Raw genomic sequence first — 72,089 nt, forward strand, 5'->3', positions numbered from 1 at the left:
GGGTAAATAAAGAGTGAAGGGAGAGGTAAATTTAACCAGTTGTGGACATTCCAAGTGGACAGGACAAAGAAGCTGAGAGCAGATTATGGAAACCAGATACACTTATTTCGTGAGAAAACAGGATAAGGAAGAGAGGGAGTGAAGATTTATTAAAACCCTAATAAACATTGCGGTTGGTAGGTGAGGATAAGGTCAACCGTGCCAGGCACTAGAATCACAGTAATAAACACAATGAGTTCATCACCAATATGAAGTAACGCGAGAACTGTCTTTAGAAATGGGAGGGGAAACCAGGCCGTGACGAGGTATAGGAACCAAATGATATGATATTGGTGGTTACAGCTAGGAAGTGTAAATGATTTGCATATGAGGGAGGTAACCTATATTTGAAAGTATAAAATGGCGGATTGTAATGATGACGAAAACTCCTTTGCAAACTGGTTTCGGCTTTTATTACTTGTGAATAAAAGTCTCTGGATAAACCATCAGCTCTGGTTATTGGCATTTTTTATTTCAAAGTATTTTAACTTGGAATTCCACCACAGTCTTAACCAGTATCCCTCGTTCCTCCAGGTCATCAACAATCTGCTGCAACTGCTTCTTTGTTGATGGGGTACTGTTTGGTGCTTGGGGGTGGTCGTCCAGTGAATGTCACCGGTTCCATGTCGAGACTTCCACAGTAATTTTTGTCATCTGACCATATTTTGTGTCTTACGAGGTCTGTTGTCTGGCAACTCGTCTAATTACCCATGAGACCTTGTCAAGTCCTAGGATTGGTTGGATGGGTTGTTTCACATGCTTCCCAATCCACAATTTTGCCGTGAGGGTTGTGGGTCCAATTCCTATCTCCACTGGCTTGGTTTTGTGAAGCTCCAGTTTCCCCCCCTCCTACTCCCTGCGCACTCTGTGTTTTTCTGGTGTAGGAGATGTCGATTCCTTTAAGGCTACTGCTCGAGATAATTGTTATTTCAACTCCAGTGTCTACCAGGAAGTAAATTGTTCTACCCCAGACATCCAGTGAAGCATACACTCACGAAACCCTTTATTAGGAACACCTGTACACCTTCTCATGGTGAAGGTGGTGTAATGGTGTGGGGAATGTTTTCTTGGCACACTTTGGGCCCGTTACCAATTGCAATACCAATCAATCATCGCTTGAATGTCACAGCCTATTTGAGCATTGTTGCTGACCATGTGCATCCCTTCATGGCCACAATTTACCCATCTTCTAATGGCTACATCCAGCATGATAATGCACCATGTCACAAAGCAAAAGTCGTCTCAAACTGGTTTGATGAACATGACAATGAGTTCAGTGTTCTTCAGTGGCCTTCCCAGTCACCGGATCTGAATCCAATAGAACACCTTTGGGATGTGGTAGAACGGGAGATTCACAGCTTGAAAGTGCACCTGAAAAATCTGCAGGAATTGTGTGATGCAATCATGTCATCATGGACCAGAATCTCAAAGGAATGTTTCCAACATCTTGTGGAATCAATGCCACAAATAATTGAGGCTATTTTGAGAGGGAGGCCCTACTCAGTATTAGTATAGTGTTCCAAATAAAGTGCTCAGTGAGTGTATATCCCATCAGTTCTCATGTGAACGGCAGCCTGAAGAGGGTGCAGGAGGGGGGCATCTAGTCAACGAGGACATCAGAGACCTCTGGTGCTCCGGGGACAGCTGGGCAAATTGTTGAACAATTGGGTGAAGCATTGGGTTTGAGTTTGTTGATTGGTTTGAGAGTAGTTTGGATTGTTAGGAATCTTGTCTTCTCCCTCTGGGATTCCTGCCATTTTCTTTTCCTGCAGTCCTCCTTCCAGTGTCCAGGTCTATTGCAGTAGTGACACTGTCCTTCCCGTCTAGGTGCTCGATTTCGGTTCTTTGAGACCACTCTGACCGTTGTCCTGTTCCCATGTCACGATCCAGTTGTGAAAATCTATTCACGAGGTCACCATAACCTGCATCTCTCCAGCCTGCATTTATTGTGACCATACTCCTTTGGAGTCCCTCTCTCACTGCTTGCATCAGTTGGTGGTTTAGGGTTCCATTGGCTTTCTTGTCAATGTTGTCTGAAGTTATGGAAGGCAAGCCACTGTGTTTGAGCCACGTCTGACGGAAGCGTTCCTCAAAGTCTGCAAAGTGCTCACCAGGCTTAAGGAAGCACTTGGCTATCTCAGTCCAGTCAGTGGTGTAATGGGAGGTTTTCCTCACCCATGCATGCATACTCTCCCAGGCTCCAGGCAGGTTCTGCCCATCTTCACCCAGAGTGACGACCACTTTTTGTCTCAAGGCTTCACTCTCTCGAGGGTTGAGCCCATAGGAGTAAACCTGGAGTGCGTCGTTGGGATGCCATCTGTAGATGTTCTTCAGACGTTGCACTTGCTCCCAGGATTTGAGACCTACTGTGCGTGGGTGTGATACCTCTTTTGATCACTTGTCGACATCCTTGGGGTCAGGGACCTGGTGTGTGAAGAAGAGTTTTTCATCCTCTGTGTCTTTACCGGCTTTTTTTTCTTGGTTTCATAACTTTAACTGGTCGTACATTTATCTCTTTAGTTTTGGTCTTTGTTGCAACAACATCATCAGAGGAAGAGAATTAATCTGAGCTGTAAACTCCTGGCACTGAAGTTGCCATTTGCTGGCTCCTCCTACGTTCGTCTCTCCTCCTCCCTTCGTCTCTCTTTAGTTCTCACTCCACTTCTGGATTTGAGCGCATCCTGTCTCGATCTTCACCTTTAGCACTTCAGTCCTGTGCTCTGCTTCAAGCCTGGCTCGTTCGTGTTCCATTGTGGATTAAGCCAACGCCCTGGCCTTCTGTTCTGCTTCAAGCCTGACTCGCTTGTGTTCCACTGTGGATTCAGCCAACACCCTGGCTCTCTGGTCTGCTTCAAGCCTGGCTCGGTCAGACTCCACTTTGGATTGCGCCCACGCCCTGGCTGTCTGGTCTGCATCGAGCTTGGCTCGTTCATGCTCCACTATGGATTCAGGCAGCGCCCTAGCCCTTTGTTCTGCTTCCACTTTGGATTCGACCAGTGCCCTGGTTTTAGTTTTTTCAGGCTGAAGTACTCGCTCGTGTTCCGTTGTCATGTAAAATTATTTTCTTGCACAAATTACTCCTACCACTATCAATGACCATTGGTGTTTTTCCTCTCCAGCTTTCATAAGCTGAATTTTACCCTTTTTGAATAGCGTCTACTGGCCATAAGCCTTTATCATAAATGTTTACGTCGTATTTGCTAATTATCTTGCTTCAAATCGTATCTAATTTTAGGTGTTTTCCGACATCTAGAACCAATTCATCAAGTATTTTTGAATCGTGGGCTTATCGATGCTATTTTCTTTAGGTGGCATTTTTAGTTTTAGTTTTAACCCTAGTAGTGATCAATTACCAGAACAAAACGATAGTTAACGGACTGACAGGATAACAAGACAACTAAATAACGGACTGACATATTAATTAAGATTAACAGGACGTTTTGTTGTTAACCAACAACAGATACAATTCAGAATATACAGAATTCGGACAGTAGTCTTCTTACTATTACTGGTTTCAGATTTAGGATAGATTCAAGAGATATATTGTTAGATTGTTGTGTAATTTCTTCTGCAGCAACACAATAGTTTTCAGGTTTGCAATGAGATCAAGAGATCTGAAGGTCAATGTCTTTTGGAGAGGGTACTTTATTTGATGTTACAAATAAATTATGTTTCAGGCTAGCAGGTTCTCTCTCTCTCCCAGAGAAACTATATAGACTTGCAATGGAATTTAACCTTGGAGGCCACAGGTCCTAGTCCCCCCTACTCCCTTTCCCTAGCATTTGGTGTTACTTAGTCTCTGCGTTGTGTTTTGAATTGATAAGTTGCTACTAGGTGAAAGGTGAGGGGCACATAGAATATTTGGACAATTCCAACAATATGTAAGCAGAGCCACACAAAGGTAGTGGAACAAAGCAACTCAGGAAATTACCAAATCAATTGCTTCGGGTGTTGTGGAGTTGTGGAGGTTAACCCATTACTTTGCTGAACTACTCGCAGTACTGCACATGTTACAAAAGTGTACTTTCACTTGCATTTCTGTGACCACTCACTGCCATATGAAACAATGTTCATTGTCAACGCTACATTTTGGATCCTCTGGATAGCACTATACCTATTACTTCAAATGGTAAGTGTTTAAGATTGTTTAAGCTTATAAGTAAATCATTTTGTTAGAAGTAATTTAGGAGCAAAGATATTTAGAATAGAGGAACAGAAATAAAAGATGAGATCTCAGGTCATGTGTGCATTGTTGTGCAATAGAAAACATTGATGTAAAAAAGACTATCCCCACAGTAATTAAGCAAATTATTATTTTTGTCTTCGTTTTCTTATTTAATTTTTGACTGGATGTATAGAGCATGTGATTTAAGTTGCTCTAGACTACTGTATTGGAATATCAACAATTGATACAGCTGACATTTAGAATATGTAGCAGTGTTCTGGATCAAAATGGTTATATATAGCGATATATAAGAGATATTGACTGTCAACTGTATTGATGTATGCTTGTATGCTTTCAACTTTTGTTCATGTTCTCCAAAATAGTTTTGTTGATCACACTTTACAATAAGTTGTCACAATGGTTTCCATTTTACTTAATCAAACACAAACCAAAGAAACAAACACAGGAAGCAATGCAACCCAGGTTTCGTTTTACTTACAAACGTTCTTCGCCCAAGCACATGGTACTAGCAACAGGGGCACCATGGCCCTTTCTAAGTTTTGAATAACTCGAATCCTCAACATCCTCTCCTCTCTACTCGCTTCCTACACAAAAGGCATTGGAGGAGAAGCCTTCCCTGATATTCTCCTCCAACGCTTTTTTAAAGAGGGAAGAGAGAAAGGGCCCATACCTCCAGACTGCGTCACTTTCCGTGGGTGGCCGCCTACAAGGAAACATGGGTTTTATGGGAATAAGGACAATTCAAGTAAAGGACTGTTCATCTCCACTTACAATAAGTATAATAATACAAAAAACATTCCACTCCATGAAATTACCAAATTAGCTTCTTTCTACTTTATAACATGTGAATGTTGTTACTGGCATACTACACAGGTATAAGGGCAATTTAAAGTAAAATGTTACTGCTGTGATTCCTGACCAGAATAACCCGATATCATTAACTATTACCACTCCTTGAACTTTTCCAAACCCTACTCGAGGTGAGATACACTGCCATGATTCCTGTAATACATGCACTGCAAGGGCTCCAATTGGTTCTGCAGTGCTTCTCTCATGCAGCTTTGAGAACACCTCTGTAGGCTCAGGCTCGGGCCCCGGGATTAATATCACATCCTTGGGGCAGGTCAAACTTCTGGACCCCAGGCAGGGCAGGGTGAAGGCCTTCCCCAACCAGTGTAACCTGGGTAACTTCTCCATCCGCATCAATACCAGTACGTAAATGTTTGCTGTTTGGTCTCTGACTCTTATTACTTATTACATTGTGGGCAGTGACTAGCAGGTAGGTAGCTTGGAGGTTAGAGAGGCCGGCCAGCAATTGGAAGGTTGCTGGTTCGATCCCCACTCCAGAAGGGAGCCGGATGTGATCTGGAGGGTTACTGGCATCATATCCAGGTGCCTACCAGTTGAGCAAGGCACTTAACCCCTAACTGCTCCAGGGGTGCTGGAATATGGCTGACCCTGTGCCCAGAGCTCTGTTCTCCCTTGGGGGTGTGCACGTGTGTCCTCTTGGAGGGGGGGTGTGCAGTGTGTGTATGTTGTCTTGGGGGGGCTACCCAGGCTATCAGCCTCATTAACAATTTACAGTACTGGAAATACAAGTAGAAATACATATTTGATCAATTGTTCAAGGACTGATTGTTGTTGTTGTTTTGGTGGTCTATTCAAATATCAATACTCACATCATGTGTTGCATTTCCTACTTTAGGAACCGTCAATGAGCAACCCATTTATGGTGCGTTCATGGTTGTGGTTACCTTTTTCATTCAAGGTGTAGAGCATTTATATTAACATCAGCTTCCACACGAAGGTTTGGCAAGGGACAAACAAATCCCGGAGGTCCCACTGTAGCTCCATGACAGACAGACAGACAGACAGACAGATTTCTACCTCCACCAGCCTTCACTGGCTACTTCTCTGTATGAAATACTTGAATTCACAATAACTGCAGCTTGTCAATTTACTTTCCCCAGATCTCCTCAGCAGATTACGGCAATCAAGTCTAGGACGACATTACTATGGCAACATGAAAACTTGGCTTGAGAATAAAACAAATTCATCTTAAATGATTATTGCAGATGTTATTGTACTGTACAGTGAATACACATTTCAGTATGCATCCCATGTCATCCTTGCTGAACCACCAAACTATAATTTAGTACACACAACTCGAAAATGTGCTCTACTGTACATACAAGGCTTCTCACATTTGGCCCTAGCATCAAAATGGGTAGGTAGGATTAGGTTTAAGGCCTGTGTAATTTCATTCTCACAAATGAGTACAAAGCAGCGGAGATTGCACTTCAGTGCCACTATATCATACAAGGAACAGAGTTTCCTTTCCTTAGACGTAATAGGGAACAGTTCTCTCATTAAAAGACAAGTAGGCTGAGAATACATTTCTCCCCAACATTTAACTTATTTTTTGTTTTGTTTAACATATTGTTTAGTTTGTATGCAAACCTCTCATAATTTGCAAGGGGGATACTGCAAGTTTGAAAGTGGTCATCAAGTTTACGATAGATGAGGGCAGCGATTGAGATTACCAAGAGAGTGCCTTTCATCTGCAAAATTACAACTGTTTCCACTACAGATACAGTTACATTTCCATAATGTTCAATTAGCACAAAATAAAAAAAAATGTAAGCTCTATTAAAAAATCTCAGTTATCAACAATCTATGGGAAATCAACCAAGTTGATCAACCACCAGCGTTATCCTCAGTACTATCTTCCAGAATATCACTGCTCCTCCTCTGAACCTGAACTAAGTCCGGATCACCTCGAGCCAAAGCCAGAACTGCAAGCCCAAAACCACAACTGCTAACTCTGTTACTTTCCGTTTTACATTCACTTCCTGTGGCACCCAATCACAGGTACAGGGGTGCAAACTGGTGACGGCCCAAAAAGGAGACAGCATATTTGAAAACGAAGAAAATGATCAATGTGCGGCGCCCAGGCCCCTTCCCATGATGCATGCTAAATTTTTCTATACAAGCTCTGTTAAAGTGACACATAAAGGCCTGTCAGTGATATTCAGACTGTAACAATGTCCGTTGTACACAGAGGCAGACGCAGTATTTTAGAGAGGGATTTCGTCCCGTTTATTAAACACATTCGTTCTTGGCTTTTCAGCCTGTCTCGTACTCCTCGCGACTTTCCAGTCGTCTCTCGGCAATAACTCCTCTCGCTCCTAGCCCACCTACTGAAATGACAAAGGCACACACGTTAAAAGCACTAGCCAACGAGACTTCATTTGCAACAGGTGTGCAACGAAGCCTCGCCGACACAACCCTGGCCACGGTCCTGTAGCTCCCTCTACAGGCCGAACGCTGCATGTCCCCCCACACAGACCTACTATATGAAGCAGTGCTAACAATAATAAAAACTCAGTCACATCTATTAGAATTTTAAATTGTGAAATGACAAATAAATTACATAAAGTGACATACCTACCAGTGTCAATCACATTCGCCCAATTCACCATGTTGTCACCATCAATGTACAGGGGAAGGGTGGAATCCACATTGAACTTTACCACTCCCAGTGGCACGTCACACTGGGGTGGCACCAAGTGGCCCATCATCCCTGCCAGCCGCTTCAGGAGTATGCCAGTCTCTGAGTGGCCTCTCACCAATGGGTCCAGAGCAGACAGTGATTGTAGGGTCCTGCTGTTCAGTGGCAGCTTTTTCTGCATGTAGGCTGCTGTGGACATGTACACAGTCTTCACTGTGTCGAGAAACTGCAGCACACTCTGGAAAACATTATCAAAATAAAACGATTGTAATTAAATCATTTTACCTACAGAAATGGATTAATGTTTAATTTGCAATTTTCAATACATTTACTAACCGGATGATGTGGATTTTCTTAGCCACCGGTCCGACATACAGCTCCTAGAGAGGCAGAATTTTGTCCCTGAAATTCATCTCCATGAGCTTCTTTGGTGTAGTGTGAAGATGCTCAGCCTTGACAGGTTCTGGCAGTACTTTGCTCTTATTCTGGTCTCCAGCCCGGACTTGCTCCCTCGCATTACGTTACAGGAGTCCATCATCATACTGACCATGTTGGCAAATGGGATTTTATGGTCATTGAAAAAGGTCACTAGGGCCCTTTCCAAATGATCAGCAGTTCCCTTTAGGACTTGGACAATGGAGCCAAGGTGTTCAACTACTACATGCTTCAGCTCCTGATTGAAGAAGCTTACTAGAATTGACAGCACCTTCTTATTGGAGCTTGATGTGCTCTCATCCAAGTTGATTGAGAATGGGCTTGACCTGATGCTCTCAAACATCCTCTCTGAGAAGGTGTGCCCCAGGCCCTGGACCATCTTGTACGAGGCAGCAGCCCAGGATAGCTTCATGCCCCCCCAAAGCTGGTTTATCCAGAGCCAGTGTCTGGACAAGCTCAACAATGACAGGAGCTACAGATAGGGGGAGGGAATGTTCTGCAATGGTTCCAAGAACCATTGCCTGGAAAAAACTGTATTTGATATCTTTCCACTTGCAAGGCACATAGCTTGTGATAAGTAAACTTGACATCATTACAAAAATAATTCAATACTGAGATTGAATGTACTATGGGGGATCTATGGGGGATTTCCTATTCTGCTTATCAAAGTCTAGGCTTGAGACTTTATATACAGTCATGAGAAAAAATTAGGACACCCTATGAAAACCTTTGTCTTCTTCAACATATTCAAACATATGGACATTTGATATTCATTTGAACAATATTGAAAAATTGAGGTAATATAACTAAACAAATACAACTGAAACAAATTATTTAAAAAATGATTGGTAAAATGTAATTAATAGAAATGCAATCTTCTTGTGAGGAAAACGTTAGGACACCCCCACATTTAGTTCCACTTAAAATGCCTACAATTATAATAAAGAGCACCACATCAGGTGCAAATGATTAGAACAGCGTTACAGAGGATTTTGGAGGAGCCTGTCCTATTTAAACCTCAGATATTTAGTTTGGTTTGCTCTTGATTGTTGAAGTGAGTTGCATCACCATGGCGAGATCAAAAGAGCTCTCTGAGGCCTTCAGAAGAAAAATTGTAGATGCATACGAGTCTGGGAAGGGATATAAAAAGATCTCCAAACTATTCGAAATTGGCCATTCCACTGTCCGGAAAATAATTTACAAGTGGAGAACATTTAAAACCACCACCAACATGGCCAGGTCAGGCCGCCCAAGCAAGTTCAGCCTAAGAGCTGACCGAAAGATGCTTAAAGAAGTCTCCAACAATCCCAGAATGTCATCACGAGACCTACAGGTATCTCTTGCCACAATTGATGTCAAAGTACATGCATCCACCATAAGAAAGAGACTGAACAAGTTTGCATTACATGGGAGGTGTGCAAGGAGGAAACCCCTGCTGTCAAAAAAAAACATCAGGGCAAGACTAAAGTTTGCCAGAGAACACCGAGAGAAAGACCAGAACTTCTGGAACAATGTGCTTTGGACAGATGAATCCAAAGTTGAACTATTTGGGCACAGTAAGAGTAGACATGTTTGGCGCAAAACCAAGACAGCATTTGAGAACAAGAACCTCATACCAACTGTGAAGCATGGGGGTGGAAATGTCATGGTTTGGGGCTGCTTTTCTGCAGCAGGGCCTGGTCAGCTCACCATCATAGAATCCACTATGAATTTTGTATTGTATCAGAGGGTGCTTGAGGAAAATGTGAGACCATCTGTTCGAAAGTTGAAGCTGAAGCAGATGTGGACCATGCAACATGACAATGACCCAAAACATTCCAGTAAATCTACCAAGGAATGGCTCAAGAAAAATAAATTGAGAGTTCTGGAATGGTCAAGTCAAAGCCCGGATCTTAATCTTATTGAGATGCTGTGGATTGATTTGAAACTGGCTGTGCATGCAAGACACCCCTCGAACATCACACAGCTGAAAGAATTCTGCAAGGAGGAGTGGGAAAAACTTTCTCCCAATTGATGTCAGAGACCTGTAGACAGTTATAAGAAACGTCTAATTGAGGTTATTTCAGCCAAGGGGGGCAATACTAGCTATTAGGGCATAGGGTGTCCTAACTTTTTCCTCAGTAGGAATTGGCATTATTGTTAATTTTTCGTTAAATAAATGATTACAAAGTTACATTTTCATAGTTTTTTGTTCAATTACATCCCCTTTATCTATAGACATTGTTAGAAAGAAGATAACATATTGATATGTCCATATTTTTAAGAGAATAACTTAATATTTTGGGGGGTGTCCTAACTTTTTCTCATGACTGTAGATAACAACTAGCACATACTGGCTAACCAACACTCACCTCTGCATTTGCTACCCTTTCAAACAGGGGTACCGGCATCTTCACTCTTTCCCTCATCTGCTCAGGGCCCTACATTGATGGCCCCTGCTGTGATGGGCCCTGAGTTGCTATGTTTTTCGGTTTTACAGTGTGCCAAAGGGGCATGGGAGCCCTTGGTAGAATAATTGATCTCTTTGCAGCAGAGGCTGCATCGGGCATGGCCTGGTTTCTCTATTTTCTTAAAAAACTGTGACATAGGGAACACATATTCTTTTCTCCTTACATCACTCTGAGTCTAGCATCAATGGTTCTTGGAACCAGCTCTATTTACACCTGACTCTAGTTGAGCCACAGTAAGGGCATCCTCCTGTTCAAATTCTCTCATTCTGAAAACAAATTGAAGCGTGGTAGTTAGGCTTCCTGGACTGGTGATGCTAACGTAAATACATGCTTGCCGTCCTGTACCATACGTGCTGGTCAATGGAGAAGCGCCATAGCTAACTTAGAAGAAACCTAATTTGACAAGCCAAGCTAACCTTACCAGCCGCATAATTACTTCGAAAACAGGTTGCTTACCGTGAGTGTGTTCTCCACGCTGCCTGGAAGTGTAGCTAAAAGTTATTTCAACTTTGCGGCACGACACGGTCTATCCAGCAGCAGGGGAGTTTAGCCGACAGAGCAGACAGGAAGATGTTAGCTCGCGCATCATGTGATGAAAGTAGATTCACGACACGACAGAAAATGTGTTACGCTTACTCGCAAATGACTTGGATGAGACGTAGACTCTCCCCCCCCTGCAGGTAGGCTATCAGTCAGGTCAATGTCGAGAAATAGATTATTTCCCGACAGGTTTCTGACTCATTAATGTTATTTATTATCATCATACACAATAATTGCACTTTTAATTGCACTTTATGTGCAGAATCTGCAGATTATGATTCTCTCTTTCAGATTTCCAATGGACAAATCACATTGGGTAAATGTTGAAGCAGAACGACAATTACATTATAAACAAGGATCCATACACTTATCGGCCACTTTATTAGGTACACCTTGCTAGTACCGGGTTGGACCCCCTTTTGCCTTCAGAACTGCCTTAATTCTTTGTGGCATGAATTCAACAAGGTGCTGGAAACATTCCTCAGAGATTTTGGTCCATATTGACATGATAACATCACGCAGTTGCTGCAGATTTATCGGCTGCACATCCATGATGCGAATCTCCCCTTCCACCACATCCCAAAGGTGCTCTATTGGATTGAGATCTGGTGACTGTGGAGGCCATTGGAGTACAGTGAACTCATTGTCATGTTCAAGAAACCAGTTTGAGATGATGTGAGCTTTGTGACACGGCGCGTTATCCTGCTGGAAGTAGCCATCAGAAGATGGGTACACTGTGGTCATAAAGGGATGGACATGGTCAGCAACAATACTCAGGTAGGCTGTGGTGTTTAAACGACGCTCAATTGGTACTAAGGGGCCCAAAGTGTGGCAAGAAAATATCCCCCACACCATTACACCACCACCAACCTTTGCGTTACTGTTGCCTTTCTATCATCTCGAACCAGTCTGGCCATTCTCCTCTGACCTCTGGCATCAACAAGCCATTTTCGTCCAGAGAACTGCCGCTCACTGGATATTTTCACTTTTTTGGACCATTCTCTGTAAACCCTAGAGATGGTTGTGCGTGAAAATCCCAGTAGATCAGAAGTTTCTGAAATACTCAGACCAGCCCGTCTGGCACCAACAACCATGCCACGTTCAAAGTCACTTAAATCACCTTTCTTCCCCATTCTGATGCTCGGTTTGAACTTCAGCAGGTCGTCTTGACCATGTCTACATGCCTAAATGCATTGAGTTGCTGCCATGTGATTGGCTGATTAGATATTTGCGTTAACAAGCAGTTGAACAGGTGTACCTAATAAAGTGGCCGGTGAGTGTATTTTGAGATTCCCCCCTCAGGTACAGCATGACTTCCGTAGTACATGTTGTTACTTACAGTATGTAAGTAGTAAGCAGTGGAGGTAGAAATCAGAGGTCCCACTGTCGCTCCATTACATCTTACGACCAGTGGAGGCTGGAGGAGGTAGAAATCGGAGGACGGGCTCATTGTAATGCATGGAATGGAATGAGGAATGGTATCAAACACGTGCTGAATGTTAGCTTGTTATTTCCCTTATGAGGCTGACAGTCCGCTGTAGACATGCATTGGCCAGAGTGTCACAAGTCATGCAGGTCCAAACTGAGAGAGTAGAGCACCCACCAGCACTGAAGAGTGAGGGAATTCTGTGGACTGAGCTGAGGTTTGCCAAAGGTGCAGTTATTTTTTATTTTTTTATAAGGGTGCTGAATTCCATAGCTGTCCAGTGCTGAACATAATATCACATTTTGTGTTTGCTTGAGACAATATCACAATAAGTCCTAAAATCGTTTTTTTTAAACTAAAATATTGTTTAAAAAACAAACACAGTTAATTTCATTATATTTACTGAAGATCAGCTTGATTCAAGATAAGGTTGCCTTCAATACATACTGCAGCTTATATTGTCACTGACATAAATTTTACAGAAACCTCGTGATTTTTCCAGATGCCACGTCCAGGTCCTTCTACTCGCCCCGGAGCCCCCCAGTGATGCGTGAACTGGGCCAGCCTGTGTATGTGGAGGTGTTTGCCCTCAAACGAGAGGACAGGCAGCTCATGCTTCTATTGGATGACTGTTGGGCCATGCCCAGTAAAGACCCACAAGATCAGCGCAAATGGAACGTGCTGGTTAAAGGGTAAACTCACTAAAATTGGTTTGATGTTTGCCATAGATGATTCATTCTTTACGTGTTGTTGAAATGTCTGTTTTCACCATCAGGTGTCCCTTTAGCGGTAATCACCAAAGGACTGTGTTCCTGACTGTTGTCCCTGGGGAGGGAGTCAAGTATCCCTCACATCAAAAGTGGTTCACGGTCAGACTATTCTCCTTTGTGAAACTCGATGGGTTTCAAAACCTGGTAGGTGACTTTTACTACCAATCTACTCAACAACACTTCTAGTATACAGTTTCAACCATGAGGGGTGTCACACACAACATCTTTTCCAAGGCTAAACATGATTTTTACTACCACTGTTTGCAATCAAGACGAGGCACTTTGGAGTTCCTGTACTGCCCTCCACAACACTGGCTCAACAACCTACAGGTGACGACATGTAGTCTCGGATCCCAGAAACTTATCTCTCTCGATTGAGATTCTGGGGGCGCAGGCAGTAAAAAGTGCTTTCGGAAGTTGTAAGCAAGTCCTCCACACCCCATGAAACATTTTGCTGTATGCTCCACCTGAATTGCATGCTCCTCATCCGCCCATTCTATTGTTTAACAAACTGATGAAATGAAAACATAGGAGTTAGCTGAAGAAGTTTGCAGTAAAACAAGCTTATATTTTGGGTTCTGATGGGGATCTAAACTCATGAGGCATTTATAAGTTATATTCTTCAAGAATCAACAACGATATATCATTCATTTAAACGTCAAACAATGTGTGTACCAATCCCAAAATTCCTCTTGAATTGATACTGCTTGGAAATAGAGACTTTCATGGACAAAATTGTACAAAACTTAAAACATGTATTCTATCACCTTGCAGTTTAGAAGGGCTATTTATTTCCGTATTTAACAGGTTTCAAACAATCCAAAGTACAAAATCTGAGTGGATTCAAGATTCTCAAAAGGGGTGGTATTTATTCTTTCCTTCCCAGTTCTGATTGGGCCAATAAAGTCTAGAACCATGGTCTCAGCCAATCACTATGGATCAATAGCAGCCTAATGTCACTACCCCACAACACCATTTTACTCTACATTTATTTCAACATCGTTCTTATATATTGGATATTTTGATATGCTGAATATTTTTCTACAATATGCAATATTAACAACACAACCCATTTGTCCCCAATGACACACATTTGCTTGAATGTAAATATAAAAAATATATTTCATACGATCTTACGATCGCATTCAACTTGCTCTGTCGCAACACACTCTATTCTCTTGTCCGTTGCATCTCCGTTTTTGTCTGGCAGTCGCCCCGCTCGTTTTGCTATGACGTCATATTCCAGAGTCTACCTTTAATGCAAGAAAACATATTAAAAAAAACAACCAAAACCTGAATTGACAAATTCACAGAAAAACAATGGCCAATTTTTTTCAATCCCTGAATCTTAAATCTTGAATCTCAACTCACGTCTTGTACATGCATGAATGAAGCCTGACCCAGGTGTCCACCTAGGGGAACCACACAGTACTTACAGCATTCCACGGTAAACCAGTCTTGCAGGAGATGTACTTTGTAATCACAATTGCCTGCACATTTGACAATCTTTTTGGATATAATTTCTACAGGGAACAAAGAGATTCTCCTTCCCGTGCAGGTACATACAGTGCCTTCGGAAAGTATTCAGACCCCTTCACTTTCTCCACACTTTGTTGTGTTATAGACTCAATTTAAAATTGATTAAATTAAAATAATTTGCCATCAATCCACACACAATACCCCAGAATGACAAAGCAAAAACACATTTTTGGAAATTTGAGTACATTTATTAAAATTGAAATACTGAAATACTTTATGTACATAAGTATTCAGACCCTTTGCTATGACACTCTTAAAATGAGCTAAAATGCAAAAATGTCATCAACAAATCACTCAATAAGTTGAATTGAGTCCATCTTAATGCAAGGATAATAGTTCATGTAATTTTGGAATTAATATTTGTTTTTATAAGGTCTCTGATTTGCATAGGAATCAATTACACACTGTGTAGATTAGGATGTTACTACCAACTCAGCAAATTTAATAATTTTCTCTTGATCCTGACAAACTCCCCAGTCCCTGCCAGTGACAAACATACCCATAACTTGATGCAGCTACCACTATTCTTCACACGAGAGATGGTGCGGAAACTGCATTGCATGTGCTGGATTTGCACTAAACTTAATGCTTTGTAGTAAAACCAAATAAACACATTTCCAGCCACTTTCTTTGCTGTATCACTTGAATTCATTGTTGCACACACAATTATGGATGTGAGACAGATTATTTTCCATTAAGGGATTCTTTTTGGCCACTTGGTTATAGACCAATTTTGTAGAGTGACCGAGATGATGATGTCCCATCGACTGTGCTTTTTCCTCTCCTCCATTACAAATACATTTTTGTAAGTCTCCCCAGGCCTCAGGGTCGCATTTCTGAGCAATGTTGTTCCTCTCAGACACACACAGTGTGTAATTGATTCCTATGCAAATCAGAGACCCTATAAAAACACAGATATTAATTCCAAAATTACATGGACTCAATTCAACTTGAGTGATTTGTTGATGACGTTTGCATTTGAGCTAATTTTAAGAGTGTTATAGCAAAGGGTCTGAATACTTATGTACGAGGTATTTAAATTTTAATAAATTCACTGACATTTAAAAAAAACCTGTTTTCGCTTTGTCATTCTGGGGTATTGTGTGTGGATTGATGGCAAATGATTAATTTTTTTAATTGAGTCTATAACACATCAACGTGGAAAAAGTGAAGGGGTCTGAATACTTTCCGAAGGCACTGTACATGTCAAAAACAAAGAGCACAGACTGAGACAGAGAAACCATCTGGTTCTTGGCTAGTGAACAACACACTAACAGTCGAGCTGAAATGGAAGCACTTCAGGTGTTTAGAGCAGTGGAGGCAGAAAATCGGAGGACGGGCTCAATGGAATGGAATAAGTGTTTGATACCATTCCTCATTCTGTTCCATGCAGTACAATGAGCCCGTCCTCTGATTTATACCTCTACTGGTTCAGAGTAACAAGAAACTAGTGAGGGGTTTGAATCTAAGAAGATGACTGTGCTGTACGCTGGGTGGAGCCTACACTACTACTACTAAGGATGCTGGACAGAAAACTGAAACAGAGGATAACTAACTAACTACAGTCCATGAAGCAGAGAAACCAACTGAACATGAGGGCTATCGGTCCGCAATCTCTTTGCTAGAGTATCCATTGATTCAGCACAGTCCTACGATAGCGAAGAGCAGTTTGTTGTCTCTCACAAATTTGTTCCTGAAGTTCGTGCCTAAAATTGTCAGATTTTAGAGCAAGCTGTGTGGATTCACCTGTAGTCTGAATGAGATGAGTTTGATTGACCAACTGAAGCAGCCAATCGACCGGCTAGATGAAACTGAAGCAGCTAACCGACCAGCTAGATCATCTTCCTCCACTAGCCAACCAAGCCTGTAGCATAGTAAAAATGACCACTAACCATGGCCCAGCTTCCCTAAAGCTTTGTCGCTAACGTGGTACTTAATTTCTCTTTACAACCCGGCCACGAGAGATTGTCAAGTATGATGTTTGTCATAACACGTTTGGCTGACATGGTATCATACCCCTCTTCTCCTTTGGCAGCTGTTTCACACCTTGGCTACTGACATACTGTAGTAAAACATGACAGGTAGAAAAATCAATGGCAAAAGTGAAATGTCACCCCTGACAATAATAGGAGGGCTCCAGGAGTAATGAGGACCATTTTGTGTGCGTGTGTGTAACCAGTCAGACAGAAGGGAGAGAGCCTTCTCATTTCTCACAGCTCTCCCCATTCCACTGAAGGAGAGCTGTACATGAGACGACGTCAAAATAAAAACATACACAATAATAACAGCAATTCTTCATGACAGTAAACATAATAATACAAAAAAACAACAATAATCATCACAATAATTCCAGTGTAAGTGTTTTTTTTTCACAAGTCAGAGGTACAACGGATTGGCACACAATTAAAAAAATAAAATAAAATAATAATAATTATATATATATATATACAGTAATGTTTTTAAGCAGTGTGTATATATGTATATATATATATATATATATATAAAAAAAATGGGAAAACGTGGAAAAACAAACACACACCCAGACCATAGATGACACCAAGTTCTACTGTTTGGGGCCCCATAGGGTGTTGAGGGACCAGGGCCCTCTCCCTAGTCCAGCCCAGGGTCTGAGAGAGGGGTAGAAGCAAGAGCAAGGCAGATGTCCCTGCCACCTTGCCTCCAGCCAGCCAGTCTATATGGGTGGGTGGGTGGGTGGGCTACAGAGGGAGAGAGTTGTGGAGATTCCCCTCCATCTTCAGGAGGGGCAAGAGATGGCGTGAACGTGAGGTCGACCATGGTCCCATTCACAAACCCTTTTCCCAGATGTGTTCACTCCCCATCGCATGGCTTTAGGGAGAGATCGAGGGATCAGAGATGAGAGGGCGGAGAGATGGACCAGACCCCAGACTCCCTGGTCACCAGTAGAACCCTCCTGTCTGTAGTTACAGTAAGACATCAAACCTCTACTGGTTCTCAGAAAAGTCAGGGAGCTGCAATGTTTCTCAGATTACCCCTTCCCTCTCTCCTGTATTCTCTTTATCCAATCTCTCTTCCTCTACCCCTCCCTGTCTGTCATCCATCTCCCTCAGTCCTCCTGCAGCTCCCTCAGTCCCCTGGTCGGTCTCTCGGTCTCTCTCGCTCCTCCCCCCCGCTCGGTCACTGCTTCTTCTCGCGGGTGGTGATGGTGACCAGTTGCTTGGCGGCCTTGGCGATGTCGTAGGCGCACTGGATGACCTGCTGGGTGAGCAGCTGGTAGTCAACGACGGGTCCCGAGGGGTCCAAGGGCACCGCCTTACGACACTCCACCTGCAGGCGCGAGGCGCTGGAGGCCAGGAGACGCAGGGAGCAGTGGACCGTGTCCAACGCCGGCCGCTAGGAGGAAGGAGGGAAGAGGAGGAGGAGGTCAGTCATACACTGATTAGGGATGGGTCCGACTCCATTATTTATTTATTTTTACAAATGATTAGTCGATGGTTGTTAAAAGCGCTTTATCATCAATTAATCTAAAATGTCTCCGGCAAAAATAAAGAGGCATGCGTGTATGCTATGCTATACGTATGCCGACTTATATATACTGTGTATTTAAAAAATGTCACATCTTGAATACAATTAGAATCTTGTTTATTCAAACATGTCTGCCATGAAAAATAAATAACCATTTAACGGGTCTATGTTTGAACTGTAAAGTTCGTCATATCAGTTTGGCTGTCGCTCTCAGCATCACTGGAGATAGCTGGACGTTTTGTTTCCTTTGGGTTACAGTTGTCCAATAGTGGTACATGAACTTACTATTACCAAGTTTACATTGAACGACTATCTCTTTTTGCCCATGCAAACTCTTTCCACGGTGGTCACACTCAATGATAGCCCACGGCACCAAACAAGAGTGGATGAATCAACTCGAGCGAGGTTGTTGAATGAATGACAAAACACACCCACATGTACAGTGGGGGAAATAATTATTTGATCCCCTGCTGATTTTGTTAGTTTGCCCGATTACAAAGAAATGAGCAGTCTATAATTTTTATGGTACTTTTATTTTAACAAATAGAGACAGAATATCAACAAAGTAGTCCAGAAAATACACCTGTCACTTTAAGAAAGTACTCCTAATCTCTGCTTGTTATGGGTATAAAAGACACCTGTCAATAGAATCAATCTCTTCCATTCCAACCTCTCCACCACCATGGGCAAGATCAAAGAACATTCAAAGGACATCAGGGTAAGAGTTGTAGACCTGCACAAGGCTGGAATGGGCTACAAGACCATCAGCAAGAAGCTTGGTGAGAAGGAGACAACTGTTGGTGCAATTATTAGAAAATGGAAGAAATACAAAATAACCATCAATCGCCCTCGGCCTGGAGCTCCATGCAAGATCTTGCCTCGTGGGGTAAGGATGATCATGAGAAGGGTGAGGGATCAGCCCAGAACTACACGGGAGGAGCTTGGTAATGATCTCAAGGCAGCTGGGACCACAGTCACCAAGAAAACCATTGGTAACACACTACACCGTAACAGATTGAAATCCTGCAGTGCCCGCAAGGTCCCCCTGCTCAAGAAGGCACATGTACAGGCCCATCTGAAGTTTGCCAATGAACACCTAAATGATTCAGAGAAGGCTTGGGAGAAGGTGATGTGGTCAGATGAGACCAAAATTGAACTCTTATAAATATAAATTCGACTCTTCGTGTTTGGAGGGAGAGAAATGCTGAATGCTACAATCCCAAGAACACCATCCCCACCGTCAAACACGGAGGTGGAAACATTATGCTTTGGGGTTGTTTCTCTGCTAAGGGTACAGGACGACTTCACTGCATTGAGGGGCCAATGGACGGGGCCATGTACCGTAAGATCTTGGATGAGAACCTCCTTCTCTCAGCCAGAGCACTGAGGATGGGTCGTGGATGGGTCTTCCAGCATGACAATGACCCAAAACATACGGCCAAGGCAACAAAGGAGTGGCTCAAGAAGAAGCACACTAAGGTCATGGAGTGGCCTAGCTAGTCTCCAGACCTTAATCCTATAGAAAATTTGTGGAGGGAGCTGAAGCTTCGAGTTGCCAAGCAAAAGCCTTGAAACCTTCAGGATTTGGAGAGGATCTGTAAAGAGGAGTGGACCAAAATCCCTCCTGAGATGTGTGCAAACCTGGTGACCAACTACAAGAAACGTCTGACTTCTGTGCTTGCCAACAAGGGTTTCTCCACCAAGTACTAAGTCATGTTTTGCTTGGGGATCAAATACTTATTTCCTTCGATCAAATGCAAATTAATTTATAACTTTATATAATATGTTTTTCTGGACTTTTTTTGTTGATATTCTGTGTCTATTTGTTAAAATAAAAGTACCATAAAAATTATAGACCGCTCATTTCTTTGTAATCGGGCAAACTAACAAAATCAGCAGGGGATCAAATAATTATTTCCCCCACTGTATATTTGAATCTCGCATATACTGGAGAATATTGTCTACTTGTAATGATCTTTCTTGTGTTTTTTTGGACTCATCGATGAACTATTTTTGTATTGATGCCGAGGTCCACGATTGTCTAATCTCAAAATCGATCTAGGGGGTACGCGAAATAAATCTGTGATTTACCTTCCCAAACAGTCCTGTTGAATAGCCGACTGCAGTCTCACTGCAGTACCAAAAATAAATGCATGCACCCTACCCAACAGAATAATATTATGACAATGTCTAATATGTAAGAGATAATGTTAATAGAATATCAATTAGGCTACAAAATAACCGACAGGGGGTACATGACTGTTAAAAGTTTGTGAACCACTGATCTAACCCATGCCTAACACTGATACTGGCTAGCTGGAGAGCATCATGACCTAGCATAACAGCTTCATCCATGTGCCATTCAAAGATGAAAGAGATCCTTTTATCATCCAACTTGTCCAATGTTTCTTGACTTTTTAATTTCTTAGTGTATGTACAGAATTAAGAGTGATAGTACAGAAAAGACAAAGCAACCAGAAACTTACTTTGGGAAAGAGAGAGGCCATTTCAGTGACAGCCGTACGGATCTTATCGGAGCACGGAACAAAGCTGAAGAAGAGAGGAGAGTAACACCTTGTTCACCACCACCACCACAAGATAATCGGATAAGTAGAGTGGCCTCGTAAAGTATTCAGACCCCTTCACTTTTTCCACATTTTGTTGTGTTATAGACTCAATTTAAAATGGATTTAATATTTTTTGCCATCAATGTCAGAAGTATTCACACAATACCCCATAATGACAAAGCGAAAACACGTTTTTAGAAATGTATTAAAATTGTACGTCATGTCATGTACATAAGTATTCAGACCCTTTTCTATGACACTCTTAAATTGTGCTCAAATGCAAAAATGTCAGCAACAAGTCAGTAAGTTGAATTGAGTCCATCTTAATGCAAGGATAAAACACTGCTCAAAAAAATTAAGGGAACACTTAATCGTCACAGTGTAACACCAAGTCAGTTAAACTTCAGGGATATCAATCTGCCCATTTAGGAAGCACAAGTGATTGTGAATCAATTTCACCTGCTTTGGTGCAAATGAAAGTGACAACAGGTGCTGGAGAAGCAAAAGCAAGACAACCCCCAAAAAGGTAATGGTTTTGCATGTGGTGGCCACAGACAATTGCTCTCTCCTTATCCTTCCTGACTGATTCTTCTCTAGTTTTGTGTTCTGCTAGTGTCCTTGTCACTACTGGTAGCATGAGGCGGTACCTGCAGCCCACTCAGGTTGCACAGGAGGAGCACTGCCAGAGCCCTACAAAATGACCTCCAGCAAGCTACTGGTGTGCATGTGTCTGACCAAACTGTCAGAAACAGACTCCATGAGGGTGGCATGAGGGCCCGACGTCCTCTAGTGGGACCTGTGCTCACTGCCCAGCACCGTGCAGCAGTGGCATTCGTGGGAGAACACCAGAATTGGCAGGTCCGCCATTGGCGTCCTGTTCTCTTCACAGATGAGAGCAGGTTCACACTGAGCACATGTGACAGGTGTGAAAGAGTCTGGAGATGCTGTGGTGAACGTAATGCTGCCTGTAACATCATCCAGCATGACCGGTTTGGCGGTGGGTCAGTGATGGTCTGGGGAGGCATATCCTTGGAGGGTCGCACAGACCTCCATGTCATAGCCAACGGTACCCTGACTGCTGTTAGGTACCGGGATGAGATCCTCAGACCCATTGTCAGACCTTACGCTGGTGCAGTGGGCCCTGGGTTCCTCCTAGTGCAGGACAATGCCCGGCCTCATGTGGCCAGAGTGTGTAGGCAGTTCCTGGATGAAGAAGGCATTGATACCATTGAATGGCCCTCTCGTTCCCCTGACCTAAATCCAATTGAGCACCTATGGGACGTTATGTATCGGTGCATCCGACGCCACCAAGTACCGCCACAGACTGTCCAGGAGCTCACTGATGCCCTGATCCAGGTCTGGGAGGAGATCCCCCAGGACACCATCCGCCGACTCATCAGGAGCATGCCCAGACGTTGTCGGGAGTGCGTTCAGGCACGCAGGGGCCATACACACTACTGAATCACATCATGAGTTGCCGTGATAAAATTCACACAAGTTGCATCAGCCTGTGATTTGAATTTTTTTACTTGGATTTTCGGTGTGATTTTGAATCCAGCCCTCAATGGGTTGATGATTTTGGTTTCCATTGACTGTTACGTCATTTTGTTCTCAACAAATTATACAATGTACATCAGTAAAGATTTTCAACTTGAAAAATTCGTTCATCAAGATCTGATGTGTCCCTTAAGTGTTCCCTTAATTTTTTTGAGCAGTGTAGTTCATGTGATTTTGGAATTGATATAGGGTATTGTGTGGATTGATGGCAACATTTTTCAATTTAATACATTTTAAATTGAGTGTATAACAACAAAATGTGGAAAAAGTGAAGGGGTCGGAATACTTTACGAAGCCACTGTACAAACTAAAAGAACTGAATTCTGTCTGTCATCTGTGTTTCATATTGTACCTGTCATGTTTGAACTCCTGCGCAGCCCTCAGAAGCTCCTGGATGTTTTTGGTCACCTGCTCCGTCTTCATAATGACATCCTCTGTGCAAGGCAGGGTGGGGTCCGGTTCTGCCCCCCCTCCCCCATCCTCCGACTCCCCCCGGCCCTCCTCCTCACTGCTGCGCCCCATACTGTGTCACACACACACAAACACAGTTAATGAAAATGAATCTCATTTACACCTTGACTCATAAGAGGAAGTGAGCGCCTCTTCAGTAATTAACACTAACACACAGTCTGACAATATGGCTCTCCACTGCTACCTCGCCCCCCCCCCACCCCATGTGATATAAGCCTGAGAAGAGGAGACCCTAATCTGCTTCAAATACTTGAAAAACACATCCTTCCTTCCTTCCTTCCTTGAGTGAATCATGCATCTTAATATGATTGGATTGGTCAAAGCAAAGCTTTCCAGTGGATTGAATTCACCAACTGGATTTTCACCAATCCAAGTTGTGTCAGATACATGATCACTTCAAAGACGGAAGGAAGGAAGGTGAGAGGCTCCCTGTACACCTCTCTCCGGGGAGGCCGGTGGAGGTAGAAATCGGAGGACGGGCTCATTGTAATGCATGGAATGGAATGTTTGATACCATTCCTTATTCCGTTTCATGCATTACGATGAGCCCGTCCTCCAATGTCTGCCTCCGCTGCTACTTCTCCACCTGCTCTCGAAGTCTTACCTCAGCGATAGCTCGTATGTCTGAGTGTTGTCGTAATCACTGTCCGTGCCACTGCCGTGCTTCTCCCCTCTTGGGACCTGGAGGACACACAACATGCTGTCACAGCATCAACTGAACCAATACTGTTATTGGCTGTTATTTTTTTATTTTATGTATTTATTTGTTTGTTTGTTTATTTGTCAGGGATGCCTGTGCAACATGTCATTGCACCAAATTTAGCTGGATAGCTAATTTTCTGTAGGCAGGAAACAATCAATCAAACAATCAACATGACACAGATATTCACCAAAAAAACAAGTTACTGTGCAGGGCATGGAATGACCTGCAGGATACACTGAGACTTGCTACCAAAGTTTCACTGGGCCATTTAGAAAACTTGATTGCTGTGAGGCCTTGTCACAAATTATACTTGTGTTAATGGGTCGTTCAAGACAAGTGGAAAAAATCTATTTGAACGGCCCTCCCAGTTGGAAAGTTTCCGACCTCAAATCACTTGAATGCTCCGAAATTCGGAGGTCCCAGATCACAAGTGGGAATTCCAAGTTGGTCATGAATGCACCATAATGAGTAATAATAATACAGTAGGGAGTCCACTGTAAATAACTAGTGTAAAGGAGTGTCAGCCCGATGTCCTTACCATGTACCTCCCCACCTCCATGGACCCAGAGAGGTGCTTCCCACCCCTCCTCATCTGATGGATGGAGAGAAGGAGAGAGGATTTTAGGAGGAGGACAGAGAGGAACAACCATAGGAATACTTCTGACAGACAGGTTCAGAAATGTTAAGGTGAAGACGTTACAGTTCAGACAGGTTACCAATGGGCTTCACTGGCTTCTCTTTCACCGTCATCTTTTTTGTGTGCAAATAAAACAAGTCTACGTCTACAGTAAACATGTTGTCCCCCATGAATGATGTAGCGCCCCTCCTTGTGTGAATTAGTGACAATTATTAAAATGTATTTTATGTGGATGAATAAGAGAGAGAATTCAAAGTTTGGAGGGAGACAAAAAGTCTAATTAGCAGAAAATCTAATGGGCGAAGCTTATAGGTCCTAATAAGAAACTTGTTGCTCATGAGGGGTTGCAAATATGTACCAAATTTCCTGACTCTAGCTCGAACGGGAAAGGACATATGCTTGTTCAAAGTTTGGAATTTCTGTTGCTACTGTATAGGTAAACATGCCGGATCTCTATGGCAAGATGGCATCATTCACCCAAGTTTAGTCAAAATTGTCCCAGTGGTGTCTGGGACTTTGTATTGTGATACTGTGCATAGCGCAATCGTTTATTATTTGTTATGGTTACCGAAAATTGGGCCAAGTTTAGTTTTGTTGTACTGATTTTGCACCACACGTAGTGGATTCTTTTGTTTAGACGCTCCAGGAGTAGAGGTGGCTGTTCTTGACTGTATTTAAGTTTTGTCCACTGCTTTAGGCCAGTGTGGTTTTGTTTTCGCTTTGGTTTTGATTAGATAATGAAAGTTTAGGTTTTGCTCGCCATTTATGAGCTCTCTTTTGGTTATATTTGTTTATTTGAGTTGAACAGCCCCTGCCGGTCCTTTTTTCTATTGTAGTAGCCACTGATTCTGTATGACCCTTGTTACCTTTTGTGGGGGGACATGCAGCGTTCGGCCTGTAGAGGGAGCTACAGGACCGTGGCCAGCGTTACGTCAGCGAGGCTCCGTTGCACACCTGTTGCAAATGAAGCCTCGTTGACTAGATGGTTTAAGATGTGTGCCTCTGCGTTCGAGAGGGAGGACGGCGACTGAAAAGTTGCCGAGTTTGTGGAGGGCTGAAAAGCCAAAGTATAACGGACTTTATGAATAAACGGGACCTGTCCCTCACTACACCACTGCGTCTGCCTCTGTGTACAATGGACATCGTTACAGTGGCGCCCAACGAGGGACACAGAGGAATGGAGGCGTTAAGCGCGGCCATCGGAGGGATGGCCCTCATACTGGAGCGGCAGGCTCAATTCCAGCACGAGCAGCAATCCGCAATGGGAGAGATGGCGACGGCGAGGGCTGAGGACCGTGCCCTCCTCTGGGAGCTCGTCGGGGCCATCAAAGCGGGACCGGCGCCCGGGTCGCCACAAGGTCCCCCCAAGGTACACCTCCAGAAGATGGGGGACCTGGACGACCCGGAGGCGTTCCTGGCGGTGTTCGAGGGGACGGCGAGGATCTCGGGGTGGCCGGACGGCGAGTGGGCGTACCATCTGCTGCCCCTCCTGTCGGGCGAGGCGCAGCTCACTGCCCACAGCCTGCCAACGGCCGCCCAGCGGGACTATCCCTCCCTCGCCCGGGCGATTCGGGACCGCCTGGGCCTCACCCTGGAGGAACACCGTCGCCGGTTCCGGGCCCTGACGATGGAGGAGGGGAGCCTACCCTTTGCCTACGCCCAGCGGCTGTGGGACAGCGCGCGGCGGTGGCTGGACCCAGGGAACAGCTCGGCGGAGGAGGTCGGGGACCGGGTGGTGTTGGAGCACTTCCTCACGGGGCTCCCGCCTGGGTCCAGTACCACCAGCCCCAGGATCTCGCGGCCGCCGTTACCTTGGCGGAGGACCATCTCTCCCTCCCGCCGCAGGAGCCCCGGCGACTAACCCCGGAAGGAGCCGTGCTGCCGGAGAAGGAGAGGCCGGCGCCCGCCCCGAGGACGAGATGGCAGGGGCAGGCATGTCGAGAACCAACCCTGGCCCCACAGGAAGCACCCCGAGCAACAGGGGGGGTGTGTGGGCGATGCGGACGGCCGGGCCATGTACGGGCTGAGTGCCCAGTGAGGGAGGTGGGGCAGGTCGTCCGCATCGGCGACATACCGGGCCCTCCCCCCGGACCAGGAGCGGCGTATCGTGTTCCGGTAAGGATACAACATGATACGCACCAGGCGTTCTTGGATTCGGGCTGCATGCAGTCCATGATCCAGGAGCGCCTGGTTCGACCGGGGGCATTGTTAAAGACATCGAGGGTGTTGGTCAAGTGTGTGCATGGGGACATTCACGAATATCCTGTGGTCGCGATCGAAATTCATTTTGAAGGGAAAAGCATAGTGTACAGGCGGCGGTTAGCCCGTGCCTCACGCATCCTGTTATTCTGGGTGTAGATTGGGAGGGGTTTCCTCAAGCAGTAAAGCAGGCTACCGGGGTGCATGCACGACAGAGAGGGAGGTGTGAGGCGTGTAATGTGCTCTGTGCTGAGGCGGCGCCTCGCTTCACTGCCGAGGAGCCAGAGCCGGCGGGGGGGTCTCAACCCGAGATTTCCCCGCCAAACTATCCGCTGCTAGGTGACTTCCCCCTCGAGCAGTCTCGTGACGAGACCCTACGATCGGCCTATGACCAAGTGATAGCGATTGATGGTACTTTGGTACGGCCAGACGCAGTACGCGCCCACCCCTATTTCGCGATTATCAGTGACAGGTTGTACCGAGTAAGTCGTGACTCACATAGCCAGGAGGAAGTAACCCAGTTGTTGGTTCCCCGTAGCCGACGGGAAATGGTCTTCCAGGCGGCTCATTTCAACCCCATGGCGGGCCATTTAGGGTATGATAAGACACTAAACCGTATAATGGCTCGATTTTATTGGCCGGGGATTCGGGCAGAGGTGCGTAGGTGGTGCGCTTCTTGTCGTGAATGTCAGTTGGTAAATCCCCCAGCCATTCCACGGGCCCCCTTGCGGCCCTTACCATTGGTCGAGAACCCATTCGACCGCATAGCCATGGATATTATCGGGCCATTTGATCGGTGTACACAGGGATATCGATTTGTGTTGGTCTTGATAGATTACGCAACCCGATACCCCGAGGCAATACCGCTGCGCAATATCTCTGCCAGGAGTGTAGCGCAGGCATTGTTTCAAGTAATCTCCCGCGTGGGAATCCCGAAAGAGATTCTCACCGATCAGGGCACTAATTTTATGTCACGCACCCTCAAAGAACTGTATGGCTTGTTGAACATCAAGGCGGTTCGAACCAGTGTCTACCACCCGGCCACTGATGGCCTTTGTGAGTGGTTCAATCGGACCTTGAAGTCAATGATCCGAAAGTTTGTACACGAGGATAGTCGGAATTGGCATAAATGGCTAGATCCCCTGCTGTTTGCGGTACGGCAAGTCCCCCAAGCTTCCACCGGGTTTTCCCCGTTTTAATTACTCTACGGGCGTAAGCCCCGGGGTGTCCTAGACCTTCTTAAAGAAAATTGGGAGGAAGGGTAAAAGTGAGATTCAAAACGTCCTGGACTTGCGCACAAAGCTCCACGCCCGAGGGGTTCTCACGCGAGCATTTGCTGCAAGCCCAGGAGCGTCAAAAGCGGCTATACGACAGGGGAACTAACCTGCGAGAAATTACACCGGGAGACAAGGTGCTCGTACTGTTACCCACCTCCAGCATGAAATTACTCGCAAAGTGGCAAGGGCCGTTTGTGGTCACACGTCGCATGGGGGACGTGGGTTATGAGGTAGTACGCTCGGACCGGGGGGATAGCTTGCAGGTGTATCACGTAAATCTCCTAAAAAAATGGAACGACGTGGTCACTGTTGCTCTGGCTACAATAATTCCAGAGAGAGATGAGTTCGGTCCGGAAGTCCCAAAATCAAAAGTTAGCACTCCGGTCGGTATTGATAACTCTGCCAGCCAGGCCACGGACGTTGCAGATTTGCAAGCCAAGTTCGCCGACGTGTTCTCTCCCCTGCCCAGTCAGACTACGCTTATCGACCACCATATAGAAACGTAGCCGGGTTTAACGGTGCGCACGCGTCCCTATAGGTTGCCGGTACACAAACGAGACATTGTGTGCAGGGAATTGGAAGCCATGCTGGAGCTGGGTGTGGTCGAGGAGTCCCGCAGTGACTGGTGTAGCCCCATCGTGCTTGTGAACAAGCCGGATGGGGCTATACGGTTCTGTGTGGATTATAGACGGGTTAATGCGGTCTCCAAGTTCGATGCCTACCCGATGCCCCGGGTTGACGAGCTCTTGGACCGGCTTGGCACGGCCAAGTATTTCACGACCTTGGATTGCACGAAGGGATACTGGCAGATTCCACTCTCCCCGGTATCCCGAGAGAAAACTACATTTTCCACTCCGCTCGGGCTATTCCAGTTCACGGTGCTCCCTTTCGGGTTGTTCGGAGCCCCAGCCACTTTTCAGCGCCTCATGGACCGCATTCTGCGGCCGCACTCTGCCTATGCTGCGGCCTACCTGGATGACATTGTCATTCACAGTGACACCTGGGCGCAGCATGTGCAGAGTGTGGCTGCTGTTCTGCGGTCCCTGAGGCAGGCGGGGCTGACGGCCAACCCGAAAAAGTGCGTGATCGGGCAGAGGGAGATCCGGTATCTGGGGTACCACTTGGGTCGGGGGGAGGTGCGGCCGCAGATTGAAAAGACTGCGGACATCGCCGCCTCTCCGCGGCCGAAGACGAAGAAGGAGGTGAGGGCCTTCCTGGGGCTGGCTGGCTATTACCGGCAGTTCGTGCCGGGATTTTCAGAGCTGGCCAGTCCCTTGACGGACCTCACCCGGAAGGGTGCCCCGGATCCAGTCCAATGGTCGGGCCAGTGCCAGGGGTCGTTCGAGGCCCTTAAGGGAGCTCTTTGTGGAGAAACGGTCCTGTATGCGCCTGATTTTAACCTCCCTTTCTCCCTACAGACGGATGCGTCGGATAGAGGCCTGGGAGCAGTGCTGACCCAGCGGGTGGAGGGGGCTGACCGGCCAGTGCTGTACCTGAGCCGCAAACTATCGGAGAGGGAGGGCCGGTACAGCACGGTGGAGAAAGAGTGCCTGGCCATCAAGTGGGCGGTCGGCGCCCTCCGCTACTACCTGCTGGGTCGCGCTTTCACCCTCTACTCCGACCATGCTCCCCTCCAGTGGCTCCACTGCATGAAGGATGTGAACGCGAGGATCACCCGGTGGTATCTCGCGTTGCAGCCCTTCAACTTTTCGGTCGTGCACAGACCGGGGGCGCAGATGGTCGTGGCAGCTCCAACAGGAGATGCAAGACAAGACAAGTGCACTTGAGGAGATGAAGGAAGAGGTGAGGAAGTTGAGACAGTGAGCAACCAATGAGAGAGGTGGCCGGAACAGCCAGAACAGCCCACCCCAGATGCTACGCAAATCAGAGACCCTATAAAAACAAAGATAATAATTCTGAAATTACATGAACTATTATCCTTGCATTAAGATGGACTCAGTTCAACTTACATGATTTGTTGATGACATTTTTGCTAATTTTAAGAGTGTCATAGCAAAGGGTCTGAATACTTATGTACATGAGGTATTTGTGTGTGTGGATTGATGGCAAATTATTTTAATTTAATCCATTTTAAATTGAGTCTATAACACAACAAAATGTGGAAAAAGTGAAGGGGTCTGAATACTTTCCGAAGACACTGTATATCCCCCCTATAGAATCACCATACTTTGATGAAGATAGCATCTCCATCCTAGAGGGGGAGATCAACCTTTTCCAGGCTCAGGGACATGTAATAGTCTGTGGCGACCTAAACGCCAGAACTGGACAAGAACCTGACACTCTCAGCACACAGGGGGACAAACACCGATCTGTAGGTGACAACATTCCCTCCCCCATATACCCCCGTAGACACAACTATGACACAACCAACAAAAACGGGTCACAACTCCTGCAGCTCTGTCGCACGCTGTGTCTGTACATAGTGAATGGTAGGCTAAGAGAGGACACCTACAACTCATCCCTTGGTAGCAGTACTGTAGACTACTGTATTACCGATCTCAACCCAGAGTCTCTCAGAATGTTCATAGTCAGTCCACTGACACCCCTATCAGATCACAGCAAAATCACAGTCTACATGAACAGAATAATCAATCATGGGGCATTAATACCCAACAAACTGCATACTATTAAAAAATGCTATAGATGGAAGGAAAGTAGTATAGAAACCTACCAAAAAAACAATTAGCCAACAACAAATACAATCGCTCTTAGACAACCTGGACAAAAGGTTCCACTGCAATAATGAAGGTGCAAAAGCTGCACATTTCAGCTTCTCTAACAAATCTTCAAATCTCAAGCAGACAACCTCAGAAAACTAACCACAATGACAATGGTTTGATCAAGAACGCAAAAAAGCCTAAGAAAGAATTTTAGAAACCTATCCAACCAAAAACACAGGGACCCAGAAAACCTAAACCTACTACTCCTATTTCACAATGGTGAAATGCTAAAATATTACAGAAACACACTAAGAAAAAAGAAGGAGCAGCACACCAGAAATCAGCTCAATGTAATTGAAGAATATATAGAATCTAACCACTTCTGGGAAAATTGGAAGACACTAAATAAACAACATGAGGAGCAATCTATCCAAAATGGAGATGTATGGATAAACCACTTCTCCAATCTGTTGGGTCCTATAACAAAGCACAAACAACAAACACAAAATCAATTGCAAACTTTAGAATCAGTTATTAAAGACCACCAGAACCCACTGGATTCTCCAATTACATCGAACAAACTACAGTGCCTACAGAAAGTCATCATACCCCTTTGAAATAATTACTATATTTGTCGTACAGCCTGAAATCAAAACCCATTAAAAAAAAAAAAAAAAAAAAAACTTTTTCCAGCTTTATGTACAAATTTAGCCATACAACATCAAACTAATGAAAAAAAGGCGACAGTTCAGAAAATTTATAAAAAATGAAAAACAAGAACAACAGGGTTGGAAAAGTCATCAGTCCCCTGATTTAATACTTTGTAGAGCCACCTTTTGCTGCAATTACAGCCATCAATCTGTTTGGATATGTCTCTACTAGGTTTGCACACCTAGATTGGAGAATATTTGCCCATTCTTCCTTGCAGAATTGTTCGAGTTCAGGCAAATTCCGTGGTGAGCGGCGATGGACTGCTCTCTTCAAATCCATCCACAGGTTTTCTATCGGATTTAAGTCAGGGCTCTGACTTGGCCACTCAAGGACATTCACCTTTCTATCCTTTTGCGTTGTTCTTTTTGCGGTACGTTTAGGATCGTTGTCGTGTTGGAAGGTGAATGACCTGCCCATTTTCAGCTGTCTAGCAGAGGGACACAGGTTGTCCTCAAGAATTTGGGTGTACTTGGCAGCATCCATTTTCCCTTCAATCCTGACCCATTGCCCAGTCCCCGCTGAAGAGAAACATCCCCACAACATAATCTTGCCACCATCATGCTTGGGTAGGTATGCTGTGTTTGGTTTTCGCCAAACATAGCGTTTGGAGTTCAGTCCAAAAAGTTAAATCTTAGTTTCGTCTGACCATAAAACCTTTTTCCACATGGCAACAGAATCTTCCAGGTGTGTTTTTGCATAGCACAAACGAGACTGAGTGTGGCACTTTTTCAGAAAAGGCTTCTTTCTTGCTACCCTGCCATACAGGCCAGCTTTGTGTAAAGCTTGTGAGATTGTTGTCACATGCACAGACAGACCATTCCCAGCCATAAAGACTTGTAAGTCCTTCAAAGTTGCCTTTGGCCTCTTGGTAGCTTCTCTGATCAATGTCCTCCTGGCTCGGTCATCCAGTTTGGACGGACGGCCTGATCTAGGCAAGGTGTTGGTGGTGCCATACGCCTTCCACTTCTTAATGATGCTCTGAACGGTACTCAGAGGGATAGCTAAAGCCTTCGAAATCTTTTTGTAGCCTTCACCTAACTTGTGCCTTCCTACAACTTTATCCCGGAGGCCTTTTGAAAGTACTTTTCCAACCATGGTGAATTCTTTGCAGAACCATGCACTTCTAGTAGTGGAATCCTCAAGAAACAGCTGGTTTTATTCTGAAGTAATCAAAACCACTACAATTGATGTCAGGTGGGGGGCAATTAGCCTGGTGTTTGATCTGGAAGTTGATTGGTTGCACCTGAGCAAGTTTATAATGGTATACTCTAAGGGGCTGATCACTTAACCAAACCAGGTATTTCACGAATTAATTTTTAATAATTGTCCAGAATTTAAAAAAATATATATTTTCACTTTGATGATGAGGGTTATAATGTGTACATACAGCTCAAAAAAGTTAGATTTGATTTATTTTAATTTCCAGGGTGTAATGTGACAAAAGGTAAAGATTTCACAGGGTATGATGACTTTCTATAGGCACTGTACATGATAAAATGCAAACCCTGCAACCCAAAAAGGCCTGTGGTGTTGATGGCATCCTAAATTAAATGATTAAATATGCAGACGACAAATTCCAATTGGCTATACTTAAACTCTTTACCATCATCCTCAACAACCTCAATCTTCCCCAATATTTGGAACCAAGAACTAATTACCCCAATCCACAAACGTAGAGACAAATTTGACCCCAATAACTACCATGGGATATGCGTCAACAGCAACCTCAGGAAAATCTTCTGCAGTATCATCAACCAGCAGACTCTAACATGTCCTCAGAGAAAACAATTTCCTGAGCAAATGAGAATTTTTTGGGGGGCTTTTTACCAAATTACCGAACAACAGACCACTTATTTACCCTACACACCCTAATCGACAAACAAGTAAACCAAAACAAAAGCAAAATCTTCTCATGCTTTGTTGATTTCAAAAAAGCTTTTGACTCAATTTGGCACAAGGGTCTGCTATATAAATTGGTGCAATGCGGTGTAGGGTTAGGGTTAATTGAGACTCTGCATGCAGAATTCTGTAAAAACATCCTCCGCGTGAAACGCAAAACCCCAAATAATGCACGCAGAGCAGAATTAGGACAATATCCATTAATTATAAAACTCCAGAAAACAACTACCTAAAAGGAAGCAATTCACAAACCTTCCATAACAAAGCCATCACCTACAGAGTGTTGAACCTAGAAGAGTCCCCTCAACCAGCTGGTTTGGGGCTTTTTTCACAAAGCCCCAGAACAGCAACACAATTAGACACAACCAAATTATGACAAAACAAAAAGATAATTACTTGACCCATTGGAAAGAATCAACCAAAAAACAAAGCCCTAAACAGTGGCAGAAAAGCTTTGACTATGTACAGACTCAGCGAGCATAGCCTTGCTGTCGAGACAGGTCACCATAGGCAGACCTGGCTCCCAAGACAAGCTATGTGCACACTGTCCACAAAATGAGGTGGAAACCGAGCTGCACTTCCTAACCTGCCAAATGTGTGACCATATTAGACACATATTTCCCTTTTTACATTACACAGACCCACAAAGAATTCGAAAACAAATCAAACCTGGATAAACTCCCATATCTGCTAGGCGAGATATCACAGTGTGCCATCACAGTAGCAACATTCGTGAGCTGTTGCCATAGAAAAAGGGCAACCAGTGGAGCACAAACACAACTGTAAATACAACCATTATTTAACTATTTTTCCTATGGTACTTGAACTATTTGCACATTGATAAACACTGTAAATCGTCCATAATATAACACTTTAAATGCCAAAAACACTTACATTCTTTTACGTTTATTTACTTTTAGTTACTATTCTTTTGATACTCTTTGTGTAATGTTTAGATTTGTTATTGGTTATTTCATTTTTGTTTATTTGTAATTTCACTTGCTTTGGCAATGTAAACTGTTGTTTCCCATGCCAATAAAGCCAATTGAATTGAATTGAGTCAGTAAGAGTGAGAGGGTGAAAGTTAGTAAATCAGAGCGTTTTAGGCACCAAGGATACTTGGTGTGTGTTTGTGTGTGTAACAGAGGCTGGGTTTAGTGGGTTATAAGGTTTCTAATAGAAGTTAAAGGTTAAAGTGCAGGATGGAGAGAGGTGCCAGACAGTCAGTCAGATAGACAGACAGAAACAGACACAGTCAGACAGACACACACACACACAGACAGACAGACGCGAGAGGCAGGCAAGGAGGCGGGCCGTAGCGTCACTTACACTGGGCTGGGACTGAAGGCGGCCTGTCAGGGGGTCCAGGGCCGGAGGATGTTGGTGGTGGTGGTGTGGCTTGGGGGTGGCGGCCCCCGGCTCGTACATAGAGAACGCCTGTCTGTCTCTCCGATGGGGGGGTGTGGTGTACGAGAACACGGCTAGGCTGGAGTCTCCCTCACCTCCCCTCACCCCCCCTGGCCAATGCGTTGGTCTGCCGCCACCACCACCACCACCCTCTCCCAGACCAACAGACCCCCCGACCTGGCCCCTGCCACGCAATGCACCGTTCTCGGTCTGCATCCGCGAGATCTACGGTAGAGATGGGGGGGGGTCACCTAAATGTGTCACAGACAAAGCATTGACACCACACAAAGGTTACAGGAGGTACAGATACAGGAGTCTAAGCTAGTAGCCAGAGACGAGATATGGAGGGTATACAAGGCTATACATGGAGCATGTGTTAGGTACAGGGCTACAAGTCTACACTGGAAGGCAGGGGAGGCTGGTTGAGTAGAAATCAGGGGACGGTCTCATTGTAATGCATGGAACGGCATGAGGAATGGTGTCAAACAAGCTGTGTTCTACCTCCCCTACTGGAAGGATAATACGGGGTTAAAGTACTACCCTAGACTGTAGAGTAAAAGTACAAAGTACATACTTAGGGGGTTTAGGTACATACAACATGCTAGGTTTACTGGGGGTGGGGGGCAAGGTCAAATTGCTTGTAGAATAAGTACATGCATGGTTTATTGAGATTTGTATCGCTGGCTGGCACTGTATTGCTGTATATTCTTGTCAATGTATGTGTGTGTGTGCGTGCATGCATGTGCAGTCTGCTATTTCACCATCTCAGGTGAAGACATGGATTCTGGGACATGACACTCATCAAGAAAACACAACAACACGATGGAACGACACAACCAGCAGACAGGAAGTGACCAAATATGGCAGGGTAAAAGATAACAAAAAGATTTACACACACTGAATAACAAAACAAAAACAAATAAAACAAAACGCTGCTCTCAATGGCATCATTTGCCTTGGGTACGAGAACAGCTCTAAGCACACACTGACAGAGATGAGACATTCACATTGAAGGCAACAAGAAAAAAAATGTTCCACTACTCAGCTAGTAACAGACATCACATTCCACAACACATTCACAAGCAAAGATAGTCTCCTGTCTCTCCATCATATCTCTCTGTCTCCATTAGGGTTGGGCGGTATAACGGTAATACGGTATCCCGCAGGATTTGAAAAGTTTTTAGTTTTTTTTCCCAATACAGTCATAACATTTCTGTTCCATTATCTATCAAACTGCCAAATAATGCCAACAGACTAGCTTTTTTCCAGAAAACCACACGACGGACAACACTGTTGATGCACTCCGTGCAGCACTTGGATGCAAATAAACCCATGGCCATAACGACTGACAATGCTGCTAACATTGCAGCCGCCATCAGGGCCCTGAATTGGCCATGGCTCAACTGTTTTACCACAACCTCAATCTGGTGGTGACAAACACAGTGCAGGACCAGAGGCAATAGGCAGACTGGGCCTTAGGACTCTGCCGTGCAATTACCGCCGCCTTCTCTTACAGCTGGCCCCGAAAGAGAGAGCTCAAAAAGAAGTAAGCAAAATTAGGACTCCCAGAGCACAGTCTCATAACGATAACTAAATCAATATTTTATAGACAAATGATGGCCGATAAGCTTTTTATTAAGCTATCATATTATGCTATCAAACTGTTTAGTTTAGTTTGTCACGTTGTTATCGGGATGTCAAGTTTAAATGATTGTTTAGGATAAATGTCATACAGTAGAACAATCACCACATAAATAATTCAGTTTTTCAACGTAGATTAAATATATGGAGCAATTTTGTTATTTTTCACGGTAATACTGTATACCCTGGGAAAATGTTAGGACGGTATAAAAGGTATGACAAGTGATACTGCCCAACCCTTCTCTCCATCATATCTCTCTCTTTCCCTCCCTCCACCTCTACCTCTTTCTGTAGTCGTTGTAGCTCCTCACTCAGGTTATTATTGACCTTCATCAGCTGTTGGACATTGGACTCTGAGGAGGCCAGGGCTTTCTTCACCTCCAGGTACTCCTGCAGGGTGATTGGTCCATCCGACGAGTCCATGCTCTGACAGAAGACACACATGCGCACACGGGCGCAGGAATGATCTGAGATGACACCCAATTTTCATCGTCTCTCTCCCTCTCTCTCTTTCCCCCTCCATATCTCTCGCCCCCTCCCTCCCTCCCTCTCTTTCCCCCTCCCCCTCCATATCTCTCGGCCCCCTGCGTCTCTCTCTCTCCCCCTCTCTCTACAATGTGTGTGTGTGCGTCTCACCTTCGCACGGTTATTGTGTTGGGTGTTGTTGTTCTGAGTGGTCAGCTCGCTGTCCGTGTCCTCATCAGATGCTACGCTGTCGTAGTCGTGTTGGTCGTCATCCACCTGGTCGCCCAAGTCCAGACCGTCTACAGCACACAGGATGGGGGGGGGGTCAGGTATGACACAACACAGTAAAGTACAAGAGAAGACAACACAGTACAAGACAACACAAGACAAGACAGTAGAGTACAACACAGTAAAAGACAAGACAACGAGAGAACACAGTACAAGACACAGGATGAGGGGGGACAGATACGACACAACACAGTACAATACGAGAAGACAGTACAACACAGTAAAAGAACAAGAACAAGAGAACACAGTACAAGACACAGGATGGGGGGGGGTCAGTACAGTACGAGAAGACAACACAGTACAAGACGAGAACACAGTACAGTACAACACAGCAAAAGACAATACAAACAGTAAGAGAACACAGTACAAGACACAGGACGGGGGGGGGGGGGTCAGGCAAGACAAGTACGAGACAGGACAAGACAAGACAGTACAGTACAGGACAAGACAAGACAAGACAAGAGAACACAACACAAGAGAAGACAAGAGAACACAGTACAACACAAGACAAGAGAACACAGTATGAGACAAGACAAGAGAACACAACTGTTACGAACCCCCCCCCCCCGCCCCCAAGATACTACATCTAGGGATATAAAAGGGGGGAGAAACGTAACATACAGTATCTGAATATGCTGCTGAGAACTGCCGGTGCGGTGGTAGTGCAACACACACAACGACTGAGTAAAATGCAAACAAGACAGATTTATTAGTAATACATACAACAAACAACCAGACAACACGGGGGAAACATAGAGAGGGAACTAAGGGGAGGACACCAGACGGCGCCAAATAAATGAAAACAAAAATAACCCCAAAGCTAATATTCTAATCCTATCTGTTCTACGAAAAGTCTGCTATCTAACTAACTAAGTCTTGCCCGCCTACCCTAGACCCGAAATACAAGAGGTGGCGCCCGCCTGGGGAAACTAACCTAATGTATATAACAAAACCAAACCTGCGTGGTGGAGGTGTAAGCCCATGGCCGTCTTACCTGCCTAACTTGCCCTCCCCTGGGGCTAACTACAGGTGTGGCAGCGGACACAATGGTAGGACAGACACTTACAAGAACAGTAGAATACTATGATACAAAATGACAGAAAAACCGCTAACCGATGCTACCACACCCCTCCCTTCCTGAAGAGTGCGTGGGACTTTTAAACGGAGACGGACGATGGTCTAATTGGTTGATGGATGCCGCCAGGTGAACCCATTGGTCGAAGGGCAACAGGGGGAGTGACGGACGAAACGATGATTGACAGGGGGATGAACCAATACCTGGGAGAGAGACAGAGGGAAAAACAAACAGACAAACGACACCACACGCACACAAATGTGGGGACGTAACACAACATAACACAAGAGAAGACAAGACACCACAGTACAAGACAAGACAGTACGAGACAAGACAACACAGTACAATACAGTAGAGTACAGTACAAGACAACACAATACAGCACAAGACAAGAAAACACAGTACAAGAGAAGACAGTAGAGTACAGTACAAGACAACACACAGTACAAGACAAGACAACACAGTACAGTACAAGACAGTACAACACAGTACAAGACAAGGTCCCGATTTGATTATTTGCCGATTCGATATCGTTTCGGTTAGGGATTGTTAGGTACGACTCCGTTGCCCTGGATGTAGGATGCAGACTCATCTTTCACTGTAATTAACTGTACTGTCAACCTGCCATTGTATATAGCCATTCCATGGTGTACATTGCTGTTTATATTCTATTTATTTTTAAACGTATTGTTGCACTCCTCTGTGGCACTGTCACTTTTGCATTTCACTGTATACTTGTATGCACGTGACAAATAAAGGATCTTGAATCTTGAATGTCCAGCTGTCACAAGTTAGGGCGACTCACTCTGCTGACTCAAGTGAAGTTGCAACGCTATGTTTCACATCTCCATACAGGTTTGGGATTGCCACTTCACTCAACTGTTTGCGTGTTGGTAAAACGTAGCATGGTTGTCGTATATTAATGAGGCTTCGGAAGCCATCATTTTCAACAACGCTGTACGGGCGTATATCCTTGCATATGACAGCCTCAGTTATTTTTGGGGCACGCAGAGAATGGATGGTAACAACACAAATGCCTTCTCCAGTGAGGTTTGTTTCGGATCGGACGTTTTTGCAGATTGCGTGATGCTAGCTCGTTAAATGGTTTCGGAGATGTGTGGTATTTCCACAATATTTCACCTCCATTTTGCACATCTTACATATGGCTTTGCTTTTGTCCAGCTCATCTCTGTCTTCATGGTTTTTAAATCCGAAATGCAACCAGACATCTGCCTTTAGGCTTGGCGGCGGTGCCTTCAGTGGAGCAGCTCCCACCATGTATTTTGAATCAACGAGAGATCTCGTTGCGCGAGATCTGGCCACGCGAGACTAACGTGTTCAAGCATCCACGGGAAAAGGCATATATTAAAAGATCGATCTCGGGATTTTATGAATCAATATCAGATAATTCAAATGAAGATCGATTTTAATTGGAAAATCTTTTTTTTTTTTTTAACCCAGCCCTATACAAGACCAGACAACACAGTCCAAGACAAGACAACACAGTACACTCCTCTCCCTCTCTCCCCTCCCCCCTCTCACCTCCTCAGTCGGGCTGCTCAGGCCTTTCCCTTGTTGTCTCCTGTCTCCTCCCCCCTCCCTCCTCTCACCAGTCAGGCTGCTCAGGTCTTTCCCCTGTTGTCTCCTCCCGTCTCCTCTCTCCTCTCTCCTCCCTCCCCCCCTCCCCCTCTCCTCTCACCAGTCGGGCTGCTCAGGCCTTTCCCCTGTTGTCTCCTCTTGGCGTCACTCAGGATGTCGATGATCAGTGTAGCGAACTCACGAGCATTGAAACGCGCCAACTTCTGTCGACCCTGAGAGAGAGAGAAAAAGACAGAAAAAGTGTGTTTGTGTGTGTGTGTGTGTGGTGGTGGGGGGGGGGCATAAGCTTTAGCTTTCAGCGTATTGACCTAAGTGTACACAGGTGAAGGAATCTGAATCACAGGAATTGGTCCTGTGAATGGATGTCTGTCTTGACCTCTTATTGAACTTCCATTCATACTATGTCTTACACTTTGTTGTTACCAACTATGTTTTAAAATGTATGTAACAGAAGGTTTAAACGCATAACACAGTTATGTCCCTCATGCTCAGGAACAACTAATACTGGCTGTGTAATGTGTTATTAAGTAGAAGAGCCTTGTGTGTCAGGAGCTATGTTTTGAGATAGGTGGGGAATTTAGACGATGGCCCCGGGGTGAGATACAAGTGTCACAGGACGAGTTACCTGTCCTCTCCACGCAAATGTTTTAGAAGGTCTTTTCAGTATATAACAAATGAATGTTCAAGTTTTCGTCAGAGTCGTTGGAAGCTGTGGCTTCCAGTTTTTTTTTCCCCCTGCATTTCACTTCAACATTGATTGAGTATTGAATGAACGATAATAAATTATTAATTTGATTTATCCCAATAAATGTAACACTGGTGTCTGTATCACATTATTTATTTAGAGTGAAAAAGTATATTCCTACACAGGCAAGATGTTGAAGATGTTCTCTATCCCCTCTCCCCCCTCTCTCTCTCCCCCCCCCCCCCCCCGCACCCCTCTCTCTCCCGCACCCCTCTCTCTCCCCCCCCCCCAACCTAGCAACTGAACAACGCAACCCAGCAACTCAATAAGAAACCTTGTTTCTAATTGGTTAAACGGAACAAATGGACTGTGGAAAGTTCAACTCCTTAGAACTTTTTTGTCCATAAAAAAAACTGCCAAAACATACAAAAAGGACACGGACGAACCCTTGTCATCTCTGTTGTCCGTCAGCGGATGACTCCCATAGAGAAACCATTGGCTAAATCTGTAATGAACGGATAGTATAGTTTGGTGTGGCTGGGGCCTTAGTTTAAAAACAAAATACATTTAATAAATGGGGCCCCTGGTGGGTGATGCTGTGTATTACCTGGTTTCGTGTAGCGGAGTATTCCGGGTTCACAGGCAAGAAAGGCACCGCACTGCGCTCTGTCACCAGAGTACTGTGGTTTTGAGTTGTCAGCCACACTGGGAGAGAGAGAAGAGAAAGAAAGATACATTTTATACGTGTGTGTAAGGTCATTTCAGCTGGAGGTACACACAGCTCCACACCCTACCTCCCACACTAGCCTGCTATGCTCAAAACTGTGTGGATTCCCTCCAGTGCCGCACGTGCGTGCGTTTGCCTCACCCAGTTTTGCTTATCTGCAGTCTCAGTCAGACTACGCAGATTGCTACTGCTCTGACCGCTAAGAGGAGAGAGAAACTCAAGAATTCCTGAGCCACTTCCTGGCCAACTCGCTCTCCCTCTCTCGTTTTACTCCTTTCCCAGGCCAGTATCCTTCTACAGACAATGTTTATAACATGATATTTTCCAGTCTCTGAGTATAGTTTGGAGCCTCCCTGCAACAGGTCCAAACAGATTCTATGACTAACATGTGCAGGGAATGAAGCAAGCTCTGTGGAGACGGAGGGGCCCCATAACCTCCGCTCTGACCGTCTCGTGCGTGCTATTTTACAGCTTTCAACAAACATTTTGAATTGAACGTTATATCTACGTTCTCTAGTTCTCGTTCTCAACAGTGGCACACAAGCACGTCAGGTGTCTGTGTCTCCTCGAGATCGCAGCTTTCCTACAAATCAAACGTTAGTCATTGGCGACTACATAACTCATAATATTACATTATCGTCACCAGCTACTGTACATTGTTTACCGGGGGCCAGGGCTACCGACAGCAGCTAATCTGAAAGTGCTGACATCTTACAAAACTTGGGAGCTTAAGCAGTATAGGGACATTGTTATTCACGTCGGCTCCAATGATGTTAGAATGAAGCAGTCAGAGGTAACTAAAAGCAACATTGCTACAGCCTGTGATCTCGCTAAAAAAAATTAGTCGGCATCGAGCAATTGTCTCTGGTCCCCTCCCAGCTAGGGGGAGCGACGAGATTTACAGCAGACTTGCGTCTCTCAATAGCTGGCTGGCTAAATGTTGCGCGACACAAGGTGTAGGGTTTATTGACAACTGGTCCACGTTCTGGGGTAAGTCTGGCTTGTTAGAGTGATGGCTCATCTCTTGTCTAGGAACATAGATGATAGCTTGCGTCAGTCTAATCAACGATGATATTCTAGGGCACACACCAGGCAGCAGACTTTTAACCCCAAGTCTTCTAGTTCAGAGGAGTCTGCCAACAGTATTAGTACACACAGTTTGGGTATTTTAGCTCATCATATTGAGACTGTTTCTGTCCCCGTCATGCATCTGGTATAACTAAGCTAAATAGACAATCAGATCCTTGTCCTAGTAACCTGGTGGGTATAGAAATGTGCCCCTCTGTTGAGTAAACTGCACTCTGTCTCTCTTTCCAACACCCAGCTTAAACTGGGCATACTAAACATTAGATCGCTTACTTCTAAGGCTATTCTAGTTAATTTGCTTATTACAGACCATAAATTAGATGTGATAGGACGAACTGAAACTTGTCTTAAAACAGATGAGTATATTCAGTTAAATGAAGCCTCTCCTCCTGGATTTATTAACAGCCATGTCCCGGGGTCGCTATGATCTATGACACACATCTCGGTCTTACGCCTAAAACGGTGATGGTGTTCTCAACTTTTGAGGTTCTAGTAATTAAGTTTTTGCAGCAGGACTCGTTACTCGTTACGCATTACTATAGCACGGTACTCACTCCGCAGTCGCTCCCTCTGATTACTCTGTATAGACCCTCTGGGTCGTACTGAACATTCCTTAATGAATTTGCGGAGTTCCTGTCTGATCTGGTAATTCAGGCTGATAAGATTGTGATATTCTGAGATTTCAACATGCATATAGATGATAATGCTGACCCATTGGAATTGTACAAAATTCTATGGGCCTCTCACCTTTCACAGAGTAAAACATCATTCGTATCCAGTACACAAGGCAGAGACATGACACCAGATGCTAGGGAAAGGGCGGCCTAGGACCTGTAGCATCCAAGGCCAAATTCCATTACAAGTCTATATATTCTCTGGGAGATGAGAATCCCAGAGAGAGAGAGAGAGAGAGAGAGAGAACATGCTAGCCTGAAACATCATTTCTTTGTAACAACGAATAAAGTACCCTCTCCAAAAGACGTCGACCTTCAGATCTCATTATTTCATCTCATTGAAAACTATTGTGTTGCTGTGGAAGAAATTACACAACTATTTAACAACTCAGAAAAGCTTTCTTAGCACTAATTGACAAGGTTTTTTTTTTTTTTTCCAACATGTAACTGAACCTACCCACTGCCATCATCATACTCTGGATTTAGTTCTATCGCGTGATACTGATATTGCTGAAGTCTTAGTAACAAACTACCGTAGCCCAGAACCTAGATATATCATTTGCCATTCTATAAATTCTAGCACTTAATATTGTTTTTATTGTATTTATTGCTTAGTATTATTTTTGTTGTGAAGCACATTGCAACATTTGTCTGTGTAAAATGTGCTATACAAATAAACTTGATTGATTCAACGAACCTTGAGGAAGGACTGAACATTAGAAACGACTGTAGAGGAATTGAAGAAAAAACACTTATGCTTTGGAGTCAAAGGAATGTACATGTCACAGGCTGTAAAAGTATAAAACGTGGAGCAGAGAGATAATAGTTCTCTTTCTTCCACGGACGCGCTCTCAGTCTTACTCCAGAGAATATATACATTTTTGTTCTACAAGGAGAGATAATTACAGATCTAAATTGTATGAAAGGTTGCTGCAGATCTTATACTCAACTGTCATAGGGACAAACTAGTCACCGATCACCTAGCACAGCAGCAACTATTATCCAAAGGAAAGGAAATTGTGTTCATAGTGTAACTTGTTGGTTTGTGTGTGAAATAAAAGGGAATTGTCATAAATAGGCAAATTCACAAAAGGCAGTAGGTGGTGTGAAGGTCTGGTTTCTTTACCACTGTGTGTAGCTTATCCATGCTTGAGGGATGATAGATACAATTATATTATCCAGTACTGCTGAGTCTGCCTACTGACCGTAGAAGGACTGAAAAGCCAGGTCAAAATATGAAGGTCTCATACCTATAGCTCTATCTGGTTTTAGAAATAGGATCCGAGAGGGGGAAGTATACTTTCTCTTAACATTTCCCATAGTCACTCGTCTCAGGAGAGCCTTGAACTGCGTCTCTATGCCCTCTTACCCCGATGGGTTAAGGTTTGGAACCATAATCCAATAGTCAGTAACGAAAAGGCTGAAGTTTGAGTTGTTGCTCTGCTTTGGTTGTTCCTCATGGCAAGGCCTATGTTACTGCAAGGATTTTGAAAAATAGGTTGAAAGTGGATCCAGGGCGGATATTGGTGGTGTAGCGTCACCAAGGGTTCTGAAATAGGGGATAACCTGAGCAAGACCTAGTACAAGGAAAACTGGGCAAGACAGAGGCCGGTATCTCTGAGGAGGAGGAGAAGGAGAAGGTTAAGAAGAAGCAGGTGAAGAAGAAGAAGAAGGCGGAGGAGGAGGAGGAGGAGAAGAAGAAGAAAGGGAGAAGATCTAACCTGCATCGTTCTCCCTGCGGTCCACCTCGTCATACACGTCCATGGAGAGCTCTTCAAACAGCCGGTTATTCAGCTGTAGTGCATACATGCACGCACATGAAACATATGGGATGCAGACACAGTATATACACCCACACACACACACATGTAAATACCAGCGAGGGAGAGGAAAAAGAAAAGACAATACACAAACACAGAATTAGGTCAATATTGCACCCTGTCGCCTGGGCCACAGTGAAACAATCAAGCTGTAGCCAGGCTAGAGTCACTTAGCTTCTCTTGACTATGAGATTACTGTGTATATCAGTGGAGACTTTTGGAGGTAGAAATCAGAGGAGCTCTTAGTAAATCATGTCTTGCGTTGTGACTCACCGCTTGGAGTTTCTTCTTGGCTGCGTTGGCCAGTTCTGACAGGTCCAGACTACGTTGAGACACACACACAAACACAACAGCACAGTTAAACCACCACACCCACACCGAGAGAGAGAGAGAGAGAGAGAGAGAGAGGGAGGGAGGGAGGGATGAGGAGGAGGAGGAGTTGAAACAGGGTTTTGTTCAGGATAGGGGGATGGTATGAGAGTGGTGCGGAGAGGGGCAGATAAGGTTGCCGGTTCAATACCAGATGACTTTGACCTATTCTATGTTGTGTGGTGTGTATTGAAGTGAGTATGATAACAGCTACTAACCATAGACGGTAGGTAGGGTTTCAAATACTTAAATGTTCACGTTGTACCTTGGTTTCTTACATTTTTACAAGGACTTAGTTATGCTCGTCATAAACACAAGAGAATAAGAAGGAGAGGAAAGAGGAGGATGATGTTGAGAAAAAGGTAGAAGGAGACGAAAGGGGGCGATACCTCTGAGTCGGGCACTTAGGGCGAGCTCTGTCTCCACATGCGCAGCAAAATGGAGAGAACAGAAAACGAGTGAGCGAGAGAGAGAGAAAGAGAGAGAGAAAAAGATAAGAAAGAGAGAAAGAAAGAGGGGGAGGTAGACCCATCAACAGATTATAAGAATACCCATCTCTCAGAGTATAGTCCAGTAAGAGTGTGCTGTATACATAAGGGCTGCACAATATAGAAAAAACACCATGTTGCGCTAATTTTGCGACAGTGATATGACTTACGATATACACTCACCGGACACTTTATTAGGTACACCTGTTCAACTGCTCGTTAACGCAAATATCTAATCAGCCAATCACATGGTAGCAACTCAATGCATTTAGGCATGTAGACATGGTCAAGACGACCTGCTGAAGTTCAAACCAAGCATCAGAATGGGGAAGAAAGGTGATTTAAGTGACTTTGAACGTGGCATGGTTGTTGGTGCCAGACGGGCTGGTCTGAGTATTTCAGAAACTGCTGATCTACTGGGATTTTCACGCACAACCATCTCTAAGGTTTACAGAGAATGGTCCGAAAAAGAGAAAATATCCAGTGAGCGGCAGTTCTCTGGGCGAAAATGCCTTGTTGATGCCAGAGGTCAGAGGAGAATGGCCAGACTGGTTTGAGATGATAGAAAGGCAATAGTAACTCAAATAATCACTTGTTACAACCAAGGTATGCAGAAGACCATCTCTGAACGCACAACATGTCGAACCTTGAAGCAGATGGGCTACAGCAGCAGAAGACCACACCAGGTGCCACTCCTGTCAGCTAAGAACAGGAAACTGAGTCTACAATTCGCACGGGCTCACCAAAATTGGACAATAGAAGATTGGAAAAACGTTGCCTGGTCTGACGACTCAATTTCTGCTGCGACATTCAGATGGTAGGGTCAGAATTTGGCGTAAACAACATGAAAGCATGGATCCATCCTGCCTTGTATCAACGGTTCAGGCTGGTGGTGGTGGTGTAATGATGTGGGGGATATTTTCTTGGCACACTTTGGGCCCCTTAGTACCAATTGAGCATTGTTTAAACGCCACAGCCTACCTGAGTAATGTTGCTGACCATATCCATCCCTTTATGACCACAGTGTACCAATCTTCTGATGGCTACTTCCAGCAGGATAACGTGCCACGTCACAAAGCTCACATCATCTCAAACATGACAATGAGTTCACTGTACTCCAATGGCCTCCACAGTCACCAGATCTCAATGCAATAGAGCACCTCTGGGATGTGGTGGAATCAATATGGACCAAAATCTCTGAGGAATGTTTCCAGCACCTTGTTGAATCTATGCCACAAAGAATTAAGGCAGTTCTGAAGGTAAAAGGGGGTCCAACCCGGTACTAGCAAGGTGTACCTAATAAAGTGGCCGGTGAGTGTATATCAAACACTTAGGTGAACACAAGTGTCAAAGTAAAGAACAGTACATCCATTCTCCACATCCAAGTGTGCACTTGTTCACTCTTCTTCACCTATCAAAAAGCATTGGATTGGTGTAAACTTTGGTGAGGCTAGAGGCCCATGGAGGTTCCACCATGTCTTCTAACCCAGTCCATTGTTTTTTTTAAATCCATAATGGCAATTAATGAGTGCACACTTCGGAGTGAACGAGTGCACACTTGGGGAAAGGGATAAGGAACTGGACCACAGACATGCCAGCCGGTCAGCTGCATAAGCGGGCCAGTCAAGGAGGGAGAGTGTAACTAGTCTCTTTCTCTCGGAAGTTACAGCCTGACATGGCACCACCTATTGGTCAAAACACTGAAGTGCACCATCAACCCATTTCACTCATGCCTCCACCACACAACAAAAACATAAATATTGTATTGTAGACTCAATACAATCTCAATGGTATTGCTCATGACCTACGTGAAGCCAAAGACATAACGCACGTATGCACACGGACACACTCGCAATCCTTACCTGTCCGCCATCTGGGGGATAATGTAATGGCCATTCTTGTGATCTGAAGAGGGGGTAGAATAAACAATAATTAATCACTCATAAATCATAAGGTTCATCATTCATAAAGTTCCTCTGCCCCCCACAAAAAAAATCCTTCATTCACAATAATCCTAAATAAACACTTTTTGCACAAGTCACTGCACTTCAATATTGCTTAGTAGATATTTGACTACTGACCTTCTCTTTATGTATGTGTTACAGTATTGTGTTCATGTGTTTGTGTTCTTTATAAGGAACTGAGCCTACAGTATGTCAAAGACAATTTTCTGTCTAAATTAACATTTAAAGGACAACAAAGTTTTCTGAATCAGAATCACTGGTGTCTACAACCATTGGCTGATTGAAGCATGGCCATTTAAGCCTTTTCCTGTTATGCAGTAAGATGCATACCATATCAATCTGTACAAAAGTGTACAAATAATTCTCCCATACAAAGACCTAGCCAGGGTCAAAACATTGTCCTTATCGAATAATGATGAAACAGAGCAGTTTTTGGGAGCATAAACCAGTGTGAATCTATATTTTGTTGTTCTTTTCTTGACATTGATTGATTTTCTTTGTGTCTATAATCACATATCGCTCCTCCACATTATGCTCACCAAGGCCATGGTCAAGACATAGATATAGACACAGCTCACATGTGTTTGATACCATTCCTCATTCCGTTCCATGCATTACAATGAGCCCGTCCTTTGATTTGTACCTCTACCAGCCTCCCCTGACATAGAGAACATAGAGAGAGTACCCACCAGGACGTCGACCACACAGGTAGAAGGCCAGCCTGTCTGTGAGCTCGTACTGACACTCCACCAACCGCTCTGCAAGCTCCACCTGGCCCACTTGCCTGCCACAGCACCCCCCCCCCCCCCCCCCACACACACACACACACACACACACACACACACACACACACACACACATTTGATACCATTCCTCATTCCGTTCCATTCCCATCAATAAGCCCGGCCTCCGATTTCTACCTCCACCAGCCTCCCCTGGTGGTATGCAGTACCTGGCATAGTCCATGGGTGTGCGTCCATTGATGTCTGGGGCCCCAGGGTCTGCCCCGTAGACAACCAGCAGCTCTGCCTGCAGAACCTGGCCTGCCTTGGCCGCTACATGGAGGGGAGTGGTGCCCTTCTCCTGGGGGGGGGGGAGATTGTTTTTGGTGATAGAGTAGTAGTGATAGAAGATGCGCGTGTGTGTGTGTGTGTGTGTGTGTGTGTGTATGTGTGGGGGGGGGTCTCACGGGGTGGAAGAAGTTGGCCTGGCCTCCGAGGGACAGCAGCCGTAGACACGTCTCCAGACTCCCTGTCCTCACACTCGAGTGCAGTTGCTGGAGAGAGAGAGAGAGAGAGAGAGAGAGAGAGTAGAAAAGAAAGACAGAGAGGTAAATCTCCTCATTAGTTCAGTTCGGCCGCTAGAGCAGTAGGGACCCAATAATACTTCCATAAAGGGACTTCCTGCTGGGTAGGCTGAGGCAGTGAGAAGGGGAGAGGCTCAGTGGGACCACCAGCATGACCTGCTGGGCTGCATCTCATTCTAGAACATTGTCCTGTTCCTCCTGCCTGTCCTCGTTCAGAAGCTTTCTAGATTAACCTTGACCTCTTGATCTCCGACCTATGCACCCCCCCCTGTGGGCATGTCCTCACCTTGCTGAGGTCCTTGGTGGTGATACCGTCGTTGTCGCGGCACGGCAGCTTGTGTACGAAGGCTAATATCTGGTACTTGGCGCTGATGAACTCTGACTTGGTCGGGCTGGGCACGACAAGACAATGAAGGGGGGGGGGGGTCAAAGAACAAGTCACAGAACCTACATACGCGTGATAAAAATAGGCTTCTGATGGCCTTGAGGGATTTTTGGCCATAGTAATACTTATCCATCAAGGGGAGGCTGGTGGAGGTAGAAATTGGAGGACAGGTTCATAGTAATACATGGAATGGAATGAGGAATGGTATCAAACACACCGTGTTCTAAGCATTTCAATGAGCCTGTCCTACAATATCTACCTCCCACCAGCCTCCACTTCCAGTGATCCATTCACACCAAAACAGAAGTGACTCGTTAGTAGTTAGGTGCAACCGGGCCGATTTTCATAACAGTGAGCCACCTCAAAGAGGAAGTGGGAGTTAGGCTCTACAATGTTTTTGTTTTTTTACACTTACTGGACATTGTCCTGTGGGTTTGGTTTCCTGCGCCCACTCTGAACCTGGGCTGGGTCGAGTAGGGAATGCTCCCATATAGAGTTGGCACCATTGCTGACCAGGGTCTGCACCATCTGAAACCACACCACCGGCATCAGATACAGTATAGGTAAATCAGGGGAGGCTGGTGGAGGTAGAAATTAGAGGACGGGCACATTATAACCCCCCCCCCCTTTGGTACCACTAGTGCCACCCCAGCCCCGAGCCCTCCCTAGCCCTGCCCCAGTACCTGCAGCAATACCACCCCAGCCCCTAGCCCTGCCCCAGCCCCGGTACCTGCAGCAATACCACCCCAGCCCCGAGCCCTCCCCAGCTCTGCCACTGCCCTGGTACCTGCAGCAGTGCAGGGGGCCAGCCACTGTGCCGCAGGTGCTTGACGATGGAGATGTGGCGTCCCAGACTGCGATGGACAGAGCAGCACTCGTCACAGATCAGAACCCCCCTGTTAATGCTGGTCCAACCCGGATCTGAAAACACAGAGAGAGAGAGAATTTCAGAAAAACAAGAAGAGTTACAGCAATAGCATATAGGCTATAACTTAGGCTAATGCTTTTGACAGTAAATGTTGACATTTGATCTTTGACCAATGTTGTTGTTGTTGATGATTGTTGACAGCAACCATGAGGATCAAATAGCCTACTGTGGGAGGAGCACTTATGAACAGTTTGTCTAAAACAATGGGGTTTACTGCAGCACCCCCATAAAGAGTTCTTATAAGTTGCATAACTACCATGATGCACCAAAATTCCACCCATTCTTATAAGCCTACTAAATAAGCCAGAGCCACAGACCTCTATGTAACTCAGAGGAGGCTGGTGGAGGTAGACATCAGAGAACCGGCTCATTGTAATGTATGGAACGGAATGAGGAATGGTATCAAATCACGTGTGTACTGCACCACATTAGCTGCTACGGATGGCTAGAGACTACCTAGTGATGTTAAAGTCTGTCCATGGAGGAAAATGTGTGTGTGAAGGGGGATTTGAAGTCCACTCAACACAGAGATAGGTACAGTAGGTAGTTCAAATTTGCTCAAACATACATTACACTGAAGATGACCATATATCAGGGGAGGCTGGTGGAGGTAGAAATCTGAGGATGGGCTCATTGTAATGCATAGAATGGAAAGAGGAATGGTATCAACATATTCCATGCATTACAATGTCCAATCTTCTGTGTCTGCATTAGTCACCCCGTCTGGGTTTAAAGAAAAAGGGGCCTACGGCACAACAAGGGGATAAACAATAAAGTAATACCCCAAAATTGCCCAATTAGCTACTTCTTAAACACGTATACAAATTAGTGCCTTATACGTAACTAAAGTGTTCCCATGAATTTTACTAGGCTATCCAGCCTTATTCTCAGTGAATGAGACTAGCCGTTTGGAACATGCTAACGTGCTATGCTAGGCTGCCAGCTCAAAGCTCTATAAAAGCTCTACAATCCAATGGATTTACGGATGGGTGGCTGAGCAGACATATCTGCAACATCAGCATCATTAGATCAATAGGCTATGCAATCAATCTTCCACAACCAAGAAATCAGTTTTCAAGTTGAATTAAATAACTGCTGTCACTTAATAAAGGCCGATGTAAAAAATAAATAATAATAATGGTGTTACGGCATGTGTATACACACACAGACACAGACACAGCGTGTTCTCGTTCTATGTCTCATTACACAGGGCCTCTTATTGAGTACATTATGTTGCTGCCCACAACCATACCATTATCCATCCAAGCAATATTGCTTCCCTTAATAAAGGACCATAACAAGAACGACTTAGACAAACAAAGGCCAATTTTGCAGATGCATGCGATCAGGGCCTTCATGGTAGGCTATTCACTGCAGGCCCAATAGATGTCATAAAATTGTAATCTTAGGCTATACCAGCATACATTAATTATTTGTATGAATAATCTTGACTGTATAATCCCTACCGATAAACGTCACCAAACTTAATTTTGTCGCCGTATCTGTCTACAAGAAGGACATTCACCCCCCCTCACTAGCCAGTGCGATGACTTCTCTCCCATCCACGAACGAACGTCGCAGCCGCATCACTCCCTGAAAGACCTGAGAGTTCGCATGTGTATAATTCGCCACCACAACTCACTGAAATTGTGTCCTCTGGGGGGGGTTCCAGCTAACTACGCTACATCCACTTCAGGCTTCAGCACACGTTAGCTAGCAATCTAGCAAACACATTTAAATTAAAATGTTAACTAACAAGGCTGAATAGCAAATTCATTGCATCATCCACTGAATGAACTTTAGTTTGCTAGAAATGCTATAAGGTTAATGTTGCGAACTGACATTGTTAGCTAGACAGCTACCTAGCTAGCCTGTGTCCAGTCACGAAATCAAAACAAACTAGCTCGATGCCTCGGCATAAGGGCGGGCGAAACAAATCTGTCATACTCAAATTCTCCCTCTCGCAACTATAACGGCTACGTATTCAAATTGTGTGATTCCTGAACCAGACTTTATTTATCAGCATGCGACATCACGCCTATTTCAAACTCTTTATTATGGGCCTGATCATTGCCTAACAACCCGGGCCGTTTTCCTACTCCGCTGATCCCACTGACAGTATAGCAGACACAGCCACAGGCCTCCCATCTCAATCTCGCTATCCCATCTCTCACATATTTACAACGTATTGTTTCATATTTTTCCATCTTACCCGGTGCGCTGCAGTCGGCGCACACCTCGGTTCTCTGGACCTTTCTTGACATTTTACAACGTTCCACGGGAACAGTGGCTGTATCCGAATTGTGTCTGATGATGGACGTTCGCCCTTCCGAAGCCCGACGTTTGCTGTTTCGCGATGCCTCCCCGGAAGCCTGCGACTCTCCCGGCCCTCAGCCACCCTCTTTTGGGACAATGGGAACAGAAACTGGGAAAGCTTGGTTGCTCGTCAACATTCCATATTGGCCAACCGGTAGCCTCTGTCGTTTAGATCTGGTTATGTTTATTTGTTGTATAAACATTGTTTTGCAAGCTCTGTACAGCATACGGTGGTGAAGTCACTGACTAATCCTGATAGCATATGGATGAAGCAGGTTTGGCTTGAAAAATAACTAGTATTTCAAAAATGGCTTCTTCATGTTGCAATTGACAGGTGGATAGCAAAACAGCAAAGTTGTAGCCTGAACTAGTGATGGCAGTGTGACACTGAAGCTTCGATACGTGCTTCAAACACTGAACAACAATTCCATCGAACCACTGCTTCAAAGCTTGCTTTGGTGCGAAAAAAATCACGTGACATATGACGTCCGAAGCAGCAACTGCTTCGTTGCCTGAATGAATCACCTGACTGGTTCGCGGTCCAATCAGGTGATTCACTGGCACTGCCTCGTCTCGATTCTGACAGGTGACAGGTTGCGACAGTTTTGAATTTGAGTGCCTCAACACTTTATAACCGCTCTAAACAATGCACAATTTGTGGATTGTCATAGTAGGTGCATTGTTGCTGTTGAGTTGTTGGTATTGCGTTTGTATTCTCTGAGTGTTCTTCTTGTAATCTTTGAGTGTTCCCCATCCCACATAATCACCCCCTGCCATAGTTACACAAACACACCCAACCTATGCCATATTTTCCCCAGCACTCTCTCCTCAATAACACAATACACACATTCATCAATCTTTATTTGTAAATAGAACATGATATTCAGTCTTAGTGTGTGTGTGCATCAAAGAATTTCATCAAAGTAGCGAACGGCGGGATAGAGCAGCTTGCCTTAAGCGGGTATCGAACTCGCAATCTTTCGCTTACAAACCGGCCGCGCTAGCCACAACACCAAGAGAGGTAACTCCCTTGGCGGAGTTGCTAACGGGCCTTTCACAGGGTCGAGATACACAGAGATACTTTCAATCCAAGGGTGATCAAAGCAAAGATGCTTCAGAACAAAAGATCTTTTCTACAAAAGTAAAGTAGTTTCTCCAACACTGCTCATTGAGGTGTGTGTGTGTGTGTGTGTGTTCGTGCGTGCGTGCGTGTAATTAAAAGCCTCCTGTCCACCAACTAGCCTGCCTAATTTGACTGCAGCCTTGCACTTCGCCAGGAGAGGTCACTGTAACTGAAGCTTCGAGTAATGAACCCATTTTCGAAACAATTGGCTCAAGTGGTTCAGTGCTTCACAAAAGCTTCATTTGCCCATCACTAGCCTGAACTATATAGATGTTTTTTTTAATAGCCTAACATTATAGCCTATATGTGTATACGATAATTTGAAGTGAATAGCCCGTCATTTACTTACACTCAAATGAATGATGGGCGGCGCACATGCACTCCAGAAGTTTAGGCGACATCACTCGTCAGCATCCCTTATATCTGATTGGCTGCGGTCTGCTTACATTTCATTGCGGGCTGTCTCGCGCAGTGTTGCCAACTCCTCAGTAAGGAAAGTAGCTATTGGCTGTCCTAAAAGTCGCTAAATGACGTCATCGCCTAATTTGCATAACATCTCATTTGCATGTAATTGTAATGGACGCTGTAGGAGAGAGGAATAACGTCGTGGGAGAGACAAAAAGTGAGTAAAAAACACCCTAAATATGTTTAGAACTACAAATGAACTTTCTTCTGTTGATTCTTGTTTTTGTTTTTTTAAATTTTGCCATTGAAATCACTTCTCAAAATAACTTCATGACTTTAATGCTTTGTCTACACGCACATTACATAAAACAATTTTGTCCTGTATTGTTAAATGTTAGAATATCAAATTTAATCAAAATACTGTTATGTGGGGTGGAATTGCTAGCTCTAAGTCCAACCCTCCTCCTTTATCCGGGCTTGGGACCGGCAAAGTGACCCAAAAGAGACACTCTGGCAGAGTTACTTAGGTTTTTTTTTTAAGTTTTTTTTTTTTGTGTTTAGTTTTCTTAAGTTTGCTCCACTTAGGAGCCTACAACAAGTCACAGTAAAACATGAACATTTTTTGCCATAACTATAACATATATTTTTTTTTTTGTATAGACGGTTTTAACTTGACAACATTAACAATCTAAATGGACCAAAAAGAGACAATAGAAAAAACTGTCAATAGCAATGTGAGAAAATGATGGTAACTGGCCCTAATTCAGGTTCATTGTTTGTTTTTTTCAGACCCCCCTCCACACACACACGCTGTGCTGGCTCACAGAAAGAGTAGGTCATCTTCATTTTGGTCAAGGCTTTCTATGGCAGGTTCAGCAACTGAGGGAGCTGACTTAAATGAGTAAGCAGCTGATGTGCCAAAAAGCTGCAAAACATTATCAGGCAGCTTGTGCTCATAGCAAGCCTCACCAGACAACTTCAGATCATATCGGACATACAGGATGGAGTTAAGGGTCTGCAAGGACATTCGATTTCTAAGTTTGCTTTTTACCACACTCATCTGGCTGAATAATCTCTCGACTTCAGCATTCGAGTGTGGCAAGGACAACACAGACACAGCAGCCATGGCAAGTTCCTGAAACGGGTTGATATCAGCTGCATCCCTGAACTTCCAAATCTCATTCCAGAAGCCCACTGTGTTTTTTGTTTCATTCCACTTATTAAGATGGATGGTACGCCATTGCTGGACAATCTTGTCTATCTCTGCAGGAGAGTAGTCAAGGAGCTTGGCTATTTTTTCTATTTCTCCCAGGCTCTTGTTGTGCTTTAGAGTTTCCTCTACATTGAAAACTGACATGTACTGCAATTGTCGTAGAATTTAATTACTGGTATTTTGAAATAACATACCGTTAACCGGAGCTGTTGATTCATTCAAAGACTTTATTCACAGAGAAAGAAGCCGTGTCAGGTTTGCAAAGTTGAACACGCTTTCCACTTCCGTTACCTGTCTTTTTATAAACATCACACAGGTCAACTCCCTCCATTCAACAAACTTCTAATTCCTCGGCGTCGGTCAGTCTGTTGAAAGATCAATTGACCCAGGCTGTTTTCTAAAGCCTTTTGTCCCAACTGTGTTTATTACTCATCTATCCTGTCCTCAGATCACTCTATCCTGTTTCTGCAGCTTTGAACCATTGTACTTCATTGTATTCGTACCCTCTAGTCAACCCCCACTATCTGATCTCACCCCTTCTGACTGCATTCTCCAAATGTTCCAGGACCATCTGTTGTCCTGTGATCTCTTCACTAGGTGTGGGATTGCTAAGGCTAATATTGTCTTTAAATTTACCATACAATGCTTCGATGTTGTCCGGCAGTCTCACCCTCAACTCGTTAGTGAGGGAGATGGTGAAGGCTACACACCGCTTTTGGACATTGTTCTTGTCCTCAGGCACAAGGTGGAGCTCAGCTACCTTTGACTCAAAAATGTAACCAAGGTATGGTTTGGGACTGATGTATCCATCAATTGGCTCTTTGAGTACATCAATATTTGCCAGTGGATTCAGCACCCTGCTACTCACAGACTTTATCAGGCTAACCAAGCTGTCAAGAAGTTTAACAGGATCTACCTGTTCTCCCTCAAAAGCCTTGATGGCCAACTGTACCTCACCCAGCACTGACTTAAAAAAAGTCAGATACAAGATGTTTTGAGGATCACTGTACATGGAGTATAAAACCTCAGCCATGTAGCAGTGTTCACTGGACTTGGTGAATGCGAAATGCAGTTTAAGCGCCTCCCACTGGTCCAAAATGCGTGAAACCGCTGGTTCAATGGAGAGCCAACATGTGGCACACACCTTGGTTATTTGTAAGGGTTTCCTCCCACAGTTGATGGTCTCATATATGGCCTTGTAGGCCTCCCTGCGCTTTGGAGACACTGAAAACCAGTTATAAGTCTCCCGTATCAAGTACTCCACACTACGGGGGATGGTGTCATTGGAAGCATGACTTACAGCAAGCTGCAGAGAGTGACACACACAGCGAATAAGAACCAGATCTTTGAGGCCATACTCCTCCTTCAGCACTTTATGGACCCTATTGTTAATCCCCATCATAACAGAGGCATTGTCAGTCCCTATCCCCAGGAGCTTCTTTTTTTTAAGACAACACTGTAACAAGTCCGTGACACAGAGGCGGAGTCGAGGTAGTGTTTTTCTGGGAAATCCCGTTTATTTTATACAATGTTCGTAATAATTTCCAGTTCGTAACACAAAGCCACTCGGCGACTTTCCAGTCGCCCTCCTTCCTCCTCGAACGCCGAGGCACACACATCTTAAACCATCTAGTCAACGAGGCTTCATTTGCAACAGGTGTGCAACGGAGCCTCGCCGACGTCACCCTGGCCACGGTCCTGTAGCTCCCTCTACAGGCCGAACGCTGCATGTCCCCCCACAAAGAATATAATATTGCCCCTCCCCCTCCTCCAACCTAAACCACCCACCAGCCTAGAAAGCCCATTTGACGACCCGTACTTTAATAGACTGGTAGCTCTAGTGTAGTCTAGTGTTAATTACCCAATACTTAGCCTACTGTCATTGACCATTGATGTATGAATGTCAGAGGTACATGAGTGGCATCTCTCATTACTGTTGTTTTCTGGCAAAAAGACATGTGAATTCAAAATCAGTTTTGAGGAATTCATTGAAATTCAGTGGTATTTGAAATGTTGGTCAATATGTTTCCAAAGTTTGTCAAACGCCAGTAATGCCACGCTGACTCTAAACACCTCTGTAAAATGTCACAGAAAAGACAGACCTACTTCATACCCTGCTATTACTTTTCACCACTAGGTGTCAGTATTTAGTTAGAGACCTACCCTGGCTGTAGCTAGTAGATAACTATAAGAAATTGAGTGTCGGCCTTGCTGCTGCAAACTTCCTCAGTAAACAAACTTCCCAGTTCATCCACTTGTCTCCTTCATTTATTGATTCATATATATATTTTCTCATATATATATATATATGTTTGATGAAGAACTATTTAATTGATATAAGAATATCTTATATTATATATGCAAGAAATCCACTAAAGGCTTATTTTGATGTGTACATTTAATTGAAAAATATAGTATATACAGTAACCAGCAATCCAGTAAATATATAAATAAATAAAAAACATTCAACAACTTATTAAATTAAATGAATATTTGAACAACACAAGCAACAAAAATGCAACACAATCTTCAATCAAATGCTTGAAATCTAGTGATAAAGCCAACTTGCTTTCGATTGACAATGTCGCACGGTTGTTCAACCTCTCCTGAGACATTGTTGATCTCAAATAACTTTTGATAAGTTTCAGTTTGCTAAATACCCTTTCTCCGCCCGCAACGGTAACTGGGAGAGTGCAAAAAATTTGCAACGCAAACCACTCCAAAAATGCTCTGGAGTTGCATTTTATAAATTGCATTTAGGAGAGCAAGAGAGGTACAGTCAGAGGGGAAAGTGGCAGAAAATATCGAATTGAGATGCCTGACTTCACTCTCAAACTGAGGTGTGAGGTCCCTTGTGTACTTAATTGTCAATGGCTGACACACAGAAGCAATAGTACTGTCACTCAACTGCCCAACTTTAAGTATGGCCGCAAATTCCTCAACAATATTTGCTGTGGTTTGGAACCGAGTGTCCATGTTACGGCTGTAGTGTGTTGTGTGTGTGTTTTTGTTGTTCCCTGTGCCTCTTCCCAGGTTACCGCTGTGGGGGGACATGCAGCGTTCGGCCTGTAGGGGGAGCTACAGGACCGTGGCCGGGGTTGTGTCTGCGAGACTTTGTTGCACACCTGCTGCAAATGAAGTCTCGTTGGCGAATGTTTAAGATGTGTGTGCTTCTGCCATTTCAGTAGGCGAGGAGAGCTGGGAACGGCGAGTCGCGAGAGAGAGACGTTCTGGCGAGGCTGGAAAGCCCAGACAAGTGTGAAACTGAACTTGATGAATAAACGGGAGAGTTTGTCCCTTACCGTAACGCTGCGTCTGCCTCTGTGTATAAACGGACTTTGTTACAACCGCCCTTTCCCTTCCTGTTGCCATGGTGACGGCATAGGTGTGCACACCTGTTCTCACCTGGTCATCAAGGGTGGACCATAAAAGGCTGGGAGGAACTCACAGATGTTGCCAGTGGGCCATTCAGCAACCTATCGTGTTGTGTTATAGCGCTCCTTTACTATGGTGGTAGTGTGTGCCGGTGTCGGTAAATTTGACTCTCTTTGAGTGAGTTTAATTACGGTGTCAACCTTTGTGGGGGGACATGCAGCGTTCGGCCTGTAGAGGGAGCTACAGGACCGTGGCCGGGGTTGTGTCGGCGAGACTTTTGTTGCACACCTGCTGCGAATTAAGTCTCGTCGGCGAATGTTTAAGATGTGTGTGCTTCTGCCATTTCAGTAGGGGAGCTAAGCTGGAGAAGGCGAGGCGACGAGAGCAGAGCCGAGAACCGAGACACGAGAGAGAGAGACATTGAACGAGGCTGGAAAGCCAAACCGTGCCAGCGGAACCCCTTTATGAATAAACGGGAGGAATTCCCTTATCGATATACTGCGTCTGCCTCTGTGTATAAACGGACTTTGTTACATTGGCGCCCAACCTGGGACACAGAATACAGGCAGGATGGACACGCTGACAGCGGCAATATCGAGGATAACGCTCGTCCTCGAGCAACAGACGGCCGTGCAGCAGACCCAGCAGGCGACGCTGGAGGAGCTGACGGCGGCGAGGGTCGCGGACAGGGCCCTCCTCCAGGACTTCACCAGGGCCGGCGGGCCGGCGCCGGGGACCGGAGCGGCACCAGGTCCCCCCAAGGTCCAGCTGCAGAAGATGGGGGACCTGGACGACCCAGAGGCGTTCCTCGCGGTGTTCGAGGGGACGGCGAGGATCTCGGGGTGGCCGGACCGAGAGTGGGCCTACCATCTGCTGCCCCTCCTGTCAGGGGAGGCGCAGCTCGCGGCCCACAGTTTGCCGGCGGCCGCCCAACGGGATTACCAGTCCCTGGCCCGGGCGATTCGGGACCGGAGGAACACCGGCGCCGGTTCCGGGCCATGACAATGGAGGAGGGGTGCCGGCCCTTCGCCTTCGCCCAGCGGCTGGGGGACAGCGCATGGCGGTGGCTGGACCCCGAGAACAACTCGGCGGTGGAGGTCGGGAACCGGGTGGTAATGGAGCAGTTCCTCGCGGGGCTCCCGGCCCGCACCGCCGCCTGGGTCCAGTACCACCGCCCCCAGGACCTAAAGACCGCCGTGGGTCTGGCCGAGGACCATCTCTCCCTCCCACCGCGGGGGCCACAACGACCAACCCCGGCCCCGCGGCAAGGGGGGGGGGGCCAACGCCCAGGAGGAGCCGGGGGAGCAGAAGGAGAGAGGCCGGCGCCCGCCCCGAGAACGAGATGGCAGGAGCACACCTATCCGGAACCAACCCCGGTCCCGCAGAGAGCACCTCGAGCGACAGGGGGGGTGTGTTGGCGGTGCGGACGGCCGGGCCACGTGCAGGCCGAGTGTCGGGCGATGGGCGTGGGACAGGTCGTCCGCATCGGCGACATACCGGGCCCTCCCCCCGGACCAGGAGCGGCGTATCGTATTCCGGTAAGGATACAACGTGATACGCACCAGGCGTTCTTGGATTCGGGCTGCATGCAGTCCATGATCCAGGAGCGCCTGGTTCGGCCGGGGGCACTGTTGAAGGCATCGAGGGTGCGGGTGAGGTGTGTGCATGGGGACATTCACGAATATCCGGTGGTCGCTATCGAAATTCATTTTGAGGGGAAAAACCATAGTGTACAGGCGGCGGTTAGCCCACGCCTCACGCATCCCCTGATTCTAGGTGTGGATTGGGAGGGGTTTCCTCAAGCGGTAAAGAGGGCTACCGGGATGCGTGCACGACAGCTAGGGAGGTGTGTGGCGTGTAGTGTGCTCTGTGCCGAGGCGGCGCCTTGCGACACTGCCGGGGAGCCGGAGCCGGCGGGGGCGCCTCACCCCGAGACTTCCCCGCCGAACTATCCGCGGCTAGGCGACTTCCCCCTCGAGCAGTCTCGTGACGAGACCCTAAGATCAGCCTTTGACCAAGTGATAGCAATTGATGGTACTTTGATACGGCCAGACACGGTGCGCGCCCACCCCTATTTTGCGATTATCAGCGACAGGTTATATCGAGTAAGTCGTGACTCACATAGTCAGGAGGAAGTAACCCAGTTGCTGGTTCCCCGCAGCCGCCGCGAAATGGTCTTCCAGGCGGCTCATTTCAACCCCATGGCGGGCCATCTAGGGTATGACAAAACACTGCACCGTATAATGGCTCGATTTTATTGGCCGGGGATTCGGGCAGAGGTGCGTAGGTGGTGCGCTTCCTGTCGGGAATGTCAGTTAGTAAATCCCCCGGCCATTCCACGGGCCCCCTTGCAGCCCTTACCATTGGTCGAGAACCCGTTCGACCGCATTGCGATGGATATTATCGGGCCATTTGATCGGTGTACACAGGGTTATCGATTTGTGTTGGTCTTGATAGATTACGCCACCCGATACCCCGAGGCAATACCTCTGCGCAATATCTCTGCCAGGAGTGTAGCGCAAGCATTGTTTCAAGTCATCTCCCGCGTGGGAATCCCGAAAGAGATTCTCACCGATCAGGGCACTAATTTTATGTCACACACCCTCAAGGAACTGTATGGCTTGTTGAACATCAAGGCGATTCGAACCAGTGTTTACCACCCGGCCACTGACGGCCTTTGTGAGCGGTTCAATCGGACCTTGAAGTCAATGATCCGGAAGTTTGTCCACGAGGATAGTCGGAATTGGCATAAATGGCTAGATCCCCTGTTGTTTGCGGTGCGGGAAGTTCCCCAAGCTTCCACCGGGTTTTCCCCGTTTGAATTACTCTACGGGCGTAAGCCCCGGGGTGTCCTAGACCTGCTTAAAGAAAATTGGGAGGAAGGGTCTAGCGACAGTAAGAGCGAGATCCAGTACGTCCTCGACTTGCACACAAAGCTCCACGCCCTAGGGGCTATCTCACGTGAGCATTTGCTGCAAGCCCAGGAGCGTCAGAAACGCCTGTATGACAGGGGGACTACCCTACGAGAGTTTACACCGGGAGACAAGGTGCTCGTACTGTTACCCACCTCCAGCACGAAATTACTCGCGAAGTGGCAAGGGCCGTTTGTGGTCACACGTCGCATGGGGGACGTGGATTATGAGGTTGTACGCTCGGACCGGGGGGATAGCTTGCAGGTGTATCACGTCAATCTCCTAAAAAAATGGAACGACGTGGTCACGGTTGCTCTGGCTACGGTAATTCCGGAGAGAGAGGAGTTCGGTCCGGAAGTCCCAAAATCGAAAGTTAGCACTCCGGTCGATATTGATAACCATCTCTCTGCTAGCCAGGCCGCGGACGTTGCAGATTTGCAGCTTAAGTTCGCTGACGTGTTCTCTCCCCTGCCCGGTCGGACTACGCTCATCGACCACCATATAGAAACGCAGCCGGGTTTAACGGTGCGCACGCGTCCCTATAGGTTGCCGGTGCACAAACGAAACGTTGTGTGCACGGAGTTGGAAGCTATGCTGGAGCTGGGTGTGGTCGAGGAGTCCCGCAGTGATTGGTGTAGCCCCATCGTGCTTGTCAACAAGCCAGATGGGGCTATACGGTTCTGTGTGGATTATAGACGGGTTAATGCGGTCTCCAAGTTCGATGCATATCCGATGCCCCGGGTCGACGAGCTCTTGGACCGGCTTGGTACGGCCAGGTACTTCACGACATTGGATTGCACGAAGGGATACTGGCAGATTCCACTCTCGCCGGTGTCCCGGGAGAAAACGGCATTCTCCACTCCGCTCGGGTTATTCCAGTTCACCGTGCTCCCTTTCGGGTTGTTCGGAGCCCCAGCCACTTTTCAGCGCCTCATGGACCGTATTCTGCAGCCGCACGCCGCCTATGCTGCGGCCTACCTAGATGACATTGTCATTCACAGTGACACCTGGCCGCAGCATGTGCGGAGTGTGGCTGCTGTTCTGCGGTCCCTGAGGCAGGCGGGGCTAACGGCCAACCCGAAAAAGTGCGTGATCGGGCGGAGGGAGATCCGGTATCTGGGGTACCACTTGGGACGGGGGGAGGTGCGACCGCAGATTGAAAAGACTGCGGCCATCGCCGCCTCTCCCCGGCCCAAGACAAAGAAGGAGGTGAGGGCCTTCCTGGGGCTGGCGGGATATTACCGCCAGTTCGTACCAGGGTTTTCAGAGCTGGCCAGTCCCTTGACGGACCTCACCCGGAAGGGTGCCCCGGATCCGGTCCAATGGTCGGGCCAGTGCCAGGGGTCGTTCGAGGCCCTTAAGGGGGCTCTTTGTGGAGAAACGGTCCTGTATGCGCCTGATTTTAACCTCCCTTTCTCCCTACAGACGGACGCGTCGGATAGAGGGCTGGGAGCAGTGCTGACCCAGCGCGTGGAGGGGGCCGACCGGCCGGTGCTGTACCTGAGCCGCAAGCTGTCGGAGAGGGAGGGCCGGTACAGCACCGTGGAGAAGGAGTGCCTGGCCATCAAGTGGGCGGTCGGCACCCTCCGCTACTACCTGCTGGGTCGCGCCTTCACCCTCTATTCCGACCATGCCCCCCTCCAGTGGCTCCACCGCATGAAGGATGTAAACGCGAGGATCACCCGGTGGTACCTCGCGTTGCAGCCCTTCAACTTTTCCGTCGTGCACAGACCGGGGGCGCAGATGGTCGTGGCAGACTTCCTCTCCCGTGCAGGGGGGGGGGAGTAGGTCGTCGGCCGTCGGGTCCCCGGCCTGTGTCGGGCGGTGGGGGTATGTGGGGGGACATGCAGCGTTCGGCCTGTAGAGGGAGCTACAGGACCGTGGCCGGGGTTGTGTCGGCGAGACTTTTGTTGCACACCTGCTGCGAATTAAGTCTCGTCGGCGAATGTTTAAGATGTGTGTGCTTCTGCCATTTCAGTAGGGGAGCTAAGCTGGAGAAGGCGAGGCGACGAGAGCAGAGCCGAGAACCGAGACACGAGAGAGAGAGACATTGAACGAGGCTGGAAAGCCAAACCGTGCCAGCGGAACCCCTTTATGAATAAACGGGACGAATTCCCTTATCGATATACTGCGTCTGCCTCTGTGTATAAACGGACTTTGTTACAACCTTATTTTTCTATAACTGCTATCTTTTGTTAAACCAGTCCTCGCTTTCTCCCCTTTTTGAGAAGGTAGTTTTCAGTTTGCATTTGCAAGTTCTCTGAACTTTGCTATTATTTCATATGATCAATAAATTATTGGTTTATCTGTATTCTCCCATCTGCCTCCGCTCTTTGTCCCTGTCCCCCGGTCCACTTTATTGTTACTCCCCTCATCCCCTAGACCTTACTTGGGGACGTAACAGTCCAAGTCACTTATTATCTGGTCCATAGCAGTGAAAAACACAGTGTTACGAAATGTTGTTTCTGTCCTGTCCTCCTGACCTGTTTCTTCAGGTGTCTCGTCATGGAACCTCTTCCTCCTCCTCCAAGTTCTTTTTTAAATTGAGGTGGAACCCCCATTTGATTAGCAATCAATGATGCCTCAGAGAAGAGAGCATCCCATCCATTTCTCAGAGCCTCCACCTCAAGTGAGGTTTTCCCTGACGGGAGTATCACATTCCTGTCATCAATGCATTGCAAAACTTTTAACCAAATGGTGAGAAGGACAATGGCATCAAATGACATGAAGTACTTCCTCAGACCAAAACATTCAGCTCTGGCCTCACTTGAGAGACTGTATGAGCGAAGTATGGTGCCAAGGGCCTCAAGGACATCAGGCAAGTGCTTTGCAACTGGTTTAACAGCATCAATTCTGGCACTCCAGCGAGTGTCAGATAGGCTATGCAGAGAGCAGCCTGTTTGGTCTTTGTATATAGCCCATCGCTCTGGGCTTGCACTTACAAATGTATAAAGGCAATTGACGTAGCCAAAAAAAGTTGACACTTCAAGGCTTGACCCTGCAGCATGCACGCCTTCAAGATTTAATGTGTGGGAGGCACAAGATGAGAATGTAGCAAGATGTTTTTTTTTTTTTTTATATATTTGGGCTTGGACTCCCTTAACTTTCCCTGACATGTTTGCCCCATTATCATAGCCTTGCCCCCTGTAATCACCTATGTCTATTCCTAGATCTGAAAGCACACTCTCTATCATCCCTGCTATTTCGCTTTCAGTTTTTCTGTTGAAATATTTGAATTCAACAAACCTTTCAGTAATCTCCCATTCCTCCGTGTCGTTATTATAATGGGCATATCGTATGAGCACAACATTTTGCTCAGTGTGGGAAATGTCTGGCGTAGCATCACAGATAATTTCATAGTAGATTGCATCCTCCCTTTCCTTCAGAATGTTTTTCAAAACTCTTTTGCCACACAATTCCATAAACTCATTCTGTATGTCTGAGCTCAAATAATGAGTTAGCCGGGTTTCTTTTTTTGATGTCCTGATTTTCTGTAAGTGGTCTTTCAGCAGAGGATCATAATGTGCCAAAAGCTCTAGCGTGCCTATGTTAAATTTCCATTGTGGACATCGCCTAAATCTTTAGTTTTACCTCTAAAAGGTAAATTCCTTGATGCCAAGTGCAGAGTGACATGAAGGAGTCTCTGCAAGAGAGCCTTATTTCTCTCAATTTCAGATTGTAGCTCTCTTTGCAACTGATGGTCGATGCCAGTTGCAGCCATAACAGAACACTGCAGGTTTTTCCATTTTAAATAGCAGTCCCTGTGAGCTCTGTTGTTTTCATGGCTTGGGAATTTGTCATACATACGACGCCACTTAATGTCACACATCTTGTACTCATGGTCACTATTCAGAGCACTATGTGAAGGTCTTTTCAGCTCATGACAGAAAAGGACACATGGGATGCAAAACAGTGCATTTGCACCATCACTGTGAATTAACCAGTCCCTTTTCATCTTTTCTCTACTATTTGCTGCCTTGCTGTAGTTCAGGTAGTCTGGAAATGGCTTTCCCTCTGAATCATGATGCATTTCTCTGTCTTCCCTCATTGCTAATTTTCTAATAATGGTTGCCCTGTCCTTGTCAATTAATCTTGCTGGTCACAAACCTGGGCCAGCTGACAGCAGATCATCTTCTTCTGACACCAGTACATGTGGCTCAGTATCTAATGCATCCTTAATCTGAGTTTCACTTTGTCCCTTGCACTGGATGTTCTTCTCTGCTGCTTCCTCCTCATCTGTGCTGCTGTAACTGTTGGCACTTTCCATTGCCTCTTCTTCTATTTCAAAACCGGTGGTTCTGCTTGTCTCCTCTCTGGCTGCATGGCTTGAAGAGGGCCCTGGCTCTATAGTAACCATAAGGTACATAATTCACAATCTGTCCTATAACAGTATTAACATAGTAATAATACATCGAAATAGAGTTATCATAATACATTAACATTCTGCTGATTGATTTGGAATGAGCTGGGCTGCATACTTGATTAGTAGCAGTGTGGTTGATTGAAAAAAAAAAAAATTCATAAAAAGGGTAACAAAAGTGGCAATACACCACATGTTGTCCAGCAAGCTAACAATGTTATTTTAATGGGCCAGTTGTCAATGTACATTACTGGAAGAACTAAATTCGCTAAATGTTACCATTAGCTAAAGTTATATTCCATGCTTGCTAGCCAGCTAGCTGCTCACATGGTAATACAGCATACATATTAAAAATCAGTTGATATGAGCCTTAACCCCAAAAAACTTTAGCTTCATGGATTGCACTGCTGTAAACATATTAACGAAATAATGCTCACCTCCTTCTCCTACAACTGGGAGGTGTGTTGAAGGAAGGGTTTCTAACCCTGAAGCTGCATCTGTGCACGATGAGGGGAGATCTGATTATTGAACAAGCTAGTTAGCATGTATGCTAGTTAGCTAGCTATAGCAAGAGTGTGCACTAGCTGGCTACAGATTCACTGAGCTCTATTAATTATTCGGACCAAAATTGCACTCATCTCATTTTCGGTGGCGATGAAGGTAACCTACCAAATATTTAAGTGAAATGACACTGCACTGTAAGTTAACTTAACTTGTTAGTTGGCTAGATCATCCAGGCAGTGTAAGCATAATGTTGGCTAGGTAGCTACGTGTAACTTAATGGGCACCAAAGGAGGGTCCGTGAATAAATATATCCCTTTCTTTGGAAAAAACTGGGTGACTAACTGTCGGCCCTTTTTCTCCCTCTCAGCTTTCTGTTGCCTCGCTTTTCGTTTCTGATGTCCCGACTTCTGCAACGACGACACGTCAAATTTACTGATCTTGATCTGTTCTGCTTGTAAGCGCACCGACTGGAATATTCTAGTAGGGATGGTCGGATCGATACCTAAATATCGATACTTCGATCTTTATGCTTCAGTTTTGAGAATCGATCCTCATATTACAAAATCGATAACAGGTACTGTCTTTAAGTAGTGATTTTATTAACTTCATTGTGTTAATTTGTTTTATTCTTTTAATTGCTGTTTGGGATAGGAACTACTTTTCCTTTCTTCTCGCTCCGCTCCCCATAGAAAGGCAGTACTAAGGCTCGCACGCAGACTAGAGAAACAGTTCTGCAAGTTGCAGTTTGTCACAATGGCAGAAAGAAAGCGGAGCATCGTTTGGAGCAATTTCACAGCAATAAACACAAATGAAAAAAATAGAGAGAGGGGTGAAATATAAAGGCTATACTGATCATTTCGCCAGAAATGGAGAAACAAACCACACATGTTTCATTTGTAACGTTTTAATAGATACAATTCTCATTTTAATTACATTAACTTACTTATGATAATCATAATAATAATAATAATAATAATAATAGTGTAGCGTCGGGGGGCAGGGCTACAGTTTATGCCGTGTTCCCATGGTGCCCCCCCCCCCCCCCCCCCTTGTGGTGCCCCTGGGTACAAGTGATAGTTAAGTGTAGGCTTATGTATGGAGATACTTGGAGGTCCATCAATGTTGACTAGTAGATTAAGTCTCTGTACTGTATACTCAGGTAGGTCCATCCATAAGAGCCCCTTTTATGGTTCTGTTACAGTGCCTATAGAAAGTCATCATACCCCTTTGAAATAGTTACTATATTTGTTGTACAGATTTAGCCATACAACATCAAACTAATGAAAAAAAAGGCGACAGTTCTGAAAATGTATTAAAAAAATGAAAAACAAGAATAACAGCGTTGGAAAAGTCATCAGTCCCCTGATTTAATACTTTGTAGAGCCACCTTTTGCTGCAATTACAGCCATCAATCTGTTTGGATATGTCTCTACTAGCTTTGCACACCTAGATTGGAGAATATTTGCCCATTCTTCCTTGCAGAATTGTTCGAGTTGAGTCAAATTCCCTGGTGAGCGGTGATGGACTGCTCTCTTCAAGTCCATCCACAGATTTTCTATCGAATTTAAGTCAGGGCTCTGACTTGGCCACTCAAGGACATTCACCTTTCTATCCTTAAGCCACTGCGTTGTTCTTTTGGCGGTATGTTTAGGATCGTTGTCGTGTTGGAAGGTGAATGACCTGCCCATCTTCAGCTGTCTAGCAGAGGGACGCAGGTTGTCCTCAAGAATTTGGGTGTACTTGGCAGCATCCATTTTCCCTTCAATCCTGACCAATTGCCCAGTCCCCGCTGAAGAGAAACATCCCCACAACATAATGTTGCCAGCACCATGCTTCACGGGTGTGGTGTGTTTTGGGTGGTGTGCTGTGTTTGGTTTTCGCCAAACATAGCGCTTGGAGTTCAGTCCAAAAAGTTAAATCTTAGTCTCGTCTGACCATAAAACCTTTTTCCACATGGCAATAGAATCTTCCAGGTGTGTTTTTGCATAGCACAAATGAGACTGACTGTGGCACTTTTTCAGAAAAGGCTTCTTTCTTGCTACCCTGCCATACAGGCCAGCTTTGTGTAAAGCTTGTGAGATTGTTGTCACATGCACAGACAGACCAGTCCCAGCCATAAAGACTTGTAAATCCTTCAAAGTTGCCTTTGCCTCTTGGTAGCTTCTCTGATCAATGTCCTCCTGGCTCGGTCATCCAGTTTGGACGGACGGCCTGATCTAGGCAAGGTGTGGGGGTGCCATACACCTTCCACTTCTTAATGATGCTCTGAACGGTACTCAGAGGGATAGCTAAAGCCTTTGAAATCTTTTTGTAGCCTTCACCTAACTTGTGCCTTCCTACAACTTTATCCCGGAGGCCTTTTGAAAGTACTTTTCCAACCATGGTGAATTCTTTGCAGAACCATGCACTTCTAGTAGTGGAATCCTCAAGAAACAGCTGGTTTTATTCTGAAGTAATCAAAACCACTACAAGTGATGTCAGGTGGGGGGCAATTAGCCTGGTGTTTGATCTGGAAGTTGATTGGTTGTGTCGCCGGGGGCGAGATTATTATGGCCTTTTCCCGGCCTAAACACCATTCCCAACGTTACCCAGTTAAGCACAGCAGGATTGGCCCGAGGTTTGAGAGCCACGATACTGCTAGAAAGAGAAAAAGCTTAGCAGCTGGGGGCCCAACCTGACGAGGGACACCGCGGCTGCGGATGTTCCTGAAACACATTTTATCTATCCTTCAAATAGGTGCAACTGCATAACTGCTTATGAATGATAAGTTGATTAAAATAGGTGTAAACTGCATTACTGCTTATAAATGATAAGTTGATTCAAAAGTATGTAACTGATTAATGATAAGTTGATTCAAAAGTGTGTAACTGATAAGTTGATTATAAGTTGATTCGAATGTGTGTAACTGATTAATGATAAGTTGATTCAAAAGTGTGTAACTGATAAGTTGATTCAAATATGTGTAACTGATTAATGATAAGTTGATTCAAATGTGTGTAACTGATTAATGATAAGTTGATTCAAATGTGTGTAACTGATTAATGATAAGTTGATTCAAAAGTGTGTAACTGATTAATGATAAGTTGATTCAAATGTGTGTAACTGATTAATGATAAGTTGAGTCAAATATATATAATTGGTTAATGATAAATGAGTTCAAATATGTACAAAAGGCAAAACTGAAGAAGAGAAATTATAAGGGTAGTGTATGACTCTGGGTCAATATATCTGATTGGACCTCATAGTGATAACGGTTTAATACTGATACTGATCATATGTGCTAATGTTGATTGTATACCATATGTACTAAATGTTAACTTTGAGAAATGCCTAGATTAGTATGGCACAAGAAGGGTTGATAGTGTAGGATCTACGGGATGTAATGGGTCAGGTTGCAGAAGTCCACAATAAAAAGTATCCTTGAGTCCATGTTTAAGCATGAGAGTGATAAGTATGTCTAGTAGACATAACAACAGGTGCTCTTATACCCATGACTAAGCATGGGGTCGAACTCAGAGTGCTGACTGAATGAACTAGATCAAATTCTATGCTTGACTGAGAACTAGATCGAATTCTATGCCTGACTCAGTGAGTGTAAAAGTTAAAGTGTATGATTATATGTTTTGCGACCCTGAGAGTTGAGGGACAGAGATACTTCCTAAAAAGAACTTCCCTAAAAAACACTTAATATGGCCTTACAAACACAGAGACTATGTCTAACACAGAAATACATGGAGAAAAAGAAAGAAACCCACACTATGTGTAACAAATATTTAGGGACAAACACACAAAGCACCGGCACTCTGGTGTTAGATGAACAGGAAGCCCCATAAGAAAGGGTGGGGGTAACAAAAAGCCCCATTGCAAGATTATAAAAAGAGCTCCCTGGAGCAGTACAACGGTCATTCCCCGCTGCAGAGTGTAACACCTGGAGGTCCGGAGCAGGACTGAGTGTGTTGAAGACTACCCCGGAGTGGAAACTGGAGCTTTCATACTCTAGCGCCCGAGCAGTTCTCCGTGACCGGAGCTCACACTCTGATTAAATTCTGACTGACGGACTCGCCACTCGAGTACAACGGAGGACCTTGGCGGACCTTTGTTTGTATAACAACAGCTCTGGCGGATAGAAGAACCAGCTTCGCTCTGAAGTGACCCTGGGGCTTCTCTAAATTTCACAGGCAGAGTAGGGACAGACTGATAGCTTTTATTCTTTTCTCATTTTTATCATTTTTGAATACTAGCATATTACCATTTAATCACTCTGCCTGTAATGCTGCAATGCTTTAAGTCATCATTAAAGAATTTAACCTGCATTTAAAGAAACAGTTTTCTCAATTTTAATTCTTAATTTTTATTTTTATATTTTTTTATTTTTTAGTCATAACATCCCTCATAAGCCTTTTTACCTCCTCCTGGTAACATAAAATGTTATAGACTACTGTGCATAATACATCTTAGGATCTGAAGGGTTATATCTGGCCCCTTATTACCTCCTTTGGGTAAATTATCCTTACCGATAAACCCTTTATCCGCAACCACACCAACTGGCACTCATATCAGATTAGAGCGGTCGTTAACCATAGAGACTACCCACTTCTGTGTACAGTTTTATTTGGGGTGATTTTTCAGTGCAACTGAGGTGGGTAGAGGAAGATATGGGAGGAACTATGGGATGTAGACCGTTAACAGCGGAGTGAATCTAATCGACACCAACCTACATAGGACCAGTCAGCATCTGACAGGGTAAGACGAAAGAGGATCCACAACTGTTATCAGATGGTTGGTCGGGGGCTGCTGTACAGGGCCTGAATACCCGGGAGACATTTTTACCTGAGCAAGTTTATAATGGTATACTCTAAGGGGCTGATCACTTAACCAAACCAGGTATTTCACTAATTAATTTTTAATAATTGTCCAGAATTGTTAACATTTTTATTTTCACTTTGATGATGAGGGTTATAATGTGTACATACAGCTTAAAAAAAGTTCGATTTGATTTATTTTAATTTCCAGGGTGTAATGTGACAAAAGGTAAAGATTTTTCCAGGGTATGATGACTTTCTATAGGCACTGTATATTATGACACTCTAAGGGCTCTATTTTCAGCCGGCACAAGTCTTGCCTGCGCTGAGGTGGGTGGAGTAGCGGTAATAGAGGCGCATTCATGACAATGAACAGGCCAAGTGCCATCAGTTGCTCTAAAAATAGTCTGGCCTTGAAAATAGCGCCACTGCCAGCGCCCGGGATTGACAGTTTTTTACGCTAATATAGCCCTAAATGTGAATTCTGGTCACATAAAATCTATAGTTCCATGTTCCACCCAAAATGTGTCCCCCTATCTGCTCAAACCTGTCGAGGAGATCGATACTCTGCACATATTTTTTCAAGATAGTATTTAACATAATTCATATTTCTATTCTAACCTTCTCATCTGTATAGCTGTGGTGACTGTCATAGATGAGTCCCCGTCCCTCAAGTTGCTCAGTGAACTCTAGGTTGTAATGGCAAAAAATATATTTGTACTATTTTGTTTTAGTTTTATACTGAAATGTATTGACCTTTCTGTGACCCAATGTACTTTGTTATTTTTAATTATGTGACTGAGGAAGAACCAAAACCGACTGCTCCTTCTCCTTGCATCAAAGATGTTATGTGACCTTGGAACACTCCTAACTGCAGGCTGAGGTTAGAGATAGTGGCTCACAACGCCTACGCTTCTTTCCCAGCTTCTTTATCAGCAAATAGGTGCAAGATATGTTTACCCCTAGACTTATGACGTATGAGCATTGGAGTTAAGGATGGTCTTCTCCTCATTCACAGCATCAGTATCTGAATCCACACTGTTGGTGAAGGAATGCTGATCCAGCTGACC

General features: G+C 45.2%; 1 protein-coding gene across 4 annotated transcripts; it reads right to left on the reverse strand.

Annotated features, from left to right (window-relative positions):
- Positions 1–13,022: 13,022 nt before the first annotated feature.
- LOC310824269 (ARF GTPase-activating protein GIT1-like) lies at positions 13,023–52,392 on the reverse strand. 4 transcript variants are annotated; one of them, XM_083697126.1, is made up of 21 exons: positions 52,222–52,391; positions 49,869–50,002; positions 49,497–49,609; positions 48,983–49,088; positions 48,580–48,666; positions 48,343–48,473; positions 48,080–48,174; positions 47,289–47,331; positions 45,328–45,354; positions 44,843–44,891; positions 44,471–44,543; positions 40,870–40,967; positions 39,678–39,789; positions 36,787–36,914; positions 36,433–36,576; positions 34,432–34,734; positions 24,237–24,290; positions 23,600–23,676; positions 22,877–23,047; positions 20,887–20,950; positions 17,907–18,268 (listed from the first exon to the last, which is right to left on the reverse strand). In XM_083697126.1, exons 1-21 carry the CDS (start codon positions 52,271–52,273, stop codon positions 18,053–18,055), a joined length of 2,277 nt encoding a protein of 758 aa, XP_083553252.1. In that variant the 5' UTR covers positions 52,274–52,391; the 3' UTR covers positions 17,907–18,052. The 4 variants fall into 4 exon arrangements, with proteins under 4 accessions (XP_083553250.1, XP_083553253.1, XP_083553251.1 ...); XM_083697124.1 differs by lacking the exon at positions 20,887–20,950 and having other exon boundaries at positions 13,023–18,268; XM_083697127.1 differs by lacking the exons at positions 20,887–20,950; positions 34,432–34,734 and having other exon boundaries at positions 13,023–18,268; positions 52,222–52,392.
- Between the last annotated feature and the right edge of the window lie 19,697 nt (positions 52,393–72,089).

Source organism: Argentina silus (assembly GCF_951799395.1).
Source record: "Argentina silus genome assembly, chromosome: Y".
NCBI lineage: Eukaryota > Metazoa > Chordata > Actinopteri > Argentiniformes > Argentinidae > Argentina > Argentina silus.

What these genes read in the sequence shown, in the direction of transcription:
- LOC310824269 (XM_083697124.1), bottom strand. Translation starts at nt 52,273, where the DNA reads ATGTCAAGAAAGGTCCAGAGAACCGAGGTGTGCGCCGACTGCAGCGCA. An exon ending in CCTGTGTGGTCGACGTCCTG is followed by an intron (nt 47,332 to 48,079) that starts GTGGGTACTCTC and finishes CCCCCTCTTCAG; the next exon opens with ATCACAAGAATGGCCATTAC. An exon ending in CCGCAGGGAGAACGATGCAG is followed by an intron (nt 40,968 to 44,470) that starts GTTAGATCTTCT and finishes TCTCTCTCCCAG; the next exon opens with TGTGGCTGACAACTCAAAAC.